The sequence below is a fragment of the Salminus brasiliensis genome, chromosome 19 (assembly GCF_030463535.1).
Source record: "Salminus brasiliensis chromosome 19, fSalBra1.hap2, whole genome shotgun sequence".
NCBI lineage: Eukaryota > Metazoa > Chordata > Actinopteri > Characiformes > Bryconidae > Salminus > Salminus brasiliensis.
This window is the reverse complement of record NC_132896.1, coordinates 10,862,047-10,922,994: the sequence shown is the minus strand read 5'-3', so window position 1 is coordinate 10,922,994 and position 60,948 is coordinate 10,862,047. Positions and strand designations below refer to the sequence as shown.

At 40.0% G+C, this 60,948-nt stretch overlaps 3 protein-coding genes across 3 annotated transcripts; 1 reads left to right on the top strand and 2 right to left on the bottom strand.

Moving 5' to 3' along the window:
- Window positions 1-13,392: 13,392 nt before the first annotated feature.
- eef1g (eukaryotic translation elongation factor 1 gamma) lies at window positions 13,393-22,135 on the bottom strand. The gene is made up of 10 exons (XM_072663880.1): window positions 22,066-22,135; window positions 21,014-21,172; window positions 20,837-20,900; window positions 20,542-20,684; window positions 20,281-20,424; window positions 16,828-16,957; window positions 15,179-15,395; window positions 14,887-15,059; window positions 13,825-13,949; window positions 13,393-13,705 (listed from the first exon to the last, which is right to left on the bottom strand). The coding sequence occupies exons 1-10, from the start codon at window positions 22,075-22,077 to the stop codon at window positions 13,547-13,549; spliced, it is 1,326 nt and encodes a 441-aa protein (XP_072519981.1). The 5' UTR covers window positions 22,078-22,135; the 3' UTR covers window positions 13,393-13,546.
- A 1,820-nt stretch (window positions 22,136-23,955) lies between these two features.
- polr2g (RNA polymerase II subunit G) lies at window positions 23,956-27,096 on the bottom strand. Its single transcript, XM_072663522.1, has 8 exons — window positions 26,982-27,096; window positions 26,387-26,496; window positions 26,112-26,271; window positions 25,147-25,197; window positions 24,889-24,954; window positions 24,702-24,773; window positions 24,543-24,576; window positions 23,956-24,314 (listed from the first exon to the last, which is right to left on the bottom strand). Exons 1-8 carry the CDS (start codon window positions 26,991-26,993, stop codon window positions 24,301-24,303), a joined length of 519 nt encoding a protein of 172 aa, XP_072519623.1. The 5' UTR covers window positions 26,994-27,096; the 3' UTR covers window positions 23,956-24,300.
- An 11,789-nt stretch (window positions 27,097-38,885) lies between these two features.
- Window positions 38,886-39,665, top strand: neurog1 (neurogenin 1). Its single transcript, XM_072663938.1, has 2 exons — window positions 38,886-38,922; window positions 39,044-39,665. The coding sequence occupies exon 2, from the start codon at window positions 39,054-39,056 to the stop codon at window positions 39,663-39,665; it is 612 nt and encodes a 203-aa protein (XP_072520039.1). The 5' UTR covers window positions 38,886-38,922; window positions 39,044-39,053.
- Window positions 39,666-60,948: the final 21,283 nt, after the last annotated feature.

Sequence of the window (60,948 nt, the reverse complement as noted above, 5' to 3'; positions counted from 1 at the left end):
AAAGTCACCATACCACCACATAAGACTGTTCTACTGCTCAGGTGTGCCGATATAATAATACTAGAGAATGGTAAGAATAATGAAAGTAATGATGGTTAACAGTGGTAATAGTAATTATATTAATAGTAGCAAATAGTTGAGACATGGTTGTCAGGCAGAAAGCAGTGGCAGGAGGGTGGGCAGTTGGTCTGACGCGGGTGGCAGGGGAATTGGTATACTGAGGGAAGCGGTCTGTCTTCCATCAGGTTAGGCTGGATACATGGGCAGTTATTAGCTCTGAGAAGGTAAAGAAATGGAATAAGTGTGGCTGACGACAGACATGGGAGCACCCTGAAACAATGGCATCTATCTGCTCCACCATCCACTAACCTGAGGGATCACGTGCAGGTGGTGGGACAACAGCTTCAGTATCTCAGCATGTGTCCAGGATCTGCAACTTTTATCTAAAGAGGAACATTCATTACCAAAGGCTAAACTAAATGAGTAAAACAGATTAGTCTTTAGCCTAGACTTGAAGTTTGAGACTGTGTCCGAGCCCCGAACATTATCTGGAAAGTTAATCCAGAGTTGAGTGGCTTTATATGAAAAGCTTCGCACTGCAGAAGCTTTCTGAATTTTGGGATTCAGTAGGCTTATCCTTATACTATCATTTCTGCGATATATCATCACTACTGTTACAAAACCGTGTATCTCTGAAATGATTAAAAGTTTATAGGGGAAAGAAGTTTTTTATGTAGTACGTTGTTTGAGTTTTAACCAGCTAACACAGGTTGTGACTGATAAACGCGTAGGAGCTCTTTACAAAGAAGTATAGGGAGTATAGAGTATAGTGCGAATAGTGTAACTATCATTCTCAGTCAAGTGTTTATAGGTTCATAAATTCACCATTAATAAGTTATATTTTGTAGTACGCCTCACTTCAGGATGAAATACTAACACCATCACACACCCCAGACACAGACATTTGATGTCCGCTCTGGCCAAATGCAGATGCTTTTCCAAGAATTATTTGTAGTGTACATAGGAAGCATGGTTAGACAATAAGTTTCTCTAAAAAAAGAGAGGCTTTCTGTTCTATACTGGCAAAAAAGTGGATCTAAGGGGAACAATAAATAAATAAATAAATAAATAAATAAATAAATAAAATAAAAGACTAATGCTCCTTGGAAGCTCCTTGAATACCATTCCTTCCATAGTGTATGCATAGAAACTAAGCTGATATATATATATATATATATATATATATATATATATATATATATATATATATATATATCAGATGGCACAAAAACAGTTTAGCCCCTCCCAAGATTCATCAAGTAATAAGGAGTGTCCAGGCTGCTTTTGAATACAGCACAATACGGGTCAGCCAGTCAGAACAGATTTACATTGATTTACATATAGTATCCGTCTTGAAGGTATAATTAACAAATACAGCCTGTTCAGTTCTACCCCTACTATCCCAACAGCAAGTAAACCAATGTAATGTTCTTGCTCAACAATCACTGTGGTAAACCTGCCAACATTTATCAAAACACAGGTAAACTAGCCAATCATGATTGAGAAATCAATGAGTTGGCCCTTCCTTTACACTCCTTACAATAAAGGTCCTACAAATGGTTCTTTGAGTGATGCCATAGAAGAACCACTTTTGGTTCCAAGAAGAGCCATGCTTGATTGTAAATTGATAAAAAAAAAGAAATGTACAAAGTTTATTTAAACCATTAGAATTAAGTGTATACATATTTACAGGGTTAAATATGTATAAAAAGAATTGTACCATTGTAAGGGTTCTTTTATGGCATTGCTTAAAGAGCCCATTCTAGCACCAATATTTTAACAGTGTAGTTTTTAATAAGGACGTTAACTAAAGTGTATTGGACAGCATTATAAATTCACAGTTTGCAGCTGATATCTGGAAATGTCAGCTGATAGGTCTGTAGTTTACAATATTTGACTTGACGTGCACACATGAAGTTCCCAGTGTTGACATGCTGAAGGCTTTGTGACAAGAAGCAACACCTCATTTGAATGCTGTTAGGATAAGGTGTAAGAGCTGAAAAGAGGTCAAGCAAAAATGAAGCATGTTTTTGTTTTTGGTAAAACTTTCACAGATGTCTTAAATGACGGAAGTAATATATAATTCAAGAGGCATGTAAGAAATGAGCCATTTCGGATTTTATTCCAAATAACTTTGGACTATTGTTATTGGTTCATGTTTTAAATGAATTGTTCCCACATGGTTTGGATGAGGTTTTTGACAGTTGTGATACAGAAAGCTGATAAAACTTATCAGGCTATCAGGGTTTAGCACCTTCTGCAGGGCCTACCCAGGTTTTACCTATGAACGCACATTCCAGTTTAACTACTTCAGAGAACAGTGGTTACTTTACCACTGACATGTACCGTATGGAGGCAGAGTGCAGGAATGTATGCATGCGGATACAGTTCTCATTTACCACATTCCCTTTCTAAAGGGAGAGAGCTTGGTTTGGTCACTCTCATGCTCTCTCTGCCCCCTTTCCAGAGTGCATGTACCTAGATGAGCAATATCAAATGTATGCATTTGAACTGATGTGGGATACTAAACATCTGGCCAGTGTCCTATAACCCACGAGATGATTAACCCTGGCAGTTGCTATGGCGACAGTGTTTTTCTGCCTTTATTGTCCTGGGGCTTCCCTCCGTTAGATCTTGTGATTCAGAGAGGCTATCCCAAACTTCCAGTAAAGAAAAGAGGAAAGAGAGAAGAGCGCAGAATGTCAGACGGATTGAATTGTGGTTTCCCCTGCAGATTATGACTCACCGACACGAGGGAGGGACGGGCCGAAAAGGACTATTCTGGGATGGCTGCCATGGCAACATAATAAGCAAGGGGGCAGGTTACTGCAGGGAGGTTTCCATAGCAATGGCCTGTGTGTATATAAATATGGGATGCCAAAACTGCTTGAGAAGTTCTAAAAATCAGATACTGCGTGGTCAGTTGGTCAAGCTGCGTCACGCTGACAAAAAGATGGCACTAACAACGTAGTATTTGTGTCTCCCTTACAGAAAAAAAATATGATCACAAGATTATTCACATGATTCACTGCTTTTTAGAAGCTTCACATGTGAGATATATTTTTCTGTAAGGGCTGCTTCTACTGAAGCTTCCTCTATAGCTCTTTCTGCCCTAAAACTGTGATACTGACTGCATTGTTGAGGCCACTATAGACGGCTATTATACCAGCCTCTGATATAAAGTGCTGTTTTTTTTTTATTTCTGGGTTTGTACTCAAATGTAATTTGTGTCACTTGACTAAGAACTTTCACATCTCTAATTTTGCCTCACTGGCACTGAACAATGCAGCACTTCTCTGCAGGGTAAGTGAGTTAAAACAGCACATTGCTCAACTGCTGCTCCACCTAGAATTCCTACTGATCTACACACTACTGTCGCCCAGTTTGTTTTCATTGCTCTGAAAGCTTTTGATATGAAAATATTACCTACCAGATGTTACCCATGTATATAAATATTTGTGTATATATAGTCTTATACAAAGAATAGGGCACCCAAACAGTTTAACATTTTCCAATATGTTAAATGAAATGAAGAAATAATTTACAGAAAATGTTTATACTGAGATCCTGTTTCATGTGAATTATTTATTCTTTATATTATGTTTCAATTTCATGGTGAATGAACCAAAAGAAATGATGAATGAACCAAAATGACTTTTTACATTGAAATTTCCATTGAAACTTTTTGCTTTCCTTGCTTTTTGGAGAAGACTGATGATATTGCCATTCAAACATACACTTTGGCTTACTTTATTTTTCATTTGTGATAAATATTTAGCTACCGTTTTCATCTGTTGCTTTTTTTTCTGGTTTTATACAAGAGGTTTCCTATGAGCATTCCGGTCATAGCTTTAAGGCATTTCAACAGTCTAGTGGGTGGTATTTAGCCCTCAAGCCTTGCACAAGTTAACTCAGGAATCTTTTGAAAGACATTCGCCCTATCTTCTGATAATGTGTCTTAGATTAGGGACAAGGGACAAATGTCCAAAGGAGAGCCATTGCCGCCTGGAACATTCTCTAAAAGGGTCTTCAAACACTCCCTTTAATTTAAAATAAATACAGAGTGGAAAGGGCACCACTATTTTTAGTTTTTCCATTTTACGTGTCTGTGATGCTTTTAAAAAAGGATTTTGTGGGTCAAGCATCCAATAATGATCCTGGTCACATTGCTATACTCACATTTCTGGCTGTTCAAATATATTCATAATGTCAGTACAAACTAGATTATTTCAATTAGATTACCTTTAAGATTAGGAACATGAGAAGTTTCTGAATGATTTCTTCTGAAAAACATTGACAACACAACACTGATATGTAAGGAATTCTGGAAATCATGATAAGAGCTAAAGAGTATTACTCATAACCCTCATGATCGTAGACCTTCTACAGAAATTCATTTCACAATTCTGTCCTCACTTTCAGCGTAATGACATGCGGACACAAAACAACTAATATATCACATTTTCATCTATTTTATCTATTTTTATCTAAATAGATTCCTAAGGTTCCTTTCCCTCTGGAGAACCCTGACAACACTGCACTGGAAATTATATTCTAAAATTATATTGTGTAAATTGTAAGAAAAGTTAAGTGGAACAGGAGTAAAAACATAAATCACAACCATTACCCATAAAAATTCTAGAGTTTAGCATAGGCCTTCAACAGAAATAACCTTACAGTTCCATGCTCCTCCAATGAAATTATCTCATTAAACTCTTTAAAAGTTGCAATGAAAAGAGGACACAAGACATAGTGTTAGAAACTCCTTGATGATTTCTTAAAGAGCCTTTTCTAAACAAATAAGACCATTTGATCTTTACCAGTGTTCTACTGAAGAAAAAAAAAACTGAACGTTCTCCAGAAAACAGATGGCACAAAACCGAAAAGCAGAAGTTACACTTTCAGATCATGTTAATCAGAACCATTTAAATCAGACCTGCACGCAACCCATTCAGACACTTAGTACCCATGATACTAAAATATTCCCTTTCATATCCGCATATAGTCCACACCCAAAGCTAAAGAGGAATTACTGAATCAGATGCTTCTTCCAAAACGATTAATGCAAATAAAGTTCGGTTTATGAGGGGGAGTAAGACTTGCACTACTGCTGCAAGTACTACGCTCTGTAACCTGTATGAACACTATTTTTACTGTAAGCATAGCAGGTTAATTAACCCCTAAAACAATGCCGATATACATGTACTGTATATTAGCAGTTCAAGAAGCTCATATGCCTATTTTGACCGTTTTTTTTCTACGTTCTAAAAAAAGAGTTTAACATTTTTTTTGCTCTTGGTTGTTCAGGTTGATTGGATGACACTAATGGACCACAGCTTTCAAATATTGCCACAGGTTCTTGATTGGATTGAGATTGCAGAACCTTTTTGTTGTTTCTGTGTAATTTGGCCTTGGCCTGTTTGGGACCATTGTCATGCTGTAAGGTGAAGTTTTCCCCAATGTTTTATTTCTTGCAGAGTGAAGGAGGTTGTCCTGCATTAGCTCATTGTATTTTGCCCCAATCATCCGTCTGTCAATTTTAACAGAATGTCCAGTTCCTGAAATAAAGCATCCATACAATAGGATACTTCCATATTTTACTTTTGGGATGCTTTTGTTAAGATTCAGCACTGTTTGCACCATACATAGCACTTCGAATTTTGATCTCATCAGATCAAAAAACCATATTACTGTCAGTCAGTCTGGTGCTGTTTAGCAACTCCTGATGTGTTTTGATGTTTGTTTTTAATACAACATCATTGAAAATTGTGTTTTAAAAGTTTTTTTTAAATAAATCTTCTTTAACCATAAAGTCAGCATCTTTAAATTGTTAAGTAATATAATTTTGAACTATTTGATATAATGTGACTCTGGCAGGTGTTCTTAATATAGTGTCACAATTTCATGATAAATGGATCAGTAGAAATGCTCCAAAATCTCTTTTGACATTGGTCTTTTTACACTGACCTTTCACCTATATTGTTAAACTCACTTTAATTGCCCTTCTGACCCTAATCTAAACCTAACTCTTACCCCTGGACCTAAACCTCACCCTGGTCTTAATTTTAACTCGAACCCTAAAACAGTTTGTTAACAATTTGAACACCTGTGGCTAATCTATAAAAGCCATAGTATACTATTCAAACAAATCCAGGTTATTGGTTCCCTTACCTTTCAATGGACAGTTCTTGTTTTTTGTAAATGAGATGTGTGAGATTTTGTTTAGATTTCAAGATGCTTTGCATCTGCATTGCTTTTCATCTTGTGAGGTTCTTCATTCTCAGAAATCTTACATAAATTTTTATATATGAGTCTTTAAGGAAACCAAAAGTAGCTCTTCAGTGGCCTCACTCAAATAACCCTTGTGTGTGTGGGGGGGGGGGCTTGTATCATGAGTTATGAATTATGAACTATATAAATAAGTTATACTTTTAGTCTTATGATGATTTTTTGCAAACAAAAGTGCTGTGATACCGTGATACAAATCCCTTTCAGGCCTGTGGTGATTAACTTATGAAATACTATTGCTGCCATGTCAGACAGTGCATTTGGCAGATACTCGTGGTTAAACACTTATGGTTTATGGCTTATGGTTGCTGGTACTATTGTTAATCTTTTGTGAGAATGATAAGGTCATGGAGCCACACATAATACAGGAGGTAGTAATGTAATCCTATAGTATTTCAATGTTCACAATACTGGTTGCAGGAGGGCATCCGTGTCATTGTTGATGGGTTCACTACACGCTATTTCTGGTGGGACATTTCTAATGTGACCCAAATTGTATCCCAAACTTACGTGCTTGTGCAATCGTAATACAGTACTTCAGGGAGTATGTGAACACAAGTAGGCAATAAAAACCACTGAGATGTGGTGCAGATGGTGAATTGGGCTCTTGTACTTTTGTTGTTAATGACGTTTCAGCTCAATTACTGACTTAACCAAATAAACCTTTCACAAAGTAAAAGTTTCAGCTGCAGGAACCTTCTGCAAAGTTCTGTGAAAGTCTTGTAAAATACGCCTCCTTTGCGTGACATTTCTAAGCATTGTAGTAGTGTTCTGGATGAGACCATCCATTCCTGTGCTCCACCTCCCCCATTGGTAATCTGAGCCTGCAGAGTTATGTATGGGGTCTCACATGCAGAAGTGCAGGGGCTGTCTGTTTTCCCTCTCCAATTCCTCTGATGCCTACACCAAAAAAAAAAATTGACGAATTTTCTTTTTATGGGCAAGCACTAAAGAAAACTTGGCAGAGCCGTGCTTAAAATATTGAAAGGAAAGCAGACATGCTTTCAAGCTATCTGATTGGTAGCTGTTGCAGACGACTCTGTTTGACAACCCCGTCCACATTCTCCCCTTTAGCACCCTGACCTCCAACCCCTGCACTGGAATGTAGAAATTCCTCCCTGCACTTCAGAAAAAAAGGGGGAAAAAAACAACATTTGAGGTCTCCATTACTCCTCAAATGCATCCGCAAACGTGTCCGTGCAGCACAGCACACATTGAACAACAGAGCAACTACCCTCTAATTTCATTTGAAGCCTGTAGACTATGTGGTCAGGTGGCTGACTGCTGGAGCTCATTGTAATCAGACTAGGCTAGCGCTGGGGAGAAGTTTTTCGACGCAGGGTTTTGTTGACCTGCTTCCAAACTAGACTTGTTATTCTTTCCTGGCAGAACAGCGTGGTGACGGACTCCAGGGGAAAATCCCAATATCAGCACAACACAGCGCAAACTACTTCCAGAGGCGATACACACAGAGCGCTCTCTTTTCCTGTGCTGCCTTCAAACATGTAACAAGACACACACTCAAAAGGTTCTTGATTTGAGCTTTTTCCATGCCATTTCATCTGACCAAACAGCAACGTCGTCTCTGCTTCTCCCTCATTGTCATGTAAGAGTTTGTGTAAACCACAAGAGCTGCTTGTGGAAGTTCTTCACATACTCAAAAGAGATCCTTATGCGTTGCTTTGGAGCTCCTTACTCTTTCCAGATGTGCGGAACAGATGCTTAAAGGGAAATACCAGTGATTTTTCACAAATTCTACAGGATTCAGAGGTTATTCAAAGTGGTTTGGTGTGAAATGGTTAATTGTATAAAAACGTACTGACTGGGATTTCTTGACCGTGGTGGTGAGAGGTTGTTATGGACGATGTTATGTTTATTTACTATCCAAGATCACCACTGAACCTACACATGACTTCTGAGTTTAATAAAATGAGGGGAAACTTGCAAAAGAAAGTCTTTGTGGGCTATTAGATCTTGCAACCCTACATGTGTCTCTCCACAATTTCTCCAAACGATCATAAAACAATGTCTGAAGTATCAAGTAACAGCATGTTAATAGCCATTTGTATATTCAATGATGTAGCTTCTAGAGGCTTTAAATTCTTCAGACGTCTGGTTGCCATCACCACCGCTGTGAACAATTCTGACTCTGATCATTTCACACCAAACCACTCTAGGCCCAGTTTCCCAAAAGCATTTCAACGATACGGTCTTCTACACTCCTACTACCAAAGCTGCTTTAAATGGTTATTCAAGTGAAGCCATTAAAGAACCACTTTTGGTTCCACAAAGAACCATGTTGGGAATAGAGATGTGTGAGTATGAAGAACTTTTGAAAGGTCAAAGGAATCGTCACTTGATGTAAAGGTTCCTTACTAAGTTAAAGGTACATCACACTTACACCTCTTTATTACAAACATAGTTCTTCTCCAAAGTGGTTCTTCTGTGGTGGTGGTGGTAGAGACCATCTGACTCACTCTGTACCATTTTAGAATCGTCCTTGTGCTGAGATGTTTTTTAGGGAAAACCCAATCTCCAGTGACTTGGTTTAGATCTTATCCATTTGGTGGGGCAGAAATGTAGAAACTCTGAAGAATCCCCCCTGACACAGGCACACCTTACTTCATATTTCATAGGGGACATATTAAACATGGATCAGAAGTCTATGGTTCCTCTCAGTCAACCTGATACCTCATTGCACCAGCAGAACACAACACACAGAAGATATGTACATGGGGCGGCACGAACTGCACGAAGCCAAGCCCCAACAAGGTGGTGCCTGCAGGGCTTTTGTGTGTGTGTGTGTGTGTTTGGAGGGGGTGGGGTGAAGGTAAGGGATTTCGGATACAACGGCGTTGCCGTTGGCATTATGCAGGGTATTGTTCTCAAAGCAGGTTTTATTTGACCCTTTTAACTCGGAGGGGACTGAACAAGTGCAGAGGAAGAGTCGAAGAGACTCGGCCTTGCTAAACTCCCTAATCACTCTCACTTCCCTTTGTCTTTCCTCACAATTCAGGTTTCCACCCTCCTCAATGACTCGGAATAAAACAACAACAAATTGCCGTTTTCCAGTGAGATGGGGCATCTCCTACAATGAAAACACTAAGTAATGGAGAATATCGGAAAGGTCCTTCTACATTAATCATTATATTTTCATGTGAAGGATTTATGATCAACGTAACAACAAAACGAACATAATAACAGTATCTTGTAGTAGTTTGAACCAATTTGTTAGAATCTGCTCATATGTCTTAATCCTCCCCTTTTCAGTAAATCTGAATAATGAAGACTCCAACACTGCCCTGGTTCTTAAACTGGAACAAACCGGGTGTCCAACCAAAATCCCCATGCCCCACTTTGACCGCACAAACAGAATGGCAATCACAGTGTGTCATGAATTACTGTAGGACTGCAAACCATGAAAATAGTATGTGGTGAGGAACAGTAAGGTCAGTGGTAGCCACCTTTCAGAGAGTCTGCCACGGCTGATGAAGCCTGGGCCCCTCCCTGCACTCAACAGGGTTGCGTAATGCGCCAGCTCATGAGAACTATCAACACAGAACCCGAACAGTGAACCTTTGTGATTACAGGTGCAGTATGAGAACCTCATAAACACTATATGAAATGAAGTGAGACTCCACTTTAATCTGGGCATTGTGCATGTACAATCCCAATAAATGTGGAACAAGACTGAAGGTTAACCATTACTGAATGACTTAACACCATCACATGAGAAGCAACCTTGAATCTGTCTCTGAGACTCCTTGATTTCTTATTATTATAGCCAATAATAAAGCAACTTTTCTATGAAAAACGGTTCTTTAAAAACCCTATATTGCAGGCGACTTTGCATCTTGGGAATTCCATGTAATACTACTACTAATAATAATAATAAAAAATATATAATAATAAAAATAATAATAATAGCAGTTTCAAGTGAGAATATAATGACAGACCATCATAACCTAGTGGAGGCTAATTGCAGCATGGCTAGAAAAGCCCACATATAAGGAAGCTTTTAAGCCAGGACTGCTCCTCACAGTATAAGCAGTTGATTAAGGCCTGCGAGCCCCTGAGCCAGCAAGTATTTTGTTCTCAAATTTGTCAGTCATGATATGAGCAGAAATATGTCTAATAAAGACTGATCACTGATGACCGCTGTTTTATTTATAGCCATTTTTATTTTATTTGCATTTTAAAGTTTAAATGTTGGCTGTTTAATGATTCTGTTTCTTGTGTATACAGTTATTCAACATTTTCATAATCCTAGTTTTCTAGTACTGTTGTTTATTCTCGAATCCAAAATAGCATGATTGTGGTCGATGGGTGAGTTGGGTGCCTTCCGAGTAAGATATTGGTTCAAGGGTCCCAAATGTTCAGTAACAGTCCTAATTGGCATCCAAATATATATATATTTTTTTTTACCACATTTCTATATCCCAGCGGTTCTCACCACAGTGCTCAGCACCCTCCTACCACCCCCATTCAGTCCACATTTTTGCCTTATTCCACAGTTCTTCAAATTCAGTGCTGGAGAACAAGCTCAACCTGATAGAACTCAGTTTCACCAGATTAGGCCAGATACTAGTCTTTGAGGACCAAATTCTAGGATCCCAGCTCTATTTTAAATGCTTACGCTCTGGAAGGTCTCAAGGATTGCTATGAGTGTCACTGAACCATTGGCCTCACTAATAAACCCTTGAAGAACCCCCTTATAAAGAGTGCATTTGTATTTGTAATTGACTAATTTCATTTCACTCATTTACAAACACAAAGCATTTAATGTTTTATTATTTTACAGTAAGTACATACATTCAGCACTGTGCAAAAGGTTTTTTTCCCTTAAGAAAGACCAGTCCTTTCAGTTTTACCATCCAATAATAGTTTTTCTAATCAGTCTTTTTTATTTATGTAATTCAGGTGAGCTGCTGGTGGAACTGAGCAAATCACGGAGAAGACAACAACCAAATCCGTTCTTCAGTGTTTCTTCTTATAACCAACATATCAATAATTTAATTGAGCAACGCATGTTTCTTACTGTATATTAGTTTATTTATAGGTATTTATTCTAATGTAGTGTTTTTCTTTAAACACACACAGTTACTGCTAAGAGTTTTTCATTATTTTTGAGACAGCCTGAAACTTTGGCACAGCACTATATTGGCTCAGGCGACCTAAAACTGCGTAAAGCTCCTGTAACAGTTCTAGTTACTTCAACTTTACTCCCACCTTTTATTTATATGCAAATATGCCCACAATTATTCCCCAGAGGTCATTTTGATTCACCTTTTCCAACTGCAGGAAAGATGTTAAGTATCACATGTAAAAAACTAAAAACCCCACAGTTTTCTAGCATTCACACACAACGTCTCCTCAAGCACATTCACAGGCCTGCTGAAGGTGTGGTTCAGAATATCAATTTCTTCCCTTGTTTACGCTGTTTGTACAGCCTCACCTGTGGTTTGGCCAGGCTGCAGGGTGTGTGAACAGCTATGCTAGCATACCTTTAGGCAAACTACTTTACATGCTTGAGGATAAACAGGTGAATGGGCACACAGTGTGCTTATGTTTAATGTATTAATACTGTATGCTAACTCCTGCCACCACTTCTGTATGTCTTTCCATACAGAGTACTTCCGTGTGCTCCTAATCTCTTTTTTGTTTAGTCAATATGTGCAGAGAGGTCTGAACGTGTTTTGTTTTGGGTAACATCCTCCTCCAGGACAACCCAAATTCCTCTTCAGAACTGAAATGGTCTTCCTTCGCTGAATTTTAGTGTTCACTAAGGACCATAAGGACGACGAGCTAGCACATAAAATGAAGGCGCTCTCAGTTTAAGCACACAGTAAACTGGAAACAAAAGCATTTGCTGGGGACGTAGCTTCAAGGGTCAACACCTGTTTGCGCTGACCCTGGGGGTCTGGCTATTTCTAGCAAATTCTCAACATACTTAAATTGCACACTTAGAAAATGCTTAATGCATAGACAAACTCCCAAGAGTATCATATGTAAGAAAATGTCCTACTTTTGGCCATTTAAGAAAGTACATCATCCTAACAAGTGTCAGACCATGGCCTTGAAACAGGAATGGCCTGTTCTGAACCTTTAATCATGTTTACCTCAGTGTTTTTGCATCATATTTCTCATGACCATCCCCTAGACTACATTTCCCACCAAATTTAAGTATGTTATCATTCTTTTTTCACACTTACAAGTTACCCTTCATTATAAAATAAGCTACCCCAACCCACTATACCAAAGAACAAAGAAGTGACAGCTGGCTCATTAAAAATGACTAAGAGACAATTTGCCTGAAGGGCGGTTTCTTTATTTACTGCACAGGTTCATGCACTACACCCCTGACTCCTAATAAACTGTCTAATTATGAGGAATGGATAGCATGAAAAACTGTAAAATGATGCATCTTTTTTTTTGGAAAGCACTGTTTGCAATCCATTTCATGAACATCATAACCTCAGCAGCTTCACTTTTTAGGAGCTAGTCTCCATTTTAAGAGCAGTGCTGAAGGGCTGCCACTAGTAGAGTTGGCTGCCCTCTGGTGGACAACAGCTGCCATCCCACTATATGGAAAGCACACATGCAGAACTACAGAAAACAACTCCAGATTAAATAGGAGCAGCAACCATTTAACCCCAAAAGCAAATCAACTCCAACTTGAGGAAACTGATCAATGCAGTCTGTCAGTGCTGGCGTACTGAAGACTGGATCACTGTAGAATAAAGAACTTGTGGTTCTCTAGGGAGTATTTCTGGGAACATAATAATAACTAAGCATTTGCAATAATTCAGCACAAGTTTCTAAACAGATTTAAAGAAAAGGTTGCTACTTCCCACAGTCAGAGGACAGCATTCCCTAAAACAGGGGTTATTAACTCCAAGGTTTATTTCATTAAATTCATGCTCTAACTCATCCAAAATGTGGCAAGAGCCTTTTTTGGGGGAAGGCCCAAAACTTTCAACAAGAGTAAACACCACAAATAAAAGAGCAGGCTAGTAATGTAAAAAAAGAAACAAACCCAAGTGGGACTGTGAAAAACTTTTATTTCGTCAACTCAAAACCTCATCATACCATTTTAGCACGCAACCCTCTCCATCTTGGGATTTAAGTTCCTTTCTCAAACAAAGGGGTCGCATGTCCTTAGGTTTACATGTTGATAGTTGGTAAGTGCCATCAATGCTCATTTGAAGACCTTGCCCTGGTTGAAAGCTTTGCCTACGTGCTTAAATTCACCTTCCCATGCAAAGTACTCCTTCACCATAGTCTTGCACTCCTCGCTGTCCACATCCAGTTTGCGCCAGTTGTAGGACTCGTAGTCGATCTGCCAGTCCTCAGAGAGCTAAAACGGGAATAAGCGGGGAGTAGGGAGGGGAAAAAAAATGAAAAAAGGCAAATATCCAATTTTTTTGGATTGTGCACAATAAATTCATTCTATTTACTGAAAGTGAAGGGACTTACAGTGAAAGCTAGATCCTGGCCTCTGAAAACCCAGATACCAGAGATGGAACTATCGTTGTTTGTGCCGAAGAGGATGACGCTAGCAAAAGCATTCTTGCGCAGCTTGTCAAGTCGTTGGAACATTCCTAAAACAAACAGTGCGAAGGCACAATCATGAGTCTTAATTCTCTTTTCAGTTGCTTTTATAGTGGTAAATTAAGAGAAATGAGAGAATCTGCAGGGCCAACGGTTAATGAAAGCCAAGCCAGAATTAGCTGGACTTCACTCATGATACCAAGTGGATCCACATCAAGTCAGAATCAAATGTTCTAGAAAGCTAAAACTTGCTACAAACATGGAATAGGCTCCAAGCAACCTGGGTCGCGGACGTGTTACGCATTATACCAGCAGTCTAGCTTCTGATTTGCAAGAGAATGCCGAGCTAGTCTGAAATATGGCTTATTTGACTTAACCCAGCATTGTGCAGACCGAACCAGACAGCGACTGGTCCAGGGCACAGTTTTTCTGCCCAACTCGCATCAGCAAGTCACAATTACATCAGTGACTAAGATCAGAGATCGTAATCTCCAGAGTGCAAAGCAGCTTCAGTTGCTCTCCTGCAAGCTGCCTCTCAGCTTGATGATGTTGGAGCTCAGCTTACTGTATGCTGGCTGTTTTTTTTGTTATATATGCAAATCTCTGGTCTTTGTCTTACTTCATGTCACTTATTTAAAAGCACTCAATTGTTTCTGAATTTTCTCAACTGTTTTTAATATCACTATATTACTTCTGCACAAAAACAACTATTTACTTGCACCTAAATATCAGGTGGTCCACTCTTAAAACCCATACCTGTATGTGTTAAAAACATTGTAGACTATTAAAATGTAAAAACCTTTTTAAACATGATCGAAGTTGCATAAGATCGCATTCCCATCCTCAGTCACAATATTAAAAACAGCTCTGACCCTACTCTGAGGTTCTGAGGCTTTTCACTTTCTGTCGTGAAAGAGGTTGATCTGTCTTTATACAAAGAACCCATGTGTGCATAGAGGCTACAGTGTCAGGACGACCTGCTTTTACCTGTGATAAGATTGCAGCTCATGAAGGTCATGGCCAGCTCATCAGGGAAGCGGTACTCGCCATACCAGATAGAGTAGCCCTCACGGTCCAGGTTTTCCCAGAAGTAAGGGAGAGCCACAGACAGAGTGTCCTCGTTAGAATACTTTCTCTTGAACTCATCCAAAATAAAGGAACTGGTGAGAAAAAAAGTATATATGAAATTAATGCATATTAAGTAAGGCATAAAGCTGCAGAAGCCTGAACAGAAGATAAACATTAATTTACTGTAGTTAGAGATGAGAATACTACATACCTCTTTGGAAGGTGAGCAAATGGGTCCTTGGTTTTGGGCTCAGAGGCCAGAGCAGCTTCACACTCATCCATCTCCTCAGCAGGGGGAGCAGGTTTCTTCTCCTCCTTTTTCTTCTCTTTTTTCTCCTGCTGTTGCTGGGGCTTACCAGCATCCTTGCCACCTTTCTCCTTCTTGGCAGGTGCCTCCTTCTTGGGCTGGCTCTCAGCAAACTTCTTGGCTGCAAGAACAAGCAGAGTGATCTCATGTCAAAACAATATCAGTAACTGAGCCACATTCTCCATGACAAACTAACATCCCTGTACATCTACATGCACAACTACAAAGCCCTGAAGACCAGAGGTCTTGTATTATAAAACAGGAGACCCAAAAAACAACCAACGAATGACTTGATGTCAAAGAATGACAATACTCTCTTGACTGGATTGAATGAAGAAATCATATAGGCAGCTAGCTCAATCCATTAAAAATGTAGTCTCTAGTTCATTTTTGAGAGTTAATATCAAAAGCTTTACAATGAAAGTCTGCTTAATGGTAACAGGACAGCCATTTATGCAGCTTACAAAAGGTCAGCCCTGACAAACAGACCAATATAAATGCCCCCCCCAAACAACAACAAACCAGGAAACCTTATAAACTATTGTAACTGAGGGCATTAAATCCAGATTTCAATCACAACAGTTTACAGAAACATGCAAGTAAAGCACACAGCAGCTAGAAGAATTCCATGGATGTCTCATTACTGAGTAAGCCATGGACATTGAGTCAAAAACATGTTCGATATAAGAATCCTTACACACTTTAGTCTTATGCAAAGAATCGGGCATCCTTTGTCAAACTGGTTACATGTGCCATTACTTCCACGCATACATATTTTTTGGGTAATGTGTTAAACTGAGCTACCAAATTTTTTCAGAACACCATTTAGAAGAGGAACATGCACAAAGATCCACCTCCCAATTTAATGTTCTAAATGCCATCTTTGCCTTGGTCACATACCCATGACAAGTCACTGGAACTTCCTCCACCCTGCCCCCTCCCTCCTGCCATTACATATCGAGCCACCTGACCTCCAGCCCCAAGTTCTCTCCCATCTCTTAAGAGATTCCAAATGATAATGCTACAGGCATGGCCTGAACTAGCAAAGAGTCTTTAAATTTAGACCCTGAATCCAGTCCAGTTCCAGTCCTGAATTTTGTTTTTGTTGCAAGTTAAGAGAACAGTTAATGTCACTGATTGGCCATGTAGAGTCACACCTACCAAGGACTACAAATGCAGGACAAAAAACTGGATTCAAAAGTCCAGATTGGAAGACTTTCGCTGTACGTGCAATTTGATCAGGGGTGCCAAATGTTAGGGTATCATTTGTGTGAGGTGGCAGCAATTTAATTCACCAATGCAGAGTCTTACTTTGGCTTACTATGTCTAAGTTTAAATTCTTAAAAATAAAGGTGCTTTAAATGGTTCTTTCAGCAATACCACAGAAGAACCACCACTGGTTCCATAAATAACCATGTTTGTAATAAAGTGTGGGAGTTAAAAATCTTTAAACTAGTAACTCTCAGTTTAAGATTCAGCCAATTAGCACCATGTTACAATACTGCCATCAAATGTCAGTGTTTGCACAAGGACTGGAAGCTCTCCCTTCTTACCATCAAACTGAGCCATCTTCTCACAGAGCTTGACCTCCCCAAGAACGGCCTTGAACTGAGGTTGGTTGACGCAAGTCACAAACCAGCGAGTGACGTTGGGGTAGGGCTGACGGAAAGCAGGCTCAAGAACCTGAAAGCAATCAGAAAAATCATTATCACTACTACAGAACAGACGCTATATTCAGTTTCTTTGCTATATGTATTTATATCACTGCAGGGAAAGATGTGGAACGTGATATTCATCAGTAAGACTGTGGCAGAGAGACATCCAGACCCCCACCTCTTAAATGAGATTATCAGACTCTGAATTCTGAAGTCTTCAGCTTATATTAATTTGATGAACACATTCAGACATCCACCTTATTTTTTGTGGAAATGGAAAGTTGTTTATTAGTCTAAGATTCTGTAAAATTCAGTTTTCCTCTCCAGCATGCACATCTTGCAAAATCCCTCTTATTGCTGCTGTAAACAAGCAATTTTGTTTGAGAGCAATAAAGTCTCTTACAAGTCTTTTCCAAACCAGCCCCTACATGTCCCACCTACAAAAACATTCTTTTATAGCCACCACTACCAGACTGTACTTGCTCTACAGAACCTTGACAGAAATCCCCTTTCAAATCAGACTCAAAAATAAAGGTGTTACAGAGAGCCTGTTTACCCCTGGCATTTTGTTTTATACATTTTTCCGATTTTTACCCACATTCTCCAACCCGTACGTACAACCCCATCACATGCAGCGCCCCCAACACTAGAGAGGGTGAAACCAATACATGTGCGCGAGCAAACAGACCCGTTTCAATGCCACCAATGCGACATCAGCAAACAACCAATGTCTCTGGAGGGAAGCCCTGTATATCCGGCTCGGTTGCACCGGCTAGCAGACGCCAGTGACTGCCAGTACTAGTGCGATGTGGGGGGAGAGCGCCATCTACCCACCCTAGAGAGAACAAGGCCAATTGCACTCACTTGTGGCACCAGCTGCTGACAGCCAGCAGCGTGATGGGAATTCGAACCAGCGATCCTTTGATCACAGTGACCGTGCCTTAGTATGGCGGTGGACCACCCAGGGCGCCCGGAGCGCATTTAACAATTAGATCACGTCCCAATTTAACAGTAATAATTACTGTGCATCTAGAATTCCCTCACCCTCTCGATCCATCTCCCTCGCACTCTCAGTGTGGGCCCTGGATTATATACATTGATAAGTGAGAGCAGTAGGGCTGAGCTGTATACCAGTAATACCGCAGTATTTTAAAATGTTGATGGAATCTCAGAATTTTAAAGTTACGACATGTCCGATGTGTCAGATTTCTGAGCTGTGTCTGTCTAGCTTAGTCAGATAAGATTACTGCTCCTATTTAATAGAGCCATTTGCCCACCGTAGTTGTGAGTTGACAAGTCTGTTTAAAGGGGAGAATCCTGAATACCAGGTTTGCCTAAAACAGTTGAACACACTCCCAAGATCATTCCCTTGACTCTGAGCACTCAGGTATGCTGCTTTATCCTTTAAACCTGTGCAATTTGTGCCTCAGTCAGCTGGAACACTGTCTGTCCTGTGGTGTTCAGCCTGCTGGCTAACTTCTCCAAATACAACTAGATAGTGCTGAAGCGGACTACAAGTCCAAACACCGCACAACCTGTCTCTCAGTTAGCCTTTCTGTTCCTTCACTCTCAGACACATTTTTATTCTCAACATTTGTGTCGGGAGCTCAGAAGTTGGTCAATAGCAGCTGAACTGAGCCATCTGATACTTGGGGGAGCTGTAGCGGAGCTAGCTCAGCAAAAACTAGTGTAGCGAGTGAGTTACAGATCTAAAACCATGGAGAAAACCTTTTCACCTTTCTGCCCAGCAGCAGTCGATCAATCCAGACATTTTAGCAAATCTGTGCAGCCAGAATTTGTTCTGAGGTGAGCAGAATTATCCTGCTAACCAACTTCCATCTCTTTATTCAGTGCAGCTTAACATTAGCAGCTATTGTCAGCTGTTTTCATTAAGTTATTTAAAAACGCTCCTTTATTTTGTATGCGTGTACATGATGACCGTGTTCCAAGGCATATTAACAATACTTTAATAATAATAATCGCAATGTTAAACTACCTTAAAAAGTGTACTCACACTAGGCAATATGAAGCATGCACATTCTCACCACCACAGCCTGTTTAGTTTCAGTAGTATGATCGTTCTGTACCAGTTCAGGTGGAGTCTAACATGATACGTGTGGTCGCAAGGAATTCTAACATGCGGTCAGTAACGCTGCCTCTGTAAAAGCTCTTCCACATGCAACACACTTAACAGAACTCTGTTGTGCTGCATAATCAATAAATCTATAAGGTACGTGAGAGAACTGCTTCAGTGCACCCAAAATCACTGCAAATATGCTACGGCGTAAATACAATCTGCAGCACCTGCCTGATCTGCTAGAATAAGAGAGGGTGAAAATGAGACAAAGAACAGTAAAATACAGAGGGCAGGGATATTCCAGGATTTGGAAGATTCAGAAGATACACATTTACAGAGTGCAGTTGTAGTGCCCATCCACTAATAGTTTAACCAGTTAATGAATAAGGGAATATCTAGTATTAGTAAGAGTAAGTAGTAGCAACAGTATTATTATAATTCTAAATTATTGAAACCGAATCAAGAAAGTCTCAAGTGTTAACAGCTTTTACAATGACCCCCCCCCCACACACACACACAAAAAAACAAAAACAAAAAACACAGGCACTGTATATCTGATAGATGGGGGGTGTCTTTCAGATCAATGTCTCGGTTGCATTAATTCGGTGCAGTCGCAGTCCAAATCGGGCAGGTGAAGTAGATTGGGTAGCGAAGCTTATCTTCGACACAAAAATATCCACATCATGCAAGTGTGCTTGGGCCCAGAACGTTAAGCACAGTGTGAGCACTGGGGACAACTCATGCTTAGGCTGCAAAGTACAAGTCAATCAGGCATAGTGTGCATACACCCCTTTAAACACCTTCTGACTGTTACACCACCATGCACCTGCAGGCAGAGTACAACTTTAACCACCTCCCACCCATCATCGACCAGGCTCAGCTAGTTTTAACATCCATCCTGTGCGTCACTCAGAAACATGTAACATGAAACACATTTCTGGTTCACGTTGTCCAGGACTGATGTATAATAGAGCTACAAAAGTAGGACAAGCTAAAGTAATGGCAGGTGTAATCAATATGGTGGCTTAAGCAATAAGGTAAAAAAGTACATTGGAGAACTTGCTACTAAAAATAGTCAAATCATGCTTTATGTTACAGCAACATTTGTGGGCAGAGCTCAGACAGGTCAATTACAGTCGGTAGTCTTTCACATACGGCTGTCAAATAAGAAACTCGTATCTATGCTTTTGCAGCTTTTCACTAAGTCAGTCCATTTTTGAGGGGGTCTGTGAGCAAGGAAGCTCTACTTTTTATTTCATCATATGAAAACTCACCTGCTTGAAGAGCCACAGCAGAGAGCAGGCCACTGTGATGTCAGCCAGACTGACTCTCTCGCCAACCAAGAAAGTACGAGTATTTAAGTGCTGGTTCAGGACAGCGAGCACACGCTTCACCTCCTCCTTGGCCTGCTCTGTGGCCTGGAGAGACAGAAACCAGAACATTTTTAGTTTTCAACACCACAACTATGAAATTAGAACAGGTTCTCCACACAGCACCAGAACTTTACGTCACGGGATAGTGGCAAACCTACGGACCTGTTTGTTGAACTGCATGATGCCCAAGGTTGGGAAGACCCAGGCACTGGCTGGAGGGATGATCTCAGAATCAGCAAAGCTGACCCACTGCAGGACCTGGGCACTGGCTTGAGGAGTGCTGCCACGAAGGGCATCATTGCTCACTGCCAGAGAAGAGGAATCCACCAAAAGAGCATATTTAGTCTTTTAGTTTATATGTGCACAGATGTTTCACAGTATTGAAAGAGGTGCAGCACCAAGCAATCTTCATAACTATGATCCAAAATAAATAAATAAATAAAACCATGAGGCTTACAGTAGTGAGCAATGGCATTGCTCTCGAACAGACAGAAGCCATCATCACCCTGGTAAGCTGGAACCTAAAAAGGAGAGCGGGGAAGGCCAGCAGTGAACAAAATGTGTTTACAGAGGACCCAATTCATTTGCAGAGAAGGAAGGTGATTAGGCAATCAAGAGAACAGTATTTACTAACCTTGCCCAAGGGGAAGTTGTTAAGGAAAGCAGGGGAGCGGTTTGTCTGCCCAAAGGTGAAGGCAGGGGGGGAACTCGCCACCTTCAGACGAGCCCCACTGTACTGGGCTGCAATCTGAGCCTTGTAGGCCCTCCAGTTCTCTGCGTATGTGTAGAGAGTCTACAAAGAGAAGGAAAAAGAAAAACCCACACATGAATTAGAGTATTAGCCTTATAACACTACTAGAAATCCTGATTGCAGTCCTGATTTGCAATGTAATCATAATATAAAACTAGGGCTTGTAGCTGCACATCATGCAGATCATGATGCAGCAATTTCCAATTAATGGTCATTATCATCACTGGGAGATGCTGGGAATACCCAATTGCATGTAAGCATGTGCCTGTCTTAGGTTTTAGTTAATTAGTACCCCCAAAATATATTTAAATAAAATAGTTATAAATAAAAAATAATGAAGGGTGAGCCATCACAGCTCAGCTAGATAACATGCAAATGGCACAGAAATGTTTCTCTCATGCAATTTCTTTCTGCAAAAGTTAGGGACCCAGATGGGGCACAAAGGGGTAGCCAGTTAAAGAACAGTGGTCCCAGCCGGCTGGCTGACAACCTCCTCCTATAGCCAGGCTAGCGCTACACAGCTAACCCTAGCATCCAAACAACCGCCTCTAACGAACCGCAGGCTCTTTATCTCCAAAATGACAGCCCGTGTGACTGTTATTAGACTGAAATAGCTTTCTAAAGACACACGGCCCGGTTCACAGAGGCGACGTGAGGCTCCCGTTACACCGGAACATAAAACGTGGCAGAGCAGAGCGGCTCAGCGCGGCTCCCACTTTCTCCCAGCTGCTCATTCAAAATACAGGCTGGAGACCCCGGGGGAGAAAAACACGTTTCAGGACAAAATAAACATCCCGGCGGCTCCAATACACCCTCCATAATCACACCATATTACAACAAACACGTTGGCAGTAAGGATGGCTGTGATAAAAGCAGGATTGCGAGCAGAGACGTGACACGCCGGTAAAAATCAGGCTCCCTTCCATCTTACTCACCCCTGCCGCCATCTTTAGGACGAGAGAAAGAAGGAGCGGAGGCGCACGCTGCTGTCGTATACTGGGGGCATGTCGCAGAAATACTGCGCCACATTGCTCGACCAGAGGGGTGTGTTCAGGGCTCTTTCTGTAGGCTGAGTCCAAAAAAGCGCGTGCTGGCAGACCAGCTACACCAGTACAGCGCCAGTGTGGTCCGGAGGGGTTTTAGGGCTGTGCGTTTGTTGCCCTCCCTTTGCTCCAGTAGCTCAGTCTCTACCCTTCTAGGAAGGAGGCATGGCATTTCTTGGACCATTGCAGTGGATATTTGATTGCATTCAGCCACAAAAGCATGAGTGAGGGTCAGGTACAGACTCCATCTCTCCAGGGTGGTCTTAGGGTCTTGTACAGGTCCAACAAATCCATTCTATTGGGAAAGCTCATTTCTAATTTCTGTGGAAATCGTACGAGCTGTGAATGTGCTTGTACAATATGGGTACATGTTTGCACCTGCATCTGTAAGATACACCTCGAGGATGTAAAGATGAAATAAAATAATATAAAAAAACTCAAATGTTTATAATCTAAATAAAATGTTAGAAACATGCTGACCGGCTTCAGTTTGACCAGTTCTGGCTTGGCTCTGTTAAACTCTGTTAAAGCCTGAGAAAATGCCTAACTATATATATATATATATATATATATATAATTTATTGAATATTTCCCCTTTTTCTCCCAATTTGGTACTGGCAATTAATCCAGCCCTCCTTACCTCCCCAAGCACACCAACTAACAGAGGCCTGTATTGGTCAACATCATTTTAGGAGTTATGAGAGGAGAGAGTGGAGGCCAATTGTGCTCTCTTAGACTCCAGCCACTAACTGCTTTGTGATTTGTCCACAGTGATTGTTGGATAAAACCTTGGCACACTGCAATGCTTATATTGTCACTGTATTGATTGATTGTATCAATTATGATTGAGGGCAGTGGAATCCTCTGATCCATATTTATTTATGGCAGATTCATTGACAGTCGATGGGAGGACATTCATTAGCTAAATGAATACATTGAATCAAGAATTGGAGCAACGGCTAATTAAGCACGCTAAGAATCCTGGAATAAACCATTTAAAGGTGAAACTGACTGCATTGATCCTGTGGATCAAACATGTAGGCTTACTTCTACATATGAGCAGCATGTCTTTGCATTTAATATCTCTGTAAAAGTATCTTGACATAATTGTTTGCACAGTCACAAATAAAAGAATAATTTACATACAAAGTTGACTGTAACATTTACATTTACATTTACGACATTTAGCAGACGCTCTTATCCAGCTTTGCTATTTACCCAAGAAAAGCCTTAGCTAGTTAGAATAGACTAATAATTCAAAAGATACCTCTAAGCTTAGACATTGCTAAACACAAGACAATAAGGCGACCATAGAACTATTCGTCCAAGTACTCTCTGAAGAGGTGGGTCTTCAGTCTGCGTTTGAAGAAGAAGGCGCCAGGACAGAACGCAATTGTTTATTATCAGAAAATGGATACAATCCACAGAACTACTCCACACCAAACACATCGAAAATTCTATTGGTGACTTCTTGAGTACTGATGATTAACTATGCCTATTGCACAATCCAAAATGTCAGTTCAACTACCTGTACCTGTTAAAAATCTCAAACTAAATGAGCACACAGATAAATATATCCTTTACATTTAATATCAGATTTGCTTCAGTAACACCACCCATATTGCCAGATGGGTCTCTGTTATAAATACACTGTAGATGTTTGTTCCTAATGGTGCGTGTACTGTGTTTCTGTAGGTGCACGTCCACGATTATCCACATAGGTACCTTATTATAAAAGAGGAAAGGGAGATACACAAAGAACTACACAAATAATACCAACAGTTTCTTTCACAGGATTTATTTATACAAAATAATATATACAAAAGAAGTCTTGTTGCAGGACACTTTTTTTGTAAAAGAAAAGACAGAAGCTTATGAAACAGGAGCAAGCTGGTTTAATGTCTCTGGCTGGGACATAATAACAAGTCATAAGCAAGCTTTTCAAAACAACTACAATTAAATGTAGCCCACTAGAACAAACAAAACAAAAAAAATGGAATCACAGGATTTTTTTTCTTTTTTTTATATTCTACATCTGTGTGTGTGTGTGTGTGTGTGAGAGAAGGGGGATACTGTACAAAAAACGTCTAAATATGTAAAGGTCCTCCGGCATCTTTCAGAGAGCGATCAGCTAACAAGACCTGAAAAAGACAGCAATAAAGTCTGAATAATTGTGGAAATGATTTATTAAATAATAATAATTCTCTTTTTCGTGGCAAACGCATTGGTTGCAAAGCACCTTTAGCCCATCAGTACACAGCATTATTGTATTTAATTCTAGGTTTATTATATTATTGTAATATTTCAGCTTCTATCTGTTGAAGCGTCTCTGCTGCATTTACATAAATTACATTGTCAAAAATACTTACCAAGGTAGTCATCCATAAGAGAGCCAATGGCAAACTACAACAACAACAAAAAAAAGATATCTGAATTAGAAACATTGTACTATGGTCTTATGAAAGCAAAGTGTTTGCTATATTCTAATACAGCTGTGGTGTGCACAGAAATGAATGCCATACACTTACAATATCATTCTTGTCTACTCGAGTGCCCACAATCTTCAATCGGATTTCATCGTCTTGCTGGATAACAATATCCTATGAAGAAGACGACGTAATAAACAATACTGTCCATGCGCTTATTTATAAGAAGCACAGCATAAATCATGCATTACAAAAAACTGAGCTCTGAATGTTCACTACATGACCTTACCTCATCCACTGTCTTGTAGCAGGGGGGATTGGAGTTTGGGTCAAATTCCATTTCTGAGGGTATAGACTAGACAACAAAGGATCAAAAGTGTTACTTTTATAAATCCACACTGCTTTCAAATCTTGTTAAAGTTGTACTATAATAAAATAACATCAATCATCTAAAGCCTTTATACTGAGTTTAAAGTCTGACAAAGTCAGATAAACAAAATCAGATAAGTGGATATTACCAACTTAGTCATAGTGAGGGTCAACTTACATGACGCGAGATAAAACAAGACATTGGCCCAATTTCGGTAAATAATCCAACCTGTAAAAGACAAAAATCTTTTAGGAACAATATATTCAAAAAAAGTTCCAAACACAATGTATTTCTATATGTCAGATTTGGTTTGATTAAAACAAACCCTGGTGTGACCGATCTGTTAATGCGGTACATTAGAGTAAGTGTGAACACCTTTGCTTTTCAAACGCCACCAAACAAGCGGACCAACGAGACTGCTTAAACAGGTGGGTCTCTGTCCATTTCTAAATGGAATCTGATGCATTTGTTTGAAATACGAACACAGAAGTACGGTGTTAGCTCCCCCAACATCATGCCGTCCATGTCTGCCTGTTTCATCACCTGCAAGTGAGTTTCAATGCAGACTTGCCCACATTTTCAGGCTTTAACTTTCTGACCCTTTGGTTTCACAGAGCTGTGTCCCAAACCACACACTACCACACTACAGAGTGTTTAAACTGGTCACCGTAAGAATTACATTCATTAGTGTAGTTGTGTCAGTATGCGAGTTGGGACGCAGCCACAGTAATGTTAAATCTTACAGCATTGGTCTGTGACTAAACTGCAACCTTGCTTTTTTTTTTTTTTTTACTTATCTCTGCAGTTCACTCGCAATATGGCCATGGTTGCTTGTCCGAACCAACGGACACACCTGCCTTGTGCACAAATAGACCTCTACTTGCAGCCTTCTGCCATAAAGGCGTCATTCGCCACCTTTTTCTCCCCACCAACTTCTGTGCCAGTTGCAAAAATGTCAATATGAAGGCAAAGCAAACCAGGAGTAAAGCGTAACTGTTTTTATTTTCTTGCTTATTCCAGCCCAAGGGAACCGAACTACAAGTATAAACACACCCCTACACTTACAAATATTCAAAGAAACAGTTTTGCACAAAAAAAGGACAAGTAAAAATGCATAACTGAAAAACAAGCTGAATCCATACCTTGTTAACCTGAGTGACAACAGCATCCACTACCTCCCCTTTGAAAGGCCGGAATACGATAGCCTTGTATTTGACAGGGTACAGGACAAACCCTCGTCCTGGCTGTATAACACCTGCACCTATATTATCAATTGTGGTCACTGCAATGACAAATCCATATCTAAAAGAAAAAAAAGGAACAAAAGAGAGTCAGCATGATTGCAGGTTATTATTATTATCATCATCACCATCATGGTGTTATTAAAAATGGTACAGTGCTCTTCAGTGGGACTTACTTTCCTGTACATGTGCCTTCCACCTCTGTGAACAGCTTCTGTTTGACTGTGTTTAAGAGGTTTGGACCGAAGTATCGAGGGTGGAGAAGAATCTCATGTTCCAGAGAGATCTACAACAAATGGGCATGTAAAATGTATAGGACAGCTCAGTCAATAAAACAACATAATTTACTGCTTACTATTAAAGCTTAATAATCAGTAATTAATAATGGTAAGGCTTATTATTAAACGTCCTGTGTGGCTACCAAAACTACCAGATCACCAGTGCCTCAGTATGGCAGCCACTGTTAGCATTGTAATGAATTTACTAGCTAGTAGCTAGTTGTTGTAATGACTTTAGCAAGCTAGTAAAGTTACAGCGATCCTACAGCTAATAAATATTAGTTCTCACAGTCCAACAGAATTTCAGCTGCCAATAAATCCTCAAACACAACAAAAACACTGGCTCTAGCTATGTAGCTAACTAACGTTAGCTAGCTAACCAAGTACACACAGTCGTGAGCGCTGCCTAACTCCCACCTGCCACTAAACCCCGAAGCTGTAACTAAGCAGCTTCTCTCAACTATTTGTCTAAATACAAGAATCAGCGACTTACATGATAAAACATCTCTGATGTTCAGCTCTTCAGCCCTGTATTATGACTAAATCGTACTAAATGACTGGAACACGCACTGCGCTCACAGCACTAGCGCCGAACAAAGCTGAACCCTGCCCCACATCCGGGTAATCGCGTTTTCAAAATAAGAGCCCGTAAAGGTTTTATTATAAAGATCAAATTTCACCAGTTTGTAACATTAAATGTCACATTCTGATAATATTTCAAGGTTTTGTGACATCAAACAAATGTCATTTATTGAAGCTGTTTTATGGAACTTGTACAATGGATAACATATTATCCATGCACACAATTTGTTTATCAAAAGTATTGTTAAAATGTAAAAGCGATATTACAGCATCCTGGAGAACAGAATAGAAAACATATCGCCAAGAACTATTTCAAGTAAAAATCACTTAAAATTACAAAGTTCTTTTTAAGAAAACCTTACTCTCAAATAAAATAAAAATGTGTTTCCCTATAAATAACACTTTGTTAGATCTACAAGCAAATATATATATATATATATATATATATATATATATATATATATATATATATATATATATATATATCTTGTTATAATAATAATAATAATAAGTATTATTATTATTATTATTACTATTATTATTGTTATTATTATTATTATTATTATTATTTTTGTTGTCATTATAAATATTATTATTATAAATATTATATTATTATATGAGGAACATCCAGCTTTCGGGCTTGTTCTTGAATAAAATTCTTTAATTTTAGTAACTTAGAAAGTCCACCAGAGGTCAGTGTAACTCAATTGACGCTTAAAGCAAAGACAGCAAAGGGGAGCTATAGAGCTTCTGTTGGCTTACAATTTGTGCAAGTTTGATTTTATTTAGGATTTTTGTTTGGGTTTTTTATTTGCATGTAAAAAAAGGTGTAAACTTAAACTGTAAACTATATTATGCCTGCGTCGACTTTTAACTTCACTACTTGTTTTTCTTTCATTATTATTATTATTATTATTATTATTATTATTCAATTACTATTAATGCTATGTTGCAAAAAATGAATAATATAAGCAGCAACAGCTTCAATGTCTGAACGTTTTAACCCAAAGCCACTGACACTGCTAATGAAAGAAGTTAGACCAGTAGGGGGCGGTACAGATCAACAGGTTGCCTTTTTAAAGGTTTTGTTCCAAAGGTTCATTACATGAAGACTATTTCCTAAATTCCAATAATTCTGTAAAATCGTAGCAAATGTAGAGCTTTCTGAAAATGTGAACCGTTCTAGGAATGTCTTTATTTAGAGGAGATATCTTACATTTTAATGCATTTCCACTCCAACTGATTAAATGATGATTACATTATTATTAACCTTAAATCACCAAAATGTTTGATTTGATACAATCTTTCCTTTAACATTAACATTTTAAAATGTAGTATAGAATTTGATACTATGAATGTGTTTAGGTTCATGGAAACAAGAACGTATCACTGGTTGCGTATGAGAAATCACACAGATCAAAATCAAGAAGGATTTAATTGTCATCCCAACTAAATACAAGTACACAGTGGAATGAAACTATTTTCCTTCAAGCTCTAGAGGTACATACATATAGCATATATACATATAGCAGAAAAAACATGGACAAAAGTATTGGGACACCTGTTCATTCACGGATTCTTCCTAAATCAAGGGTATTAAAAAGAGTCTATTCTGCTGTCTCTGCTGTCTCTGCTGTCCAGGAACACTGGATGTACTGGATGGATCACCAACTTTATACCCCTCTATAGCCCACGCATGGCATTAAGCACAGTGCCAACAGTTTCATATTTATCTGCTCCAGAAAGTCCTGTTCTATTGGCAGTACTTCTCTACAGGGATTAGACAAGCTGTGTGTGTGCATTTGCACATCTGCATCAGCAGTAGCTGAATGCATTGATTCGAAGGGGTGTCCACAAACATTTGGACATACACTGTATAAATGAACTTGAAATGTATCAAAATGCTGGTCAGCTTTAGTACTGCAACTACAGCAGTGTTACTATATTATTCCTCCACCTTCCTGAATTCCACATGTCCACACGTCTTTCCAACTAGCGAACTCGCTGCCTTTCTGAGCTGTGTTTAAGCAGGGCCTCTCTGCAGCCTGCTCTGCCCTTCACCCCGACACTCCTCTATACTAGGAGGTGGAGAAAGACAATGACAAGGAGAAATTGCATGTGGCAGTGCAAGAAAGAGGCCAAGAAAGAAGAGGAAGCATGTTTAGCTGCTGCAGCCCCTCTGAAACGGGTCCTCCCGGTGCTGTAGCGGTTTCTGTAGCTTTAAAGGCCGATTTTTAAAAGCTCTTCTTTGACTGGGATATAAAGGCAGAAGCAGCGGTGTGCCATAGATCAGACTGCCTGGCCATTGTTGCTCGGGCAGGTCAGATACCCCCAAACTGAGGCCATGCATGCTGATGAGCCTGGGCAGATGTCCACAAATATCCAAGCCCTGGCGCATGGTGTTTGCATCAAAAAGAGTTGTCCAAACCGACAAAGGTCCTTGGGGACTTCCTCGTTTTCTCCGCACCCACATTCTCCTGGAGCTGCTGGCACTCATATCATTAACCTTAATATCAAAACAGGCAGGGCGAGAGAATGCATGCAGATGTCTCCACAGCCACAAGTTCACGGCCCTTGTGTGCTGCAGACGCCATCCTGCGCTTAACACAATCCAAACCTCAGATATAAACCTGCCTTTTCAACTTACTGATGCAGTCGAATTGCTGCTATGCTCTGTTTCCAATCCAATCCAATTAAACTTTAATTATCCCCACAGGAAACATTTAAGACAAGTATAAAAGACAGAAAACACAAAGGCCACACACACACACATCATTTTGTTGGGCCATTTTTATTTGTTCATTGTTTATGCAATTCAACACAATGTGGACAGCTGGCATTTTCAAATTCTTTAAAAATAAGAAGCCGTACTAATCTACTTCAACGCCGTAATGGTAGAACCATACAAACAGACCCATTTAACCAGGCAAAGAACCATTTAACCCATCCAAAGTGTTCTTTGACTTGGAATGCGTCTGTGGGACCCAGGCCATTGGTAAAGAATCCTTGGAGGACCATTTCTTAAGAGTGTAAGATCATGCACCCAGTTTTACACAGCAGTCTAACAGGGGTATTTTGGTATGCCCTCTTAAAAATCAAGGTGATTTAAATGGTTCTTGGAGTGATGCCAGAGAGGAACCACTTTTTCTTCCATACTAGAGCTGTATGAAGAAGAGCCTGAAGAGCTTTCATATCATCTCATATCATTTTTTGATCAGTATAACAGTTTTCTCTGTTACAAGCAAGCACTTTATGGTCCCTTATGGATCACAATCAAATATGGCACTGCTTTAAGACATGACAAACATTCCTGTGAGCATCAGGTTGGGCATGAAATGAAAAAGAAACATGAAAAGCTTCTACAGAACTCTACAATACCATTTACGGCACCTACCGCAGCAGAATTGAGCGTAACCTCCTCACTCCTGTCTTTCACACCTGTTCTGAAAGACATTGTATATGCTGGGTGACTATTACCATTCCAGTGCAGCAGCAGTATGCCCACGGACTCAGGATGGGGGGGGGGACACTACAGCTATTGTCCTGTCATAATTGCACTTGTATAGTTTGCCAGTGCTCTTTCATTACATGGTGGTCTACGTTCTCTACTAGCGACACCTAATGCAGAAGTGCTGCCATTGTTTCCAGCCCCTCTTTGTTCAGCCACATTCTTTCAAGTGGTTCTTGTTTCGCTCAAGGATTGGTTTGGTCTGTGTTCGGCGTATGTTGTTATTCTTCGAGAATAATGCATGTTGTAATATGTGGAGGAGGATGCTGAGGGCAAATTTGCAAACACAAACAATGTGTTGCATAATGACCAAAAACTGGAATAACAACCAACATGCAGCAGCAGAAGCAGCAGCAGCACAAACCTCATTTAAGTCTATTTGATGGTTCTACTACACTGAATTCTACTATTTAACTTTGATTTCATTCTGTTGTTTATTACTACAATGTGCTGCAGAGCAAAGCTTACTTTCACATTTTAAGTTCATCTGTGGACACTCCTGAACAGGGCCACGTCTATGCACCAAGTATATTTATTCACAATATATAAGTATATATAAGTATAATAAAAGTGTTTTGCTTGTAAAACTCCAGATCATATTAGGACAGATGCAGGTGAACATAAATACTGTAAAAAGATTGACACAAGATTTCTCATGTTAATAAAGTAGTTGAGGTTCTTGTGAGCTAGTTTAAAGAGCAATGCTTGGTTCCAGATTTCTCCTGGATTCCCCCAGCCAACGCATGTTCAATTCCATCACCAGCTTATTAAACACCGATTTACCAAACCAGGTTTTGGATGATAGCTATAAATAATACTACACTCTCATTAGGAGAGCTTTAGAGATGTTTTAATGAACACGGTGGTCTAAAACCACTCATATTTGGATGAGTGTTATTGTTGTTTATTGTAAAATTAGTATATCACCGAGTACATAAACACTTACTGCCCAGAAAAGCAGCTTTTTTAAGGTGCTCGCAACTTTACAGTAGAATTATTTGGGGTCATTTGCAATGCTTTATCACTTATTTATCAATAGCCTCCAGAATTAGTTCAAACACATCACAGTCTGTCCAAACATGTATGTCCTACACCACAAACGTAAAGTTACCAAAAATATCTTGCCTTTAAGAGCAAAGAATATCCAGTGATGTTTGGTTTGTTTTGGTCAAACACCAACAGAAAGAGAAATCCTGCTCCAGTGCCTCAATTCACTACTTTCCTTCCCCTTCTCTCCCCCCTCGTCTCCACCCGCAGCTTTCAGATGCAAAATAAGCAGACATATGGAGAGGAGGTCTTTCTCCGGCCCTCCTAAAGATTCAGATTGTATGACAAATCACGTCCACCACCATCCTCCCAGCCCCACACAGAATCTCCAGACAACAGCTTCATTAGAGTGAAAGAGGGAGTTTTTGCAGCTTTGCCGAGTCAAGCTCAGACCTCTTCCCCTTCTCAATTACTCCATTGTTGGCTGCAGCTTCAAGTTATCGCACTCCAAACCATATGGCTTGTTTGAGCACCTACAAGTGATGCCACTACCCAACCCAGCAAATGGGGTAGTTCTTAAAGTGGGCACCAAAAGTGCACCAAAAGGGATAAGGATGAACTATGTAGAAGAATTGTATATAAACCGAATCAGAAATATTTAGCATAATATGGCATTTTTGATGCCCTTATCCAGAGTAAGCTAACATTACACAGGTAGGTAAATGTTGAGTTAGGAGTCTTGCTCAAGAACCTGTACTTTCCTTAGTCTGTCACAGGGAGGAATGTGTTGTTATCCACTACACCACACCACCCACATAGTATAACACAAACAGCACATAACCAACAACATGCAAAATGTGCATTAGATGTTACATACAGTTATTAGAATAAATATAAATAAACAACTTCTCTATGATGGAAAAAAAACTTTTTAAAGAGACTGAATTACTTGGTTCTATAAAAAAGAGCCATGACTGTAAAACATCCAAGGTTATATATTATGTATATGTTCACTGTTCACATGTTATATATATGTTATAAATATATATATATATATATATATATATATATATATATATATATATATATATATAAATGCTGTATAAAAGAACCATTTTGGTTTCCATGGTCATGTATGGATCAATTGCCTTAAGAACCTTAAAAACCCAGTGCAACCTTATAACATTAGAACAGTATAACAGTGGTGGCATACTAGTGGAGGCCTACCTCCCATATTTGTCGTTACTTTTTTAATAACATTTGATTTATACTCATATTTAGATAGTACCAGACATGTATGCCATTTTAAGGTTTACGGGTCTAACCTGTCAAGGAACCCTTTTTGTTCTAGCAAATATAGAGGTCGGCTTTTACTGATTGACAGGTGGTTTTTACATTAAGGTCTTTTTCTACAAATTAATTAAGAACTCAATTGAAAATATGCATCAGCTTCAGCTCTGTCATCGTCCCAGTAAATCAAGAGAACAAATAAACGGTTGAATCCTTGATTTCTTACCCTGAACGCAAACAGCAGTGTGGAGTAATGAGATGAGCCTGCAAACAGTGCAGCCTCCAGAGCAAAGGGGAGAATAAAGGAGAGTGAAAACAGGAAGTAAAGAACGTGCCGCTGGACACACAGCTACACTCCACAAAGCCTCTGACAGACAACTGTAATGCATGGGCTCGTCCTGCAAGGTCAGGTGTGTGTGGCTGTCGTTAATCACGGGAGCCGCTGGGCATTTGTTCCCCTTTAACGATGGTATGGCGTAGGCAAAGCTTCTTCACATTTTGCCAAGTAGTTGCCCGGGTTACTCTGAATGATAAAGTCTTTAGAGACACAGGTCTCATTGTGAGCACTAATGCAGGGTAAACTAGAGGTAAATTATGCACTTGCACAAATACACAAAGACAAGTGAATGCCTCGCTGTATGGGCTTCGTATTTAAGCTCCTGGCATCTGATGGATAGTGCAAGGTTCACGAACTGGTACAATTTGTGTGCTGTGCACAATGCAGGCCTAGAATTTGCATTTAGATCGCCTGTAATGAGACTCCAGAACATCCTAATAATAGCACCTGTTCTGAAATCCTGTACATGCAGAACATTTAATGGTTAAGTGAAAACCTAAAAAAACATTCTTCATTGCTGATACACTACGTGGACAAAAGTATAGAGACAGCTGCTCATTCATTGTTTCGTCCAAAATCAAGCATATGCTTTTGTTGGAGGAGCGGTCTCTACTGTCCAAGAAAGGCTGTCTACTAGATTGTGGAGCATTGCTGTGAGGATTTGGTTAACAACAGGAGCATAAGTGAGGTCAGGATGTTGGAGGATCACTACTCCACCTCATCCCAAAAAGTATTGGATGGACAGCCAATCATCATACCAGAGAGCACAGTTCCACTGCTCCACAGCTCAGTGCTGGGGGGGTTAATACCCCTCTAGCCCACACCTGGCATGGTTCTAATATATTCATGTCTATCTGCTACAGAGAGTCCTATTCTATTGGCAATACTTCTCTACAGGGACTGAACAAGCTGTGTGCATACAAACTGTGGTTGGTGTGGTGCAACAGATAAAACTACTAGCTGCCAGTGAGCTAATACACCATGTGGAAGGCCAGGGTTCTAAGAGTCCCTGGGCAAGACACCTAACACTACGTTGGCCCACCTGTGTAATAAGAGTCACCATGTAAGTCGCTCTGGATAAGAGCAGCTAAAATCTGTGTCAGCAATAGGTGCAACTTAAAGTAGCTGAATGCAGTGATTAAAAGGGGTGTCCACAAACATCTGAACATATAGTGTAGTAGTTTATGTTTCCCAGATATACAGAAGTAACGGTCTGCAACATAAGTCCAACATCTCCATATTGCTGCCAGTGGAGGATATAATTATGATCTGCTACAGCCCTGCTCCTGGACTGTACCCTTTACTGGCGTGTGCTGTAAAAGGAAATGTAAGAAATCAATAAAGCAGATTTGCATCAACACGGTTATGTTCAAAGGTAAACTGGAAGACGAGACTGTGGGATGTCATGCACTTTATTTGAATGTACAGGTGATGTACACATCCAACATAAGTCCATTTAGTCCAGCACCTTTTTAGTGTGTCTGCTTTAAAACACCGGTTTGAACCTTTTCTAGGTTTCTGCATGAACAGCTGAGTCAGGTGAGCTCAAGCAGGGAAATATATAAACATCTCTGTGTAGGTGTAGATGCACACCTGGGAAAACCACCACTATTAGTTACCTGTCTTTCTGGTTCCAGTCCAGAGAGCAGCTTCTACAGGTTACAGCATTAAGGGCATTTTCTATTAGTTATATGAGCATCATTGCAAAACAGTGTCAACAGTGTCAACTTCAAGTAGTTCAGCTTTACAGCAAATCAAGAAATCATATTCTTAAATTTCATATGTTTAAAATTAGATCTAAATGTGCACGTTTTTTAATTATTGCTTTAGTGTAAAAAAAAAAGAAGTTTACCAAAGTTAATTTTTTAGCAGTGAACTTAAAAATATATGAATTTTCCCTGTGGTAAACTTTTATTTTACAACTTAAAATAACATTTATTTTACAAATTAAAAGTACCACGGTAAACAATGGAACAGAACAGACGGTTGATTTATGTTCGTGTTATTTTTAGTGATTATAAATATTGTTTAGTCTAAGTCTTAGTTATTTTATTGTAAGTTAATAAATAAATAAATAAATAAATATTGCGAGTAGGTAGTTTAACAAACAAATACGTACATAAACAAACAAACAAAGCGTGTAAGTAGGTTATGTACTATGATTAAAAAACATTAATAAATATATACACGCATACATACATATAAATACCTGTATGTATTGTGAGTGGGTAAGTAGCATAAACAAACAAACAAATAAACAAATAAATAAATACAAAAATAAATAAATGTTATATAAAAACTTGCTAAAAGCATATTTAATAAATATAAAAAAACTGACAGAACTGCAGAAAAAAAGAACAAAAAACAAACTCAGTGACAAAGATGTTGCCTTCAGTCGCTGCTGCTGCTGCCAAAGCCGTTTTGTTTTCGTATTCTCATTCTCATTTTAATACATCTACAAACATACTGTGTGTGTGTGTGTGTGTGTGCAGGCGTGTGTGTGTATCTATGCGTGTGTGTGTGTGTGTGTGTGTGTCCGGGGGGTGTTGCTTTTCTGATGTGGGGAGTGCCATCTCTCCACAATTGAGGCACTGGAGTAAGGAATTAATTATCATTGAAAAGTAATGGCCCCCATTCTGGCCCTGCCCGCGTCCTGCACGAGGAGAAAAGGCCTGCTGGCCCTGGAGCTGCCAGGGGAAGGGATTATTCCGGGGATTACCATGTGAAAACTTCTATCAGACTTTCTGACTCAAAGATCTTTTGCGCGCGGTAATCGCGTTAATACCCGCGGATTAATGCTGCACCAGAGACGCAAAATTGCATTTTAATTCGGGGGCTGAGCGCGCGCCTCAATATGAAATACATTTAGCAGCATTCTCCCGCAGAAGAAAGAAAGCGCGCGTCCCCGCACACCCACACACACGCCCCGGTGACGCGCTTCTTCTGCAGGGGAGTAGTTAGAGGGGGACCGTGTAAAACACACAAACACACACAAACACACACACACACACACACACACACATACACCCTGTGTGCACTGCAAAGTTGAGATACCCTCAAAGCTGTGATTCCTCCCTCACCCTCGCGCTCGCTCGGCCTGTGAGAGGGAGCAGCCTCGTGTGTGAGCAGTGCGCATCCTCGCGAGGCTGGGTGTGAAGTTTGCTCTTGGGGAAGCAGCTCTGAGCCTCTTTCACTAATGCGCTTGTTTCATTTTCTCACGTGCTGCTGCTATTGAAATGCAATAAGATCCCGTGCACTTGGGCCTAATCCTGTCAAAATCTCCTTGGCAACCCTTCTCAACTGTGGGGCAAGAAAACCCACCCCTCTTGCCCCCACCCTCCGCCCCCTTCTTCCAGCAGAACCCCTCTTTCCATCCATCATTTCCATGGAAATCAGTCATATTGTAAAACCGTTACTTTTATCACTTTATAAGAGCACTAAGGCCGCGCGTCTCTCCCTGATGCCTCGACTAAAACCTGAAATGGGCGTTCAAGCTGTTTCTCTGCTTTGAAGTTATTGCTGACAGGTTGGTGCTGTGATAATAAAATCCATCTCTGCCTCACTAAAACCACTAAAACCACTAAAACCACTAAAACCACTCGCCATAAAACAAAACGCACAAAACTGCGCACGCAGTGCAGCCAGGAGCGCAGCCAGGATGCAAGGGAAAGCTGCTCGTGCTTTTTTTATTCAGGTAAGATGAAAGTAAAACATATAAATATATAACTCTCTGTCAATCACTCATTCAGGCCCGTAGCTGCGCCACATCTTCATGTTTCAGCTCTGGATGTGGTTCACTTCAGGCCACAAACGTGCGCTTTTGTTCACGCTGCGACTATTTGAATGAGAATAATGCTATTGGAGTGTTGCAGGCCGAGAAAGAAGGAGAGAGAGAGAGAGTGAGAGAGTGAGGGCGAGAGACTGAGGGAGAAAAAAAATGAGTGACAAAAGGCGCTGAGGCGCAGAATTTGGACGGGGGACAAGGCCGATGGAGAGCTGAAAAGGAGAGAGGCGAGAAGAGCACAATGGAACAATTCACCTTCTAATCGCTTTGATATATTATACATGCCTGAAGACTCTAAACATTGTGTAATTATTTATAAATGACTGTCTCTCTCTCTCCTCATAATGGCGCAGGGAGAAAGGCCCTGCAGGTCTCTCCTCAAACTGGCCCTCACCACTGCCCCCTTCCACCGCTCTCCAAAGGGCTGCGAGATGCTGGCAATGGAATAAATGGAATAATTAATGGTCAATTGTACGGCTGTCTCATAAAGATGTCTTTAAATAAACCTGAAGAGACGCTGCGGCGGTGATTTAACGGAGCGCTTCATCTGCTGCGGTCAGAGATGAGGAATGAGCTCAGAGCAACAGTTGTGCACGAGCTCATAATGGAGTGTTTGCCTGCTCGTGTTTTCTGTCATTGCTCAAATTGAAACTACTGAACAGATGAACATTAAGGTGATGCTGTAGAGCAATCTATACATGCCCCCCCCCCCCCCCCCACACACACACACACACACACCCTCTCCCTCAGTTCATCTATAGAATCATCATTTCTGTTCAGCTGGGTTTGGAGGAACACTAGAGTGTTTACGCTGTTCAGCATCTGGGGTGAACAGTCTTTACTGAAGAGTCCAGCATGGTTAAGACCGGCAGCATCTATTATCAGAAACACCAGACCAGTAGTCTATCGATTATTTGTTTGTTTGTTTGTTTGTTTTTCACTATTGTTTTTTTCACTAGTGTTGTATCATATATAATTGGAATAAATCTAACCCAGGAAACAAACTGCAAACTGAAACTGTGTATCTCTTTATGTTTGCTGAATTTATATGATATATATATATATATATATAGAAAGAGAGAGAGAGAGAGAGAGAGAGAGGGACATATACTTCTCTTACACAAAGTCTTAGCACAACTACTGCTGTTACCGATTATCAATACTTTAAAACTTTTGGATGAATAAATAAATAAACAAACTCAACTCACACACGCACACAATATATATATATAGATATATATATAGATAGATAGATATATAGATAAATAGATAGATATAAATATATGTATATATATATATATATATATATATATATATATATAGTAATTAAAATACACGTGGATAAGTGTTAATATTCAGTAACAGCAGTAGTTGTGTTGAGGCTTTGGGACTTTGTGTAGGTTTAGACCAGACTAAAGAGAAGAAAGGGGCAGAGAGAGAGAGAGAGAGAGAGAGAGGTTGGGGCAGAGTGTGCCTGGCCTGGGGCGCTGTGCTCCTCTTTTCTTTTCAGTTTTTTTTTTTCTTTAACTCAAAGCTCTCCGGTCTCTGCGCGTGGCTCCGCGAACGCTCGAGCGCTCCGATTGGCTGGCTGTGATTAGAGGCACGCTCCGGAGTGAGAGCAAACAACGGGCATAAATTATGCTAATGAGATAGTCGCGCGGCACGGGGCAGACCTGCTGCGGCCCATTCATTCATCCTGCACGAAAATGCCACAGGAGTGGGGGGCAGGGGGGTGCGCGTGCATTGTCTTATCGGGGTATATAAGGTAAGTGAGGCCAGTCGTGTGCCAAGCTCACCGGCTCACGCGAGCTGATTGAGGAACAAGAGCGAGACGGGCGCGTGCCAACGAGTTTGAAACGCAAAGCTAACTCTTATCTGCGGGACTTTGACTCCTACCGAGACTCATCCTCTCATCTCCTTCCCCGCGTGTCCACAACTCTCAGCAGGTACGCGCACACTACTGCTGCGGCTTCTGCTGCACGAGACATTTCTTCCACTGTTTTCCTCCATCTCTGACAGATTTGCTTCGGTTACTTACCGTGTGTTGTCCCTTCCTGTGTCCCGCAGATCTGCAGCCATGTGCACAGCAATGGATAGCGTGTTCTCTGACGTCGACTCCTCGAGCTGTGACTACTCATTCACCGGCACTGACGACGAGGACTCGCGCGCCACCTCCCCGGCACACGATCATGCGCTGCTGCAGCAGCAGCAAGAACAACAAGAGCACGAGCAGCACGAGCCCCTGCAGAAGAAGAAGCGCCGCGGTCCTCGCGCTCGCCCCGACGCCACCGTGCACGTGGCCAAGAAGAGCCGGCGCTTAAAGGCGAACGACCGCGAGCGCAACCGCATGCACAACCTGAACGGTGCACTGGACGCGCTGCGAAGCGTGCTGCCCGCGCTGCCGGACGACACCAAGCTCACCAAGATCGAGACGCTGCGCTTTGCGCACAACTACATCTGGGCGCTCTCCGAGACCATCCGCATCCACGATAGGGCGCGAGCCGCCCCTCCGCACAGCCCGGGTAGCGACGCTTGCTCCTGGTCGTCCAGCGCGTGCTCGTCTGCCTCGTCGCCGTCCTACTGCGCTTCGGAGCCCGGCAGCCCGGCGGCCCCGGAGGACTATGGCTTCGTGCAGGCGGACGTGGTTTACAGCTACCACCCCACCCTGCTCCCCTTCGACTCCTACTAGCGCAAGCCGCGGCTGAAACGCAGCGTAGAGATTCACTGTTTGCCTTACGACTCCCACCAGAGACCCCTTCTGTATTTTTCTACGTTTTCACTGACTCTGCGGTTCCCAGACGAGTTTTTGCACTTTTGGTTTGTTTTCGTTTATTTCTCGTTTTTCTCAGCGCGACACTTTTTGCAGATCCCACTTCAGCTCGCTCTGTTCAGAGGGGCGAAAATGACACTCGCGAGGAACAAGACAGACCCTCTTCAAGCCTCCTGCACGAGGTGAAAAGTCAATTTTACAATTAGCCGCGCGCCAGAGCAGAAAAGCGAGCGTGAAAACGCCGTTTCATCGCGGTGACAATAGAGGAGCTAGAAGAAGAGGGGCTACAAGACGAGCAGGACCCCCAAAAACAGACCCACCAAGAGCCCAGTGCATTCTAGGGAACTGTTACTACTCTTACTGCATTACTTCGTTTTTTTTCTTTTCTTTTTTATTTATTCAACCAGTGGCTTTTTCATATAATATTGTATTTTTATTGTATATAAAGAGATTTATTCTATTATGTATTTACCTTAAAGTATAAGTCTGTTCAAAACCCTTTTGTACGAATAAATATAATGTTTTTAAAAAAGAAAAACAACGTTCGTGTCTGTGTGCTGGAGTGAAGTACAGGGCGAAGTCGACAATGATGATAATGATGATGATGATGATGATGAGGCTGCAGCAGGTGAAGCATCTCTATACTTCATCCACATCCATCCGTCAAACACACTGACCACACCTCATTTCAACACAGATAGCGGGGGGAGGGGTGGGGCAGTTTATAATGGACCACAGATCATTATTCAAAGAAATAACGCGTTTCTGACTGAGCTGAAGCGTCCCTCCATCCATCACACAACAATCTCAGATCAGGTTCAAGAGCCGGTGGAAGAACATTTTCAAAAGAAGCAGCAGAGGAACTAAAAAGAAATAAAGCGTTACGTTATTAAAGAAAGTTTAGTATGAATCAGAGTAAAATATATTCAACATAAAAAATAATGATCGTAGTAAATAAAAAATAAATCAATAAATACATATCCTACATAAAAATACTGTAATGGTTATAAAATACTGAGGAAATACAGTAGAAATTCAGTAACAATATAAATGAAAAAAAAATCTATATGAAAAATTGAATAAAGCAAATACACAAATAAACAAAGGATGTATTACACACTGTGTTTATTACATGTTTATAATAACGTAATATTAATTATTATAAACTAAAATATACGCAAAATTATACATGCACACATTATGTAAATTTAAAATGAATGTATTATTTATGTTTTATGCAAAAGTTTCGCAGCCCCAAACTTGTTGATTTTTTTTAAAAGTGTAAATAAGTTCACATCCTCAACAGAGAACACACTTTGCTTCATTTATTTGCTTCAAAAAATTGAATATGACACGTGCAAAAGTAACGGCATATTAATATATTTAATTTCTTACAAATAAGAAGAAATTGTGTCTAAAATGTTTAGAAATGTAATATTGAAGTTTGTTTCCTGTGGAATATTATATATTTATTTGCATACTTACACACAATCATAAAGGGTCATTCTTTTGTACATGCGATTTTGTATATAAATTTAATTTAGGAAATATTTAACTAGCATAAATCAGTTTGATGTATAAATATGAATGGATTAATGCTATGCAGGTTACGTCACTCTCTCACCAAAAACAACGATCCCTATATCTTTCACTGAGCGCAAACTAAGTGTTTAATACAGGATAACGGTGTTGTCTTCACTCTGACTCGAGGTTGTGTGTGCGGCTGTGGAGTAGGACTGAGTGTGTTCCCTCCTGGTAAGCTTCGTGTGAGGAGGTGTGTGTTGTTGAGCGAGGGTCTCCGGGTTAAATCCTCTGTGAGCTCCAGCCAGGGCTCTTGTAAGCGCACGTGTCTGGGACAGCCCGGTCCAGCAGCACGCGCTCAGAGCCTCGGGCAGCGGCCCAGAGCAGAGCGAGAAGAGGGGCAGTAGGAAGGGGCGATCCTGAACCTGCAGCCAACCGAACGCACTCTGATACAGTCTGCAGAGCTGGAAGAGGGACAATGGGAGCGCCGCGGTCGTGCCACCTGTTGTTGTGGGGTTTTATTCTGTGTTTAAATAATGATTTTCTCTGCACGGAGGCAGCGAGCGTGGATAGAACCGCGCGCTTAATGAATAGCACTGTGCGCCTTTGTTCTCCAGCGCAGCGCCATGAGCGGTTGGCACTAGCTGAGTTCACTGCACCTGCAATCACATTACTGCCAGTTCAGTGGCCTCTACTCATTAGGGGACTACCACACAGCTCTGATGGTCAACACTGGCCCTCGTAAGCCCAAGCCAAGATTTTAAGATTAAATAACTGACTTTAACAGAGACAGAAAGTTTGGACACCTTACAGAATCAGTACCTTGCAATACCACCTTCGGCAGAAAGCACAGCTTACAGATCCTCACAGCTGCAGCTAAATGTCTTTCAGTTCTTGTACTTGGAATTGTTCTCCACTTTGCAGAAGGCCTCTAGTTTTGACAGACTCTTGGGTCATCTGTAGGGTCTATTCACACAATGCCTGTTTCAGTCAGTGGACTGTAAAGGCCAAATTCTTTAGTTTGTAGGTGGTCAGGTATATTAGGTGGTTTTGAGGTCATTTGGGATCATTTTTCTGTTGTAGAAACCTTCGTCTTTTCAGCTTCAGCCATTTAATAGACCGTTTGACATTTGCAGGTATTTTGTTGAGTCCATTCTTCCTTCCACCAGTGTACCATTGCCAATGCCACTGGCAGCAACACAGCCCCAAAAATGATAAAGCCACCCAATGCTTTATAGTTGGCAAGGTATTCTTTACAAATAATGCTTTGTTGTTTCATTTTTTCTCCATATGTGCTTTTCCTGATTGCATCCAATGAGTCTTCATTTGACCATGTCAGCCCATAGCACTTGCTTACAACATGTTTGGCTTGTCTAGATGTTCTAAACGATGCAGTAAAAACATTGAATTTTGCTAAGGTTTCCATCTTATGACTCATCCATGAATGTTATCTTTGCACAAGCAATGCTGCACAGTGGAACAGTGCATCACCTTCTTGATTCAACTTTCATGCTGTTTCTTGACCATAACTGTGGGGGGTTTGATTTAATTACCTTACCAGTATGTCCATGAGTTTTCTTGGTCTTCCAGATCTCATCTTGACCTCCACAGTTCCTCTGCACTGCCTTTTCTCTAATACCATTTATCATAGCAGAAACCTCAAAAGGAAAATTATTCTTATAACCTTTTCCTGTTTTGTGGACATCCAGTACTTTTGTTTTTTTAGATCCTTAGACATTTGCTTAGGGGAGCCCATGGTTGCTGAGGTTGGAAGAGTCAGAGACTTGATAAAGTTTGAAAAAAAACAAAAAAAAACAAAGAAGCTCTATGACCATTAATTAGACATAGACATAAACAATTGCTTAAGCAACTTTCAAAGCTCATATGAAGGCCTGTCATTCAATTCCTTCCTCATGACTGCAAGCCTTATATATTAAGTACATAATAGTTATAGCAAATAAATAGTAAATGACATCTTGCACCTACTGAATAATAAGTCTTAAAAATAATGAATGAGTAATCAGTCAGATGTTGAAAAGGTTCACTTGAATTCTCAGTTTATAATTTCACTCACAGAGTAATGCAATGCCAACAATTGTGGCTCATATCCGTGTCCCTGCCCCCCTGTCCCCTCAGGGCTGAAAGCCAGTATCAGTGCAGCAGGACTCACACAGGTCAGAGGTCACTCAGGGGCAGGAGACCCCTCACCTCCCAGGGAGATGGCCTTCCATGTCAACGGGCATAAAAACATCAAAACACCCTTCATGTTTGTACAGCCATGAGCACACAGCTTCACCTCCCACTCCCTCGTAGACAAGGCTCTGGGTGGGCATTAGGCCAAAGGATCCGCATAGACTTGACCTCCTTCTGTTGCAAGTATCGCCAGCGTTCAGTAAATAAGCTCATTGATTGTAGGACTGTAGATGTTTGAAGCTGGTCTTTGAGTCATCTGGACAAGGGTGGTCTAACGGGGGGACAAGAAGCTTTAGTAATACATTGTTTTTGCATTTTGGGGGAATAAAAGATTATTGACTGATATTTGTCCTTTGGGAAAATGGATTTACATTGTTAAAATATATCAAGTGGTTGCAGATGCATTTGGTCAAGTGTGCCCAAACTGAGAAGACGTTTCAGTAGTATAGTTGCAGATTGGGAAAAAATACATTCTGTACATTTTGGCAACAATTTTGAAACTATTAGAGTTTTCTCAGTAGCATTGATGCATTACTCAGATCAGAATAGAATTTCTCAACTTCTCAAAGCTATTTGTCAAACCTTCACATCATCTAGTCATGCATGCAGATCATAAAAGACATTTCTCATTCCCTTTAAATAAGCTCAAAGGGGCATTTCATGAACCTTCAATTGACGAGCATTTATAAGCAGAGCACAGTGTTATCATTTCTAACAGCAGAAGAACAACAAGCACCGCATGACAGGTCTGTCAGTAAATTACAAAGGGAACAAAGAGTAAAAGCATGAATGTGATTCTGTCCACTGTTTTGCAATGAGTCTCCCACATACAATAATGTGGAACTTTGTCCTGTTGAAACTCATAAATGCAAGGAAAAGAGCAGCCTTCTACATTAGCCATTAGAAAATACTTGGAGTCCACTCTCGGGAAAGAAAAATAGGCCTAGCCCAAAATGCAGCCTAATGGGGCCTAATTTGAGGACTGTGCCAATTGAGAAAAGCTGTAACGGACTATCTAATGAAATATATACAGTAACATTTTGGTTGGGAATTCTCATACATTGACACATTTCTGAGTAATTTGGGCAAATATAGCCTAATTACAGAGCAACATGTTCAATTCTAAAACATTATATTTATTAAATTATAACATAATTAAAAAAAAACTATTATGACTTTTTTTTGTTATTATGACTTATTATGACCGTTAGTTGTGAATGATAGCTTTGAGTTGGGAGAGAAACTCCATTTATTGATATTTGTACACATGAGTGACTCATGTATTCAGTATTCTGTTAGCTATCTTTATATAAGAATTGACCAAGATGTCCAGGAGAATAGTATGCACTATACCCATTGACTCTGGTGCTTGAGATGGAGAGAATGGCACTCTGGGAGAGCAAGGAGTCTCAGCTTGAAGGGAGAAGAAGGAGAATGGATAGATGATGAACGAGCCTTCTGAGTCAAGACACCCAGAGAGTCACAAGGAAGCTCCAAGAGCTCAATACAGAGACCAATTAAACAATAACTGCAAGTTAATGACCAACAGAAGGTGGGATGATAGGGGGAGTAGGGAAGAAAAAGATGAGTGAGTGAGTGAGTGAGTAGAGCCCAAGAGGGTCTGGCACAAGAGCACATTGCAAGAATACATTGCCAATAAGCAATAAAGTAAGTACTAAACACCATCAGATGTTTTTTGTTGTATGAAGCTGACCGATGTAGACAGATGTTTCTGCGTTTGGGAGGTTGCGGTAACAGCATTCTGCCATCATTGCTCCTTTTGGGCTGTGGGCGTCTTCCCTGAGCCCTGGAGTTGTGAGCCTAATTCTCTGACCTTATCCCAAACAGGGATTAGCAGATGAGTGCTGACAACTGCCTGGATCTGCCCTCCTCAAAAGCCCACCTTCAGATCAGTGCAATCCTTCCCCTTAGCACTCAAACAGAAGGCTTCACACCTTGACTCCTGAGGAGACCTGAAAGAGCTGCTGACAGCAGTGCAGGGTGATTAAGGTAACTAATGACCTGTTGGGGAAATAGAGGCTTATTTTGAATGTAATTGGGTATAGAGGTAACACAAACTATTCGGCGCAGCCCCAGCAATTAAGCACTCAGGGCTTAAAAATGACTTTTATTTCCTCAAATATTTTACAAATTAAACAAATGATGGAAAAGATCAGAAAGAAGATCATCTGAAGAAAATATGTTGGACAGTGTTCTATTCCTTACCAGGTGAAAGACTAGATAGATAGATAGATTGACTTTAATTGATTATGAGCAATTTCCATCAATATTTGATTTCCAATAAATAACCTGTTGTGGGGTTAAACACAGACAATACATTTCAGTTCTGTATTAGAACATAGCAGACATTTGATAAACTGAAAGAAACCAGCAGCCTGGTTATATTTTTACAGTTTATAGATAGATAGATAGATAGATAGATAGATAGATAGATAGACAGACTGATCATTCAATTAATAGATAAATAGATAGATGATTGTGAGATCAATAGATAGATAGATAGATAGATAGATAGATAGATAAATAGATAGATAGACAGATAGATAGATAGATAGATAGATAGATAGATAGATAGATAGATAGATAGATAGACATACTGAATATTCTATCATCACAAAGACAGACAGACACAGATATACAGATAGACAGACAGAGACATTCAAATTCATTTGTTTTGTGTAATTCTTTTTGACTACCTCAAAATGTTGCTTATGAGAAAACTGTGATGTGGAGGCAGCAAGTATTTACAGCGTTGTTCTGTAAAACTTGAGCTTGGGAGCTACAAACTGTAACATTACAGGGGGGTTTAATCTGTGCTTTCAGGAGACACAATGGAACGGTACTGATCTCATTGTAAATTCCTGAACATTGTTCTCAATTTGTAAACCCACTTTAAATTCTTTGTCTGATGGAACTAAAGCCCTCCTCATCTCAAGCCCCTCCTGCACAACCCTCCTACAGTCAGCTTTACGATACAGCAAGCTTTTTTGTGTGCTCTCTTGTCCATGCAGTGGAACCACAGTGTGCCAGGAATGTCAGTAGAAAAGACCCTCTTCGACCTCTTCAGTGTGTTTTCAAGGGCTTCCTCCTCCAGAACCTGCCTTGTGCCATGAGCCACTACCAATTGGCTTTCTTCAACACAGGCCAGTCAAGTGTTCTTTGTCTTCCCTGGCTGCGTGTATGAAGGTGGAAATGGGTCAATTAGTGTTTTACACCTTGCTCGAAGCTGTAGGTGTTTTCTCATGATTATCCCACAACTGTGAGTTTGGCCTAAAGCACACCACCTTCTCTCTAAGTCAGTGTGAGTGTTTGGCATGCTAATATGAGAGCGTCTTCACTGTAATTTGCAAATGAATAAGAAAACCAATATTGCAGAAACCCAGAACCTTTGCAATGTTTGTCATCTGTAAGACTGAACACATGAAATTTAGGATTTGGGGATTTAAATTGAGTGATGCTGTTGTATTTACGGTTCAATATAACATCAGCTCTAAGATGTTTTCCTTGTATTTAAAGGAACATTTTACCAGGTAAAAACCAACTTGAGTTGCCATGTCACCAAATAAACTTTTTTATAAATGAACTATACATGATTCAGTAGCTCTATAGAGGTGTAGATCGATCAATCTATCTATCTATCTATCTATCTATCTATCTATCTATCTATCTATCTATCTATCTAACTTTCTCACTTGACAAGCGATATACAATAATGTGTTTGTAATAGTTGTGGAAATGCTGATAACCAAGGCATTTTTAAGTCTTATTGCTGGAGCTGTGCCAATGAATTATACATTCTAGTCAATAACAATGAAGAAACCTATAGTATTTAAAGAGAATGTTGACCATTAAGACTTGAATGCCTTAAAATAATGTAATTATATTGTATGTAATGTATTGTAACATTATTTGTTAAGCTCTATTGAGACTTGCATGTCTTATCAGTCAGGGTTCCCATTAAAAAATAAAAAGACCCTTATGTAGCACTTGACTGAACACAGTGATTCGATTATGTGTCTCTGGTGCTCTGGTGCCCTCGTAATGCATTGCTCCACCGGCCGCATCACTGGTTCGGTCATTCGAGAAGCACCTACACCTGTACTGAAAGAGAGACAGTGGGTGCAGATGTTCCTGTGTGGTAGATTAGGCATATGTCACCCATAACCTGAGGAAGAGGCCGGCCCTCCGGTTGGAGGCTTAAATAGTCCACTTTAGAGCGAGAGGCAGACAAAGACACAGAGGGCACTTGCCCGAGGGCTGCCTGTTCCAAGTGGCTGCCCGCAGTATGTAAAGATACCTTGTCTTCATTTGTAATGGAAAGCCACCGACACACACCTACAGCTAGCCTCCGCCTCCTAATACACACACACCCACACATTTCAATTGTTTGTCCTTTTCTTTGTATGACTGCCCATTCTCCATGTATTTCCTATTTATGTCTACAAGCCACTTTTGAGTAGGTGGACACGAAGAGAAAGAGTCACTTCTTCTCATGTGTAGTTTTTGTCTAGAGCAAGATGTTCCTGCACTGACTAATCTGATTCTGACTAATCAGCAGAACCACTTCAACCCCTTTGACCATAAAAAAAATGACTGTATAGATCCACATCAAAAAAAAAAAATCTTCTGGACGAAATTGTTAGTTTTTTTTATTGGTATTTTCCTCATGTGTGACTGTGGAGAACCTTCACTTGATGTAAAATTTCTTTACCAGTTTGGAGGTTCTTCACAATCACACATGTCTACTGCTAAATAATTCTTCATTGAACCAAAAGTAGTTATACTATGGCATTAAGTTGGCATTAAATAACTTAAGCTCTTTTATTTTTAAGAGTATCGTTCTCCTGTGAACTCTAGCAACAACAAACAAGGAGACTTTTTTGATCATCTGAAAAAACATAACAGCCAATTATTGGTATTCTTCATGCCATTCATGGTATTCTTCATGCCATTGGAAGGCCCCTCAGAGGCCTTAGGCAACTTTACTTGAAACCTGGTTAAAATCTTTGCCTTAGAAACTCCAACAGCAGGAAACTCCATCTTGTCATGCATGACAAAGAGACTTCTTCATATAAAATAAACACTTTCTAATATTACGTTCATGCAAGCACAACACAAATGGTTACTCTATCTACTCTATCTTCAATGTAAGTGGACCACCCATTGGGCACTGCTCCAAAGAATCCTTTTCTATAATTCTTATCTTTTTCTATAATTTGACAAAATATAGATACCAACTAAATAACTGCAGTTAAGTCATAAGATTATTGATTAGCAAATATAAGCCTAAGGTTTAAGAGGTTAAATAACTGGAGCAGCACTTGGACACTTGGCTCCTGTACAGCTATCGATTGCTTTAATTGCTGGGGTTAATCTTATTGTAATTTGCCCTCTCCCCAGCGTTCCGTTTCGTGCAACATCCTTGAAACGGATGCTCTTCGAAAGTGGCTTTAAAGTGGCTGGCAGAGGGTTACAAGTGCTGTGGAGCATGTTAAGTGGCGTCTCATTAGGCCCTGAGAGGCTGCAAGAGCAGGGTGGCTGACAGAGGTGGAGCAGCCTCTACCTGAAACGCTACGCACTGTCGCCTCCACCCAGCACCGCCCCCCTGAAAGCTCTCTAACCTTTCTCCAGGGCTAAGAGGAACAAGCAGATGCCCCAGTGATCGCAGTGGCAGGAAAGTGTCAATCAAGTGGGTAGCCATGCAGTTGCCCATAAGCACGCTATGTGGACTTTGATTTCCTTGCTAAATAGATGGGTTTTTTTTCCACTCCCCACTCCCCGCTCTGGAGGCAGCTCCTCTGAGACCGCTGATAAAAATCAGGGAAATTCAATCCAAGCCAGGGGCTTTGGATAAACAGATGTGATTTTTCTCCTCTCTATGCCATCCAAGATAACCTTTTCCCCCTCTCTTTCCATATCCCACTGACTCTGCACCTGTAGCGACACCGCTGGCAGCAAGACTGATGGCAGTGTTTCCCTCAGCACTGCTCTCTGGTGACCTATAATTACAGGCAGATAAATATCCACATGATTGATTCCATGGCAAAAAAAAGTTCCTTCGATGAGGTTGCTTATCTACTCCTGTGAAGGTGACTAGGAGGAAAATACTAAACACTGGACCTGCCATTCTCATAATGAATTGTGGAACTGATTGCTTTAATCAGTATCAGCGATCATTTTTATTTGATTTGTAATAGTATTTTAGAAGGCAGTCAAATCTGTGTTAAGTGACTGGGAGACAGTGATGACAGTCATTTGCATATGATTGATCTAATCAATGAGTCAAACACATTATTTCTGTAAGTAAGCCAGAGTTCTTTGTATCAAATAATGAGAAGCTGAAAGACGCTATTTGCAGTAAGTGTAACTTACTCATGTTAATATGTACAGTTAATGCAAATTCAGTGAGTCTATATCTCTGATGTCCAATGAAAATCTCCATTTTCCTTTTGTTTCCTCCATTATTTGAATCCTGTAGCTGTTCTGTACACTGTGTAAGTAATTCTGGATGAATAGATCAAGAGCATTTTTTGCCTGCTCCTGTAAAGTCACTATTTTGGAGATGCATGTTTTTCACTGGATAGCAACGATATAACAGTAACACCATGCTCATTATACTGAAGGTATGCACTTAATTTAAACACACAAACAAATATGAAATCAAACTTACTATGATTGATTATTTATTAGTTTAGTGCAAAGAGTAACTGCAACTTGTACATACTAAGTGTAAATAGTAACATAATGTTTTGTAACATGTTACTATTTACCCTTGAGTGTAACTGATACCATCAAATGTTTTTACATTAAGTTACATATATAGGTTACATATAGTAACAGTACACATAATAACCTGTGTTCAGCAATATCAGCCCACAGTGTCCAGCAGTGGCATTGTAACAGCTCTCAATCTATCACAAGAAAGGATGTAAAAAAAAGTATATAGAGTAAAGTAAAAGTATATATAAACTTGTCAAACTTGTAAAAATCTGAGATTCTATTACTACACTAGTGCAACAGCCACAGCTATAGCTAGGGCAACTAGCCAAGACATGTCATTAATCCTATGTTTACCTATTTTCACTGTCACTCAGGTAAAAATATGTAGGTGTTTAAGGGATGCTGGTCCATTCAGTTAAATTTTCATTTTACTTGATAAACATGAATTGTATAATATGCACTTTACTGTTTTACAAGCCCATAGACTTGTTTTGATTCTGTATAACATATGGAAAATGATATACTATAATTACATCTGTAATTATGTATTTACTGTATGCCAGAAACTACATTTTTGGCATTTGCTCTTATCAGCACTTCTCTAACTCCTTTAAAGGCTTATGATTGTTCTCATGTCTTACTTGATATATTCAACATTCAGGCAAAGTGTAGTATTCTGAGTATTGTGCATCTACGTATCCATACAGACTTTTGTATTTGGTAGCATTCAGCTTGAGGTATCTAGTCTATACAAACTAAATATTTATATTTTCTGAGTTAACAGTGAAGCACTTCTGTAAGTTTCTCTGGATAAAAGCATCTGTTAAATGCCTTGTAAATCCAGATGTAAATGTAAGTGTAAATCCAGAACAACACTCTAGGCAGGTTACAAAGAACATTGAGCGTAATTAAGTTATTTTGCCCAATAACTCTTATTGGTATGGCATGGTACTTTTGACCAGCAAGGGATTCAAACTATAAATGGGAATAAACTATTTTTACAATTACACAATAATAAACATAACCTTTATAAACATGTAATTGACATTTTTACTTCCATTCGACTACAGTTTTAAAGAAAATATGTACTTTTTATACGGTTCTGCAGTAGCCATTCATACTTCATTTTTTTTACCATTGGTTTTGGATCTGAGTTACTTTACTGTTTATAACAACACTCCATTTTAAACTTCTGCAATTTATTTATTAACTTAAAGAATCCCAAAAAGGGGTGATTAGCACCCACCAAAGATGAATGTATACAGAAAGTCAGTATTTCAGTTTTATTTACCTAAAACATTTTATTTCTACCCAAGTTGATGTCCTTCTCTAGCCTAATTTGACTTCTTAAGTTGTTATTTCAGTGAGTACAGTTTATAGGGCTCTACCCTCTCTTCTCTCTGCAAAGAGGACCTACTACAACCTGTTCCAGTCTCCTGACCATCCTCAGAGGAGTCATCTCTCTTTTACTGTCTGGGTCATCGCTGGGGCCAGGCCATGGCTTTTTTATGAGAACTTAATCAGGGCAGTGGAGGTCAAGCCCTCCTCCTTGTCTTCAACAATTACCATGAAATTCTAAATGTCCACATAGCCGAGGGATCCCTGAATTTCGGGGTGTCATCCAGAGGGCGACGGCTCCGGCTGTGCGCCTCTCTCTCTCTTTCTGTTCTCCTGTCCCTTTCTGTCTCTCTCGCCCCCTCATGCCTCCACCCACCACGCTCAATCCAGAGCGGAGGGTGCATGCAGTCAGGCTGCGGCTGAACCCCTGACCCCTGCAGACTACAGCGCACAGGAGCAATTTCCAGGGCAGTAAAAACCACCATGGCAACAGAGATGCTGCCTGTGGCTCCGAGTGAGCAGCCCTGCAAGCCTTGAAGTTACCCGAGCCCAGTCTCCAAGTTCCAATCTTATTTTGGACAAATCAGTGAACACAAGCTGGTAAATACCATTTCATAGTTTGATGCATATACTGAATCAAAAGCAAGTTGTTCTGTGACGGGGAAAAAAAACTCTGAGTAAAGGTTCCTATCTGTGCATTAACAGGGATTAGCTCATTGCAATGCAGACACTTAGCTCATTAGGTATATCAAAAGAATCTATTACGGATGTTTAATTGTGCGTAGATTTAAAAAAAAAAGAAAATATATGTTTTTCTCATCTTTTATTTTTTGTTTTTTCAGCCCGGACCTCTCTAGCTGCTATCAGTACAATAATGAGTGCTGTTTACTACTTTATATAAGGCCACTGAATGCCTTCCATTCATTTCTCTTTAAGTTTTTGAACTTTTTTTTTTTGCTGTTGTTTAAATTCACCATGAAGAAAAGTATAAATCAGACATTTAAGTTGGCCTGCTGCACAGCCAAACAATGCCTTGTGGAGAGGAGAAGAAGAGGGTAACGCCATAATGTAAAATAGTTAAAAGCTTATTAGAGCCATTGAAAGGCAGCGTGATTTCCACTTTGTTTCGGAACACCCTGAGCTCTGCCTTTCAAGTGATTGTGAAGGGGGCAATTCAAATCTCTTTGGGTCCATATGAATGAGGGCCTCTTAAAGCTCTTTTATAAGCCAGCAAATTCCCCACAGGCGTATGCCCTTTAGCTCCATTACTGATTTACCAAAAGCATTCATCTCTAGCCTTCTGCTTCTCCTCTCCCCATTGTTCTGCCCGGTTAGCCCAGCACCTGACAACTCTAGCACCAGGCTTTGGGAGCTGCTCAAAAAAGTGCAGGCCCAAAAAACAACGCAGAATATTAGCTTTGTATTTTTTTGGTCCTTTGCCCGATTTCTTGCATTTTTGTGCAAGAGTTAAAAGATGCCGCCGGATGAAGCAACATGACTGATTCCCTTCACCCACAGGGTGTAACGCTGCGTAATGTTAACATAAATAGTGGAATGAGGCGGACCTTTCTCCAGACAAAAAGGGGAGGCCTGATCCTTTTCTTTCTTTTCGCCAGAGAAAGAAGTGAAAAAATTCCAAGTGGGCCCATTGCCTCTATACTTAGATTAATTAGGCCCCCTTTAAGAGTCATTCAGGCTAGCCCTAAAATGGGGGTCCAAGTTACATTATGTAAAGTTTTCAGAGTGATTTGCATTTGTTTGTGTGGCAGAGGGCAGTGTGGAGAAGCACTCAGACAGAGAGAAATAAAAACAAAGAGAGGGGAAAATATTCTTTTAATGGCTTTTTCAATGTTCGCCTCTGTTTTTCTTACTCATTGAAGTTAACAGCTCTCCAAAAAAATCTGAATGCCCTGAAAGAAATGAAAAGCATCACAATGCACTGAAAACACAGCCATGCCATGGTGTCAGACACAGGTTTCAGACAGATAGGAGAAAATGATCAGCATACATTCAGCAGATTAGCACACTTTTAGAATGCATATACAGCAATTATATGTAAACAAAACTAGCACACCAGGCTTTACATTTACTGCACTTTTAATAAGAATAAATTGAACCTCTTATGCTTTGTGACCTTTCTTGCACATCAAGGATTACTAATTGGTAACTACATGCAAAGCAATGCAGTTGTTTCCAACTTATAACAGTGGTGAGAAAAAGCCAGGGCCACCAGTGGTCTGAGGAGTTTAAGAGGTTTGTATAAATAAATGCAAACATTAAACATGAAATTTATTTTTCAGTAAATGTATTTGTCTTTTAGACTCTCGTTTTAAACAGCATGCAACACGCAATGATTCTTTTCATATAACAAATTGAATATTTTCTTACAGCCTAAATTGTAATCTATGTTCATACATTTTTGGACATACAGAGGATGCTTAGCTACACATGCTAGAAAATATAATTCCTGATACCAAAAAAAATGAAAGATAAAAACAATAATTAGAATGGTGACTGTGTGTACAATTGAGACATCTCTAATTAAATTCCTACAATATTATATTAACCAATAGATGAATAAGTACGTCTACAATTCTGACTTCCACTACTCTGTAAATCCAAATGTTCACAATTTTCTGTAACATGTTTTAAACACCTTACAGTGTTTAGCTGTTCATCTGTTTGTGAATGTATAGCCATGGTACAGAACTCTTATTTTGAAAAATAATCTTATAATGTTTACAGTGTGGCAGTCGAGCCCATTTGTTCTCCAATGTTCTCCTAGGTTTCTGACAGGGTCTTGGCTTGGGCATAGACTCTTCAAAAAAGATGCTTCAAATGGTTCTCTGAGCAACGCCATAGGAGAACCATGTTTGGTTCCATAAAGAACCATGTTTGCAAGATGTATGAGAGGTTTTAAATGGTCTAAAAAACTGCCCATAACTTCAATACAAACATGATTCTTTATGAAACCAGTAGTAGTAGTTCTTCTAGGGCATCACTTAGAGAATAATTTGAAATACCTTTATTTTTAAGAGAGGACAACTGGCATGAGAAGCATCTTTTAACTTTATCATATTTGAGTGTATAGAAGCAGTTACTGTGATTCACTTAACAGGGTTGTCTAGAAGCTGTTTGGATTTGTTTGAAAAAAAAAAGAAGTAAAGCAAGAAATACTGAATTTATATTGTCTGTTACCAATTTGGAGTCAGATATATATGATGATGTTTATTCACGTGTGCTTATTCTAAAAAAAACACCGCAGTGGAGCAGTCCAGCAGATTTGGCCCAGTGGCAGGTCCCCTTCTGGGTGTGTGCTGGTACACGCCTGGCACGTGAAGTGACATGGGCTGAACCGTGCGGGTTGAAGAAGGGCCTCTTGCACAGGAGAAAGACAACAGAGGGTCAGTGTGCAACCCCAGTGTTGGGGGGCTGATGGAGGGAGGCTGGCCTGCCCCTAACAAAGCGCCATGGCGGAGTGTTAGTAAGGGGATTGGGCTGCCAAGGCTGCTTAATACCAAGGAACGATTAAGGACACAAAGGAGCGGGATGAAGCGGTGTGAATGGAAGCCGTGTGCCCCAGATCACATAAGGGTCTTAGAGCTGAGGGTCCGGATTAAGCCTCCAAGTGAAAGTGTCTGGGACAGCGTAAGAGAAGGCAGCCTCTTTTAATTGCATTTTGTATTCAGCCGCGGCTGTGCCCAGAGATGAACCTCAGACTGGCCAGCATGTGAAAGCAAAGGTTAAATCAAAGCCAAGAGGAGACGGGACGCAACGTTTTCTCTCGTCAGCTCACTCGTGAATGAGCTCCGGAGCATTCGGATTTAGATTCAGCATTCAGATTGGGAACTTTCCTTCTGTCGCACACTCGCAACTTTGTGTCTCAGTGGGGTCTGAGATTGAGTGGTAATTTGCATCGGTGCATAATGGGAAGTGTGTAACACCTGCCTCCACCACCATACTCTCCTAAAACCACTACACAGCCAGCCATGGTCCTGATACGTTTTAAATAGAGCAGGATTAACATAAGCCTAACTAGAAGATATCTTCCAGAGTGTAGTGCTGTTTACATCTACACTTGGAATCACTTCTTTTCAATTTGTGCTTTAATCTCCACATAGATCCAAGCATTATTCACCATTAACACTGTAGCTTTTCTTCTGCTTCATTTATTTTCCCTACTGACAATCAAACAGACTGGAGGAGCGGGACCTCATTTTGCATTACAGGCTCCAGAAACCTTCAAGGAGAAATGAAACCTGTAGCACTAGCAGAGAATAGTCAGCTTCTGCATAATGCCGTGATTTTTGGATTTGTTTCTTAAAAAAATAAAAAGTAAAACAAAACACTACAAAAGCACAACAATTTTCCCACTCTTTAAAAAAGGTTCCAGGACATTTTTTTTTGTCATAGAAGAACCACTTTTGGTTTCCCAAGAGAAGTTTTCAGATGATGGTTCTTTAAAAGACCCAAGCAAACAACCCTACCATTTTCTATGCCAGTTTTTATGTGGCATGCAAAAGTTTAGTTAAAGCTCTGGTTAGACTTTCTGGTACTGTGAATAGCTACGTCAGCAGAAAATTAAATGTTCTCCAAAAGAAAATAATGGTAAATATGCTCATCCTTTACATTTTACAAAGACTAGTGGGTTTTTTGTTCAATTTAAGCAGGAAGGAAAGGATCACCATGCCAACATTTTGGACTCCCCAAGAAAACTTCAGACCTCAATTAGCTTGTTAGGGTTATTGTTTCACAATCATTATTAGGAAAGCATTGTTATGAAAGGTTAGATGATGCAAATTGTCAAGCTTTATAAATACTCCTGGTGAAGTATTTATTGATTCTGTCTTTACTAGAGTAAATTTGGACTTCAGTGATGTTACAAGTGTCAAATATCAACAGTTGATCACAAGAGCTGCTGTTAAATGCTGTAGCTTGATACTAACAAAACCAGAAACTAGCATCATCATAGGTCAACACCTAAACAAAAGGTTCCTTGACACAGTTTTTAACATTTCTGTGTAATAATGTGTTTGGCTGTCAGTTCTCAATCAGAATCAGAATCGGACTTTATTGGCCAAGTATGCTTACACATACAAGGAATTTGTTTTTGGTTACAGTAGCTCACAGTGCACGATTACTGACATTACAGAAGTAACAAACACACCCATCCTACACACACACACAAACACACACAGTGACATACACGCACAGACACACCTGTAAACTTAACATGCGCAGAGTTGTATATCTAAAGTAAAGTGCTAAGTGCAGCAGTAAAGAACAGTGCAGACTGGATTAAATAGATATAAATATGGAGAACAGAGGAGTCACTGGTTGAGACGGTAGTACAGATTGTTCTGAGACACTATCAGATAAATAAAAGTGCAGTACAGAGAAAGAAGAGTGAGAGAACATCTGGATAGGATGTATGTTTGTAGTAGACTGTATTCAGAATGTAGTGTTGTAATGTTCAGCTCTTCATGAGTGTGATGGCGTGTGGGAAGAAGCTAGAAGATTTAGAGACTATATTTGGACTTTTGCACACACAAAAAAACAGCATAGAGCGGTCACCAACAGAAACCAGCATGTCATCGTAGTCATGCAAAAACATCCAGACTGGTAATTTTATAGAAGAAGGAAAACATATTTTATTTATGATGACTTTGATTGAAGTTAATGTAAACATATTTTATTCCAAGTAAATTTAGGGCATTTGCATTGGTGCGTTCATCCTGAAACCGTGACACAATGTACAGAACAACTGCTCAATTCGGATTATTTCCAAACAAAACAGGAAAGTGAGAACAGCAAAAATAGAAATACAAGGTTTTTGCACGACAGAGACAACATGTATGATGGTCACTGGCAATTGAAGCTGCTGTACTGATCTCCTTCACAATCCTGCATTTGTTGTGCCTAGACCTGGTTGAAATACATTTCTAAAATGGTTCTATACAGCAGTGGTTCTCAAACTGGTCTGCAGACTGAGTTCAAGACTAGTTCAAGAACCACTGCTATATAGAACGATTTTCACTATGTATTCCAACCTGGCCTAGGCTGGTTTATGCTGGTCAATGGCACCAAAGAGGATTCTTCAATTGTTACAGATTAAGGCAATGCCAGTTGTATATTTCTAGTTCAATATCACCACTGTAGGACCGCACTGTTGGATAACCTTTAGTGATACTTTGAGTAATGTAAATTTAGCTTTCTCGTGCACTTAATGAAAGGTTGACTTTTGCGTGACAGCAAAAAACGAAATATCCAAATATGCAACTGGGCATAGAGCATGAAATTGCAGGTGCAACTCTCCATAGCTTTGTTGTTGTTTGGAACGAATGCAATGGAAGGCGAGATTTGGCCCTAAAGGAGAAGCAAGACAAAGACAAAGAGAGAATAGGCACTGTGTATTACAGCCTTGCAAAACAAGGAGGTCGTCTGTGGACATTAAATCTCTCCACATCTCTGCTTCTCTCGTGTGTCCAATGACGAATCCTCTGGTTCACCTTTGTGCTGGGTCTTCACCCTTACCGCTCCTTAGGGAATGCTGGTCATGTGCGTTTGAACCCTGCTTCCCCTGCACTACAATACAGCACGCCCGAGACCCCTCTCCATTTCCTTGAAGGGCTAAGCGCGTCCACTCTGAGGTCAGAAGGGGCAAGCCAAAGTGGATAACAAAGCTTTGAAAAGCTTCGCCACTTCAGGATTGCCTGACAGAGCAGTGCCCCCCACCCCCACCCCCAAAGACTCAAAGTGTGCTGTCAAATTTGCCCACCCTCAAATCAAGCCCTGAAGCTCTCTCTTTCTCGCTGCCTTTCTTTCTCTTTCTGTCGTAGCTGTTCAGAACACAAAGGAGTCCCTCTCTGCAGAGTATGCACTCATTTGTCAGTGTACAGTACACATTGTAACAGAGATGACAGCGAAGACGAGCGAACAAGTGCCCCCTCCTGACACAGTAAGGAGGAATAAATGACAAGGCTGGCTTTTAGGAGTGCAAATCCCTGAGATTACAACGATTAGATTTGATAATGTTTTTTTGGGAACTGATTCAATGAATCCTTTAATTTGACCAAGATTTGAAATTATCCTGTTTGGTTTTGACATGGATGAAATCTGAAATACTGTTTTACAATTTTACTGTAAATATTATGGTGCAATTTATTTGTACAGTACTGGACAATAACCATTAACACAATACACCAAACCTTTATTACTTTTACCTTTACCTTTAATACTTTTCATGTAAAGTATTAAACAGTCACTGTCAGAACAAAACCTTGTATCTTCAAACTGTAATTTGAAAAAATTATTCCAGGTCATTCATATTGGACCATTTATCATGACATTCTGACACAACCAGAAGAACAACTGCCATATTCACATTGTGTCAAAAAGTGAAAGACAGCAAAATGGAGATACAAGGCTTTGTTCCGACATCAACAAAATGCAAACAGATTAGAATAGAACTTAATTGTCCATTAAAATTGTATCCTTTTACCTAGTTGCACGCACATACCTACAAACTACAAAAACAGAACATACCCATGAGGAACCCATGCAAGCTTCACATACACGGCCTATCAAGTACTCTACTGAGCCTTCCCAAAGGTACCGGGTCAACTTCAGAATATGGAGAATGAGCAGAATTTGTTCATTAGTTTCTATGAATCTATCTCAGATATCACAGATCAGTTTTGTGGTTTATATGTGATTTTTCAGGCCATATTCACAGTCCAGGACAATTTAACATTCACCCCAGGAATGCTAAACCAAGTGAATAAATATGCTTATATACTATTCATAAGACTTCTATCCACCATTTGTAAGATATCTCTTTCTCCACTGTTAAATTTCTTTAGCAAAAAAATACTTATGTTGGTGTTGCTGAGCTTGCCAAAGGATTTGTTTTAGCAATAACCTAATTGTTTATTTGGACACTCTTAAAGTCTTTGATAGGTTTGTTTTGTTTTTAAATGATGGCCTACTTGACTTGCATTGACACCTCTCTAGACCACATACTAAATGAAGAGTTCCCATGAACATCTAACAAATCCAAACTCAGCATATTTGATCTCAATTTGTCATGAAATGTGGGGAAATGCCACACCTGACTATGAAACTGCTAATCAGTTAATTGCCCAATTACCTCTGAACCTGTAAAATTGGAGGGATTATGTAAATAATGTCTGTAATTCCTACAATAACCTTTGTTAAACCCCTTCAGACTATTATTTGGTAGAAACACTTTGTGATTGGAATCATTGCCCTCTTGAAATTTTTAGATTCTTCAGGCTTTAGGTTGTCTTGCAATCTCTACTTGTATTTTATTTCTTTAGCAAAAAATGACTTGATGTGCCAACATGTGCAAGATCTCTAACTGCTGATCAAGTGGAGTTGGTTGAGGAGGGAAGCAGTTCAGGTTGGTCATGACCTGCACAATTAATATAATATATACTATTAGGATCTTGTATCCAAATATAGGAGATCTGTGGACAGAAGTGAAGAATCAAGCAATTTAGACTTAGTTCTCTTAGTTGTCTGGTTTGTAAATGGGATGTTTTTGATTATTATACAAATGAGAGCATTTGAGCATTTTCTATGTCAAAAAGTAAAATTGTAAAAACAATTACACCAGTTCATTTTTTCAAATTTGTCAACAAAAAAAAAAGATGCAAGGTGATAATCTATTGATGCATTTTGATATTTAACATTGCTGTAGCACAAAAACTTTGGCAACTTTACAGGAGAAGCAAATTCTTAAATGAAAATGTAAAAGCCTTTATTCCATTTTAAGAGCATTTCTATTGGTTAATTCGTCGTGGAATTTTTACACAATATAAAGAACCACTGTCATGTTCAAATTACCTCAAAAAGTAAGAAATACTACCTTCGTCACACAGTTTATTCACTCATTGTTGTACTTTTACACATTTTGGAATTAATGAACTTCTTTGAATGATCCATGATCACTTTGCATGACAATTATTCATAGATGAAGGCTGGAACAAAGCTTGTTCTAGTGGTAGTATTTTTTTAAACAATATTTGCAGTCTGTTAGCAGAGCAGCCACACAGCAGCATGACTCCCCTCACTGTATTTCCTCAGCAGTTCAAACCATGATTTTAATGACGCCCCCCTTGTCTGTAAATGTCACCTGTAGCGGTGACTTCAGAAAGCCGCTGTGTGTGTGGAAGGCTCTCTGTGTGTATCCAGGGAAGCTGGGGGGCCGAAGTGTGCCGCTCGGCTGCAAAAGGACTCCGCTGAATGGGCATGCAGGAGATCAATGCAAGCCCCTGAAAATCCCATTAGCTCCCAAAGGCACTTGTTGCTTTGGCTCAGACCTTTGCCGACCATCCTGCCCAGGGCTACATCTCTCTCTTTGTCCACCTTGTCTTTTTTCTTCAAT

Excerpts from the sequence above, each read along its gene's own strand:
- eef1g (XM_072663880.1), bottom strand. Across the intron at positions 16,958-20,280 it reads TGCTGTGGCTCTTCAAGCAG|GTTCTTGAGCCTGCTTTCCG; the intron begins GTGAGTTTTCAT and ends GATTGCTTTCAG. Across the intron at positions 13,706-13,824 it reads GCCAGGATCTAGCTTTCACT|CTCTCTGAGGACTGGCAGAT; the intron begins GTAAGTCCCTTC and ends TTCCCGTTTTAG.
- polr2g (XM_072663522.1), bottom strand. Across the intron at positions 24,955-25,146 it reads CTTGTTTTATCTCGCGTCAT|TCTATACCCTCAGAAATGGA; the intron begins GTAAGTTGACCC and ends TTTGTTGTCTAG. Across the intron at positions 24,774-24,888 it reads GCTACAAGACAGTGGATGAG|GATATTGTTATCCAGCAAGA; the intron begins GTAAGGTCATGT and ends TCTTCTTCATAG.
- neurog1 (XM_072663938.1), top strand. The coding sequence starts at position 39,054 with ATGTGCACAGCAATGGATAGCGTGTTCTCTGACGTCGACTCCTCGAGC.